The sequence below is a fragment of the Phaseolus vulgaris genome, chromosome 5 (assembly GCF_000499845.2).
Source record: "Phaseolus vulgaris cultivar G19833 chromosome 5, P. vulgaris v2.0, whole genome shotgun sequence".
Classification (NCBI taxonomy): Eukaryota; Viridiplantae; Streptophyta; class Magnoliopsida; order Fabales; family Fabaceae; genus Phaseolus; species Phaseolus vulgaris.
Genome location: NC_023755.2, coordinates 29,968,632 through 30,029,579, shown reverse-complemented (window position 1 = coordinate 30,029,579; position 60,948 = coordinate 29,968,632). Strand labels below are relative to the sequence as shown.

Genomic DNA, 60,948 nt, shown 5'->3' with positions numbered 1-60,948 from the left:
CTTACCTCAGAGCTTGCCCAAGCGCGTGAGGAGAACAGTGGGTTAAAGAAGAAGATCGACAGGCTTGAACTTGAGGCTGCTCAGGTTCTTACCTCAGGCTTTGGGGCTGCTTTGGAGCAGTTTGCTTGTGAATTCCCTGATCTCGACCTCTCTAAGTTCTCCGTGTATAATGAAGTGGTGGATGGCAAGATCATGCCTTCAACTTAACTGCTCCCATTTGCCACTTCAATTTTATCATCTTGAAAACTCTTGTATTTAACTTTGATTTATCTGTAATAGCTTTCATTCCGCCCAAACCGCTTTGATATATATATATATATATATAGCTCTAACTTTATCTGTTGTGCGATCATCTGATGTAACTGGCTAGTTTTTACTCAACCCAATTAACTTAGCACAAACTGATGCTTAATTCTCTGGAAATCAACTTAACCTGAACAAACTGTTAGTCTATAGCAATAACATTTGACACGAAATCACTTACTGGGCAGTAGGCGTAGGTCAATCTTAGTATCTGAAATATCGCTTGCCTGATCTGCCAAGTGACATGTGTATTTCTATGTCATCGCCTAAAACTTCACTGATCTAGTTCTTGCCGTGTAATCTTCTTACTATCTCAATCTCAAAGCCATAGTCTTTTGGCGATGTCATTTTCCTTTTAACTGGAAAGCGTTCTCCGCAGAGCTACCTTATAACTTTTTATGACTTCATCTTTGCTGAATTGGGAGCAGAGCTGCCTTTCGGATCTCCCTCTACCTCCCAGAGCTTTCAACCTTTACTTTCCTCCACTAATCTGGGAGGGAGAGGTACCCTTTACAGATCTCCCTCTACCTTCCCTGAGTCTTTGACCTGAGATAACTTGATCATTGTCCCCTCATCTGGGGGTAGAGCCGCCTTTCGGATCCTTCCCTACCTCCCTGAGATTTAGAACAATGACCTAGATTGTGAGGTGTCTTCTGCGAACCTTCCCCAGCCATCCTTTAACTTCTTCCACCCTTCACACCATACCTGAACTCGTTCAAGACGAGAAGGATTTTATCTATCTTCACAACGCCCGCAAGCGTGGAAGTTTTAATTGGTCTTACTAGGTCAATATTGATGTTTCACTTAAGGGAAAAGGCGTTTTCCATCAACCTTCCTTCCCCATACTTAAGATCATTAACACCCCTGACCTTTCAGTTTTATCTTGCCTGAACTCACTCGAGGGTGAGAAGGATTTTTCCTGGTGCCTCAACTTGCCCAGGGGTTACATCTCCTCCTCCCCTGGATGCACTGAGGACTTTCAACTTGCCTCAATTTGCTTACGCCAAGAGGTCTTGCAATCTATTTTGGCCTGCGCCCGCTCGAGGCGAGGAGGTCCTTTTAATCTCTTCTCGCCTACACTCGCTTACGGCGAGGAGGTCTTTTTACCTTGTTCTGATGCCTCCGATCACACGAGGGCGACGAGGACTTAAAACTTTACATTGGTGCCTCCGATCACCAGATGGCGATGTAGACTTAAAAACTTTATACTTGTGCCTCCTATCGCCAGATGGCAATGAGGACTTAAAACTTTATACTTTAAAACTTTGTACTGAATGCACGAGATTTGAGTTTACCGTTGCCTTAAATCACGCAAGGGCGACAAGGTTTCTTTTCCGAAAACTTAAAACTATAAGCATGCAAACTTAATGAACTTGGAAACTTTGATAAACTTCGAAACCTTCTTTGTTGGGTGGCCTCGTTAAAAACCCTCCTTAGGGAAAAAAAGTGCCCCCTTGAAAAACTGTTTTAACTGAAACTGCTTTAAACTGTTCAAGTTAACTGCTACTTACAATGCTTTAACTGTAATAAAACTTGAGATGGGTGGCGTTCCAAGTACGAGGAATCGCCCCTCCTTCCAGTGTCTCCAAGCGGTAGGCGCCGTTTCCGAGTGCTTCGGTTATTCTAAACGGTCCTGTCCACTTGGGTGACAATTTGTTCTCCATCTCATCCTGATGGGCATTCCTCATCACCAGATCGCCATCTCTGAATTGCCTTGGTTTTATCCTAAAGTTGTACTTGCGTTCAACTCTTCTCTTCACTGCTTCAGCCTTCACCCGTGCTTCCTCCCTGACTTCATCCAGCAAATCCAAATTCATTCTCCTTTCTTCATTCGAGTCTTCCGCCACAAAGTTCTGGAATCTCGGCGAGCTTTCCTGGATTTCAACTAGAATCATTGCATCACACCCACACACCAAACTAAACGGGGTTTCATGGGTTCCTGATTGCTCAGTGGTATGATATGCCCACACTATACGGGGAACTTCTTCAGCCCAAGATCCCTTGGCCTTCTCTAACCTCCTCTTCAAGCCTCTTAACAAAACCCGATTGGCTGATTCCACTTGCCCATTCGTTTGTGGGTGCTCCACAGAAGTGAACACCTGCTGTATTCCAACATCCCCACACAACTTCTTCAACAGGTGACTTGCAAATTGAGTCCCATTATCTGATACCAAACGCTTAGGCACACCAAACCGACACACAATATTCTTCCACACGAAACTCTGAATCTTGTGCGCGGTGATCTGGGCTACTGGTTCTTCTTCAATCCACTTCGTGAAGTACTCGATCGCCATAACAAAGTACTTAATTTGCCTGATCGCCAATGGAAAGGGTCCCAGAATATCAATTCCCCACGTATGGAACGACCAGGGGTTGTAAATTGACTTTAGCTCTTCTAGAGGCGCCTTGTGCCAATCAGCGTGCTGCTGGCATTGCTTGCAACATTGGGCATATTTCTTGCAATCTTCCTTCATTGTGGGCCAATAATAACCTACACGGAGAGTTCTTGTTGCCAAAGCTCGACCTCCGATGTGGCACCCACAAATCCCCTCATGGAGCTCAGCCATAATTCTCATGCACTTCTCTCCATGTACACATACTAAAAGAGGATGTGTAAACCCAAACCTGTACAACTCGCCATCGACGAGGGTGAACCTGCTGGAGTTCTTCTTTATCTTTCTAGCTTCTGTCGGGTCCATTGGGAGCACGCCATCCGCCATGTAGCGCTGGTATGGCGTTATCCATGTATCTGGCTCATGGATAGCACAAACTTGCATCATCTTTACCTCTCCCACTAGATGTGCTCTAACTCTCGGCGTCCTCAAAGTCTCCTGAGTCAAGGATCTATGACTCCTCGCCATCCCTTCCATCGACTTGCAAATTTGAAGGACCTGGTGATCTGCCACAAATGCTCGAGGTGTCTTCAAAGTTTCTTGTATGACGGTTCTCTGCCTGCCCCCCTTGCCGAACTGGCGAGCTTGGCTAGCAAGTCAGCTCGGACATTCTGCTCCCTTGGCACGTGTACCACTTCAAACAAAACAAAAGACCTCTTTAACTCTTGCACATACTCCAGGTAAGCCGCCATTTGCAGATCTTTGGCCTGAAACTCGCCAGTTACCTGCCCAGTGACCAACAACTAATCACTCTTGGCCACCAGCACCTTTGCTCCCATTTCCTTCGCCAACAAAATTCTGGCGATCAAAGCCTCATACTCCGCTAGATTATTGTTGGCTTTGAAGGCAAACCTCAGAGATTGTTCTATCAACACACCGTTGGGCCCCTCCAAAATAACTCCAGCTCCGCTACCCTGCTGGTTAGACGACCCATCCACTGAGAGCACCCAACGAAAATCATCCCCCGCACTCTGCGTTGTTTCAGAAGAGAGCTCGACCACAAAGTCAGCGAAAATTTGCCCCTTGACCGGTCCTCGGGGCTCATACTTAATATCGAATTCTAACAACTCCACCGTCCATTTTACCATCCTTCCAGCTACATTCGGTTTCTTCAAAACCTTCTGGATGGGTAAATCAGTCATTACTAACACTGTAAAACTCTGGAAGTAATGACGCAGCCTCCTCGCTGAAAACACAACCGCCAGTGCTGCTTTCTCTAAGGCCTGATATCTCACTTCTGGGCCCTGCAACACCTTACTGACGAAATAAATAGGTTTCTGGACTTGATCTTGATCCTGGACGAGTACCGCACTTATCGCCTTCTTAGTTATGGCAAAATACAACCTGAGGGGCGTTCCCATTTGAGGTTTGCACAAAACCGGCGGGCTCGCCAAATACTCTTTGAGCTTGACAAAAGCTTCTTCACATTCCCCTGTCTAGACAAACCTATTATTCCTCTTTAGACATTGGAAATACGGGTGGCCTTTCTCTCCACTGGCAGATACGAACCGAGACAAGGCGGCCATCCGGCCTGTAAGCTGTTGCACCTCCTTTACGGTGGCAGGACTCCTCATCGCCAAAATGGCGGCACACTTGTCGGGATTTGCCTCAATTCCCCTCTCAGTCAAAAGGAAAACCAGAAACTTCACTGCCTCCACGCCGAAAATGCACTTCTCGGGATTCAATTTCAGCTTGTACTTGGCTATTGTAACGAACAACTCTTCCAGATCAGCAACGTGCCTGCTCTTCTCCAGAGACGTCACGACCATATCGTCGACATATGCTTGTACATTCCTCCCAAGCATAGGCGCAAGCACCTTATCCATTAGCCTCTGGTACGTGGCTCCCACATTCTTCAGCCCAAAGGGCATCACCTTGTAGCAATAGCACGACCTCTCCGTCATGAAAGCAGTCTTTTCCTCATCCACCAGATGCATCTTAATCTGGTTATATCCCGAGAAGGCGTCCAAGAAACTGAGCAATTTACACCCTGACGCACTATCCACCAGGGCATCTATACTTGGCAAAGGATAAGAATCCTTTGGACAGGCTTTATTTAAGTCTGTGAAATCAACGCACATTCGCCATTTCCCATTGCTCTTCTTGACCAGAACGACATTGGCGAGCCATTCCGGATATTGAATCTCCCTGATATGACCTGCCGCAAGGAGTTTATGCGTCTCGTCCCTGATCGTCTGCCTCTTTTCTTCGTTAAACTTTCTTCTTCTTTGTCGGATTGGCTTGACTTGAGGATCCATCGTTAGGCGGTGACACAAGAAATCAGGGTCAATTCCCGGCATGTCTGAAGCAGACCATGCAAACGCGTCCAGATGTCTATCTATCACCTTGGCGATCTGGTCTTGTGTTTCATCGTCTAAAGTCTTCCCCAGCTTAAACGTTTTGCCGCCAATCTTCTTCTCAAGCTAATCCTCGACCGGCTGAGGCCTCTTCTCACTGGTGATCACCGCTCTCGCGATTCCTGACTCCCTAGCGACTTCCGGGCAGTCCTTCTCTTCCTCAACCCGAGCGGCGTTCTCGCACCTCGCCTCAATATCCGCCATCACCACATCCCTTTCAGTGGCCACCTCAAATGCTGTGTCCACAACTCGCCGATTTTCCTGTTTAGGCTCCACACCAGGGGGCGGTGTTGCGGTTACATGGCACATCGATCTCTTGTTCTTGAGGCTGTTTTCATAGCACTTCTTTGCCTCCTTTTGATCAGAGCGGATGGTGATAACCACCCCCTCCATTGAAGGTAACTTGACCTTCATGTGCCTCGTTGAAGGCACAACTCCTATCTTGTTGAGTGTTGGCCTTCCCAACAGGATATTATATGTCGAAGGAGCGTTCACAACAAGGTACCTAATCTTATCTGTGCGCGAGGCTACCCCATCCGTGAACGTCGTTCTTAACTCGATGTACCCCCTGACCTCCACTTGATCACCAACAAAACCGTATAAGTAGCCCACATATGACCTCAGCTGGTCAGGGGATAACTGTAACTTTCCGAAGGTCGGCCAAAACATAACATCCGTCGAGCTTCCTTGATCGACCAACACCCGATGAACCATCCTCCCCGCCGTAACGAGCGAGATTACAATGGGATCGTTGTCATGGGGCACAACATCCCCAAGATCTTCTTTGGTGAACTTGATGTCCACATCGGGCAAGTGATCCTCAAAGGCCTCTACTGACATCACGGACCTTGCATATTTCTTCCGTTGTGATGCAGTACACCCACCACCCGAGAATCCACCAGCTATAGTGTGGATCTCGCCGTGAATGGGTACTTCATGCTGCTGTCCCTCACTGCTCGCTGATTGTGAACATGACGATTGCCCCGTTTGCTTCTCCAGCAAATAGTCTTTCAAGAACCCACACTTGACCAACTCAGCAAGTTGGTATCCCAAAGCCAAGCACGAATTGATGGAATGGCCAAAACTCTTGTGGAACTCACACCACGCGTCCGGTTTTGGCCCCAACACCTTATCCGTCGTCTTCTCTGGTACTTTGAGCCTGGCAGCAATATTCGGAATGGCAATCAGGTCAGCCAATCCCATCACAAACTCGTACCTCGGTGGGCGATTAAACTCTCTAGGCCGCCCTGGCCCCTTCCCCTTGCTCTTCTTTGGATCATAAGGATGATGCACCCTTTGATCCTTCTTCTCTGCCGCCGCCTCCATCACCCTATGCGGCTGAATCCTCGTCTGGGCGCGTGGCTTAGCTGGAGCCACATTCCCTCTCTTCTCGGAAACTTCGCTTTCAGCGGTGATGTGAGCCACGACACATCGCCGGATTTCAACGAACGTGGCGGGGTGGCTCCTGATCAGCGATTCACTAAACGGTCCAGGCAACACGCCCTTTTTGAAAGCGTGCACAAACATATCTTCATCCTTACCTGGCAAGCGAACAATCTGAGCCCCGAATCTGTTCAAAAAATCCTTCAGAGACTCCCTTTGATACTGCCTCACATCGAACAGATCGTAAGACACCAACGGCGGTGCCTTGTTTACTATGTACTGCTCGACGAACATCTTGGAGAACTGCTGGAAGGTGGTAATGTGGCCGGTAGGCAGACTAACGAACCACTTCAGCGCTGTTCCACTGAGAGTACTCATGAACACCTTGCAGTAGACTGCATCCGAACCGCCTGAGAACATCATCTGCGTGTGAAACGCCGTGAGATGAGCCTCAGGATCCTCCACCCCGGTGAAAGATGCTTTCACCGCTACCGCATTTGCAGGGACCACCGTGTCCATGATCTCCTGAGAAAACGGCATTGGAAAATTACGCGGTGGGGACGGGGGTGCAGATTTGTCCCCAGTCGCACGCTCCTTCTGTCCCTGAAGGGCTTTACGTAACTCTTCATTGACTCTGTTAAGCTCTTCATTTCTAGCCTGTGAGGCCACTAGTGCCTCGTGCATTCTCTCTTATTCAGAACATGATGCAGCCACGTTCTCCTGCAAAGTCCTCATCATTTCCATCACCTGCGCCGTAGATACAGCGTCCTCTTCGATTGACGGCGCGACTGAACTGGATCGCGTTGCCCTCATCCTTTCTCAACAAACTTCAGGAAATCACACCAAAATCGTAATCACAAACACTCTGAATCAGAACAAGATTGCAAACTCTTCAAACAAACTACAGAGAGACGATTGATCCAGCAATCAATCGATAGAAACCTCAACAACTCAGAGAAACTCCACTTTACTGATTAGAACCTCAAGCAAACGGTGAAACTTCGGAAAACCGACTGCGACAGTAAGCAGTCGAACAGAAATCACCAAAACTTCAATAAACTCGAACTGTGGTTGGGAATCACCTTTTACACGGCCCCACGGTGGGCGCCAGATGATCCTGCCGGTTGACTAAGCGCAAGAAGGATGCCTCGTCAAGATCTTTCCTCACCAGCTTTAACACCACGTGCGCTTCAAGTCCACGCTCCGACGCTCAAGTCAGTAACATGAACACCCAAAAACTGAGAGAAAACTAAGTGTTGTAGAACCGTACTCAAGTGTTCTCAACAAAATAATGAGTCGTCATCCACGTACCTCTGCAAATTCTGTTAAGTTTACCTTTTATACCTAGGTATTTTCTCTCTCCAGACGGTTACACTTTGGACACGTGGCTCGCATTCAACTCTACACGTGTCATCATTTGGGATGGGGTAATTTGAGCGTCATTTCTATGCAACATCCAACCCTACACGTGTCGTCATCTGGGCTGGGGTAATTTGAGCGTCATTTCTATGCAGCATCCAACCCTACACGTGTCATCATCTGGGCTAGAGTGACTTAAGCGTCACTTTTGTGTAGCATCCTGTTATGCGGCCAAATCTCTTATTCAAGGTGTAACCTAGCACGTAACGCGCTCTGGAACGCCACCCGACAAAGCGAGTATCGGATGCAACAAAGTACATCATCTCTGTGATATCGCTTGTCGCAGGTGCCACCTTCCTCCCCACCACGCCATGCATGTTCTAGCTGAGGGAACCTTGCCATCGACGAATGTCCACTCTGGGAATCCCGTCATCAATGAGCAAGCTGTGTCCTCCAACTCACTTAACCTCCATGCTTCATGCTGACATAATGATCATCTTTACTGAACCTACACGCCTGAACCTCCAATAGCTTCAACCAAGTTTACTGGGAAATCCGACGATGTGCCTCTTGTGGCGATTCCTGACCACCTGATCTTCCATCATCTAACACGGCGATGATACGAAAACCTGGTGACAACCGACTATGTACATTGTAGAACGCCACTTCCACAAACGGCGACTATGCTAACTTTTTGACCATTCATCTTTCTCTTGTCCACGTGTCCCGCTAAGCACGCCCCACGTAGTCGTTTACTATCCACGTCATCACACCCGATGACCTGATCAGTACACCTTTATCAAGAGATTCCATAAATGTTTTCATTACTTTCCAAAACTGGTAGTTCAAACCACAAAACAAAGGTGGTCTGTTAATTGAAGCACCTTCCCCAAAAGGTAGTCTATCAGCCATTAAAAAGATTTTTAGGATCAACTTGAATAACTTTAAAGAACCAAGCTCTTGATGCCAATTGTTAGAAAAGATGGCTTTAAACTAGAGGGGGGTGAATTGTTTAAAGAGAGTTTTCACAAACTTTTCAAAACTAGAATGAATTTATCTCAGGAAACAATTGATTCAAAAATTCAGTTAGCCAAAACAGCAAGCAAAAGCTGTAGTACCTGAAAAACAATCGGTTGCTTCGTAGAAACAATTCGTTGTTTATACCAGTAAACAACACAATAAATTGAATTTAAAGAGTTAGAGATAGAGAGATTGTACACAGCTGTTTATACTGGTTCACTCCAAACCCATAGCTACATCCAGTCTTCTCAGAAACCCTGAGGAAATCCACTAAGCAATCACACCTTGATCACTTACACAACAACCAAGAGAATGACCTTTAACACCTCAAGAAACACACTCTCCTTGGTCAACACACCAACACTAAGATTGCTGATCTTGATCCCCTCAAGAACACACAGCCAATCTCAGCAAACACAGAAACAAATACTTGTTCAACAGAGTACAAGGATTACACTTGTTACAGAAGATAATCTGAAATCAATACAAGCATAATCCTATTCCATACACTTTGATCAATCACAAACTCTTAGCAATCTCAACTCTTTGAAAAACTCAAAACTCTTAACAAAAACTTGTCAAAGATTCTTAAATCTCAAATCTGTTTTTCTGAATATATTCAAAGATGTAGTTTGTTATCAAATCTTAACAAACTCTTAAATTGCATTAAAAGATTGGTCAAAGCATTTAATGACTGGAGCGTAAGCAGTTAAATCATTTAAAGCTCAGTCAAAGATAAAACAGATTTTCTGTTATGGTCCCAAAACAAACAATCGGTTGTTTCCTCGAATCAATCGGTTGTTTTGGTACTTAACAGTTTAACCATTTAAAAACAGTTTTCAATCTTTTTCTCAAAACACCTAAGTATAAACAATCGGTTGTTTCGACAAACCAATCGGTTGTTTTAACTTAGTTTGAAAACATTTTACTTTCACAAAGATTGAGATTGCTAATGCTTTAGATTTAATCAAATGGTGGATTACAACATATAAACTACCCCAGAACTAAGCTAAACCAGCACAGCAAAACCAAGCACAGCAAAGGCTTCAACATCCTTCAAAGGATTTGGATTCTTCAAAACTTGAACATCACTTGGTTCAACAATTAATACTAAGGAGCTTGTGAAAGAGAGGGTTCACTCTTCCACAATGAAGACGACGAAGGGTGGTAAGGTCATGAACCCCACCGCTGCTTATTGAAAGGAACTTTGCGAGAAAATAATTGAAGAGGGTATTCTTTACTTCCTCAACCCACGCTCCATTTTCTCTTAGCTTTTGATGTGTTTTTGTCGTTCCTCTTTTTTTTCTTATCCCTACCCTAATTCGTGTTTTACCCTTTTATATACTCTGTTTTTAATTGATTGAAAGTGCAAGTAGTTTTTCTTCGAATTTGATAATGCGAAAAAGGTGCAAATAGGGTTTTAAAATAAATAAGTTGTTTTAGTTTCAATCAAATGAACTTATAGCTTAATTTGTTGTGATTTGTGTTCCTTAAACTGTGTGTTCTTGTTATGTATTGCTTGTGTTTTTGATAAATTCAACTCATGGTCGAATTTGTTGTTTTTACAGCTTACGGTGCTATGGCTTATGCAACTCAAGTGTGTCTTGGTGATTTTATTGCTATTGGAACTAGGTGTTGGTTCTAGGTAAATAATTAATTTTTAAAATATTTTTATTTTGTTAAATATTCACCTTGATGTGCCTACTGTCCTTTGTATTTGTCTTCAAATTTTCTAGGTCAACAAGAAAAAGTGGATAATTCTTGTTTGTGGTACTATATATTTTACCACTGCTAAATATTTTCAAGCCTAAGTGTTTGGAACTTGTAATAACCATTTTATTCACATTTGATTAGGACTATATATATTGCCTAAGTTAATTTAAATTGTTGGAAACTAGTTCTGAACAATATATGTCTAATATTATTCAAAACATTAAATGTGTCACCCACTGGGCTATTGAGAACCTAAGAAATATTTCTCCCAACTGGTATTAGTGAAAAAGGAAGAAAAAAATGGCAGTATGTGGAGTCCCAAACCTACTGGTATTACTGCAACATCTTTTTTTTTTTTTTTTGGGTTTCGCTGGTTTTTTTGGTGAAAGGGTGTGGGTATAGTAAGTTATCTCTTTTCATTTGGTTGCTGCATTTTACATTTAGATAGTTTGGTTGTAGTGTTGTAGTGTTTTTGGATTAGTATAGCTTTTATTTTGCTTTAGAAGTTGTTGGTGTAGTTGGTTCTTTGAAGCTACCGCAAGTCCTACTGCATCATTTTTAGGGTGTAGTTTTTTGTTTTGATTGTTAGCTACATAGGGATGTTAGGTTTGCTACCTTGTGCCTAGTTAATTTGGTGTAAAGTAATAATGCATTTTGGGTACAATTTCCTCATCATGGAAAGTACTGCATTCTACATGGATGATATTAGCTTACATGGAAAGTACTGCATTCTATATAACCTTTCTAGATTTGAATCAAACAGGTTCTACTCTTTTATTTTCTTTCTCCATTTTCCTCATTGGTTCTATTATATATTTTAGTTATGTATCCCCATTCTCCACAGTTTATATTTTCTATGTTTTGTAGTTTCTTTTGTTTTCAGTAAGGTCTTCATATATGTTTATTGCCAATTTCAAAGCCTAGTGTATCTCAATTCTGTTCAAAGTTTTTTTGGCCAAGGTTTAGGTATCTCTGTATTTTTCTTTTGCAAGTGATATCTTTCTCAGCATCTTTTCCCTCTGCAGGTTTTCTTTCATTGGCTAGAATTTTTTTTTCTGTTGGTTTTATTTTTGGTTTTTAGTTTCAATCCCTTGGATTATAAATTATCGATGTCTGTAGAGCTAGGTAAAGCATGAAATAAACAACCCTTCAACTCTCATAATTGCTTAGTTGCTCCTTTTCTCTTTACTTTTCTTTACATTGTTGATCTTATAAACTGCTCCATCCCTTATGCAATGTTCCTTTTGCAGCTAACTGGTGAAACAGTGGGAGAAGTAGAGGCTGTAGCTGATATTGCCCAGTAATTGCCCAGGTACGCTATCTTTCAAGTTTTAAGGTTTTTTCTGTAAATTATATATAACATGACAATAATAAATATGTGTTTGGTCCATTTATATATAGGTTGGGGTGAATAAAGAAGTGGAGATATTGATGGAAAGCAAGGTTTTGTGTAATGTGGTGGTGAAACCTGGATGGATCAAACCTTTGTTTTTGGAGTCATCGCAGTTCTTGAGTACATTTATGGAGAATCGACCTACTGCAAAGTCTAAAATTGTTCTAAGTACATGATGTTTGAAGAATTATTATTGTATAAAACCAATAATGGTTTTATTTTCTTACCATAAATATGCATATATATGAAACCAGAAAACTCCTTATGGAAAGGAAATTGGATTATTACTTTAAGCTAGTGCTTATAACTTGTTTCCTTAATTCGCCTACTTGTTTGACAATGATGGATGTAAAAATTAATTATTTAATTATTATTTTTTGAGCTTATTGTTTTTTTGTGAAATTGGATTGGTGATGGATGAATTGGAAAAGTTTGGAACTGAATTAATTGAATAAATTAGACACAGAATTAGGTAATTTGGCTAAAGAAAAATCTCAAGAAAAGAACTCTGAGTTAATGCATATGTATTATATTCACGAAATGAATTTAATTATAATATCAAATTAAATAATATTATGAAATCAAATTAAAGTTTAATTATGATATGAAATTAAATAATATTATAAAATTAAATTATAAAATAGAATTAAATAAATTATTATAAATATTAAAAATAAAATTAAATATTTAATATTCGAATTATGACAGTTATAAAAGGTATTATAAATGTCATACTATATTGTATTAAGTGGCGGTTAGAACTACCACTATTTACTCTAGAATTAGTTTAACCAGTTTTAACATTATGACATTTATAACTGACGTAAATTACACGCTTAAAACCGCCACATTATACAATGCATAATATGGCGTCTACTACAACGGTTCTCAATTGACCGTCATATTAAATTTGTGGCAGCAAGAATTCTGGCGGTACGCGGTTTATGAAAATGTCAGTATTTACGAAAATAACCGCCATCACATACACGTTTTTTTGTAGTGACTTACATGGAAGTGTCTTCTATTTGTATTGTAGATAGATATGTTTATTTTGGAATAGAACACGCAAAAACGTTGTGTTATGAGGTGCATGGCTGAACTTCATATATCATCTTAATTTCTTCCCCTATTTAAGCTTTGTGGTATTTTTAAATAAACCTACTTGCTTTTGAACTGGAATGTCAGTCTCCATGCCATTATTTTTATATATTTACAAAAAAATTAAACTGTGAATTATAATTGCTAATTAATGAGAAATTATGTTTTATTGCAAGGAAATAAGTATATGGCTGAGACTCATTTTCGTAATGGAAAGACATGATATTGTGTTGGTTGAGTAAAAAAATTAACCAAAAACACTTTCTAACACTTAAATTTCCCGTTGCCATTATTAAAATTGAGTCATGATTTATGTTATGATAATAATAAATGTGAGGATGAGATTTAGTCAAATTTGTAATATAATAATATAAAATGAAAATTATACTAATTTTAATAAAAAAATATTTGATTTTTCACTTATTTTTACTTAATCCAAACTTAGTTTTCTTTCACCTCCTCATTTTTCACGAGACTAAATGTTTTTATCATATTACCGAGAAGTTTTAATGAATCCATCAGTTACACCGTGAATCAACCAAAATTTTAGATCAAAAGCTTGTGCCTTATTACTCTAGAATGCTTCTTCCCTGTAACTCCATCACTTCTTCATTCATAAATTTTGAAATTTCTAAAATTATAAAAACAATATTTTACACTACAAATTACATAATTTGAAAATAAAAAATTATCACTTCCAAGTTATTTAATTCAGTATGTTTATTTTCTTAAATAAGTTATGAATTACATAATCTGATATTACTAGTTGTTAAATAGATTATGGACTATGTAATTTGAAAGTGATAATTTTTTACTTATGAATTATGTAATCCAGTAGATTTATTTTTTTAAATAAATTTTGGATTATGTAATTCGATATTCCTATTTTTAAATAGGTTTTGGATTAAGTATTGTGAAAGTAGTAATTTTTTATTTATGGATTACGTAATTCAAAAATAGTAATTTTTTTAGTTTAAAATTGTGTAAGTTAGTAGGTTTATTTTTTTAAATAAGTTTTGAATTATGTAATTCAATATTGTAAGTTGTTAAATAATTTATTACATAATTCAGAAATAGAAATTTTTGACTTCTAACCGTGTAAAACATTGCTTCTATTTTTATTTTTTATTAAAGAATAATTTTAATAATTTATGGAAGTGGTTGAAGAAATGATGGAGGTGGAGGAAGAAGCAGTCATTAAACAATGGAACTGGGCTATGATCCACAACTTAAGCCCAAAGACGACAAATCCAAAGGCTCAAAAAATCAGCAGCACACTCAACCCGCTACGCCGGCGCGTGTGAATCCCTTCCGGCAATGGGCAAGACCAGTGCCGGTCCGAATTGACGAGTACTCATCACGCGCCACGCCCCTGCTCACGCAAACTTTTCAATTTTCCTGAAACAAAACCTCGCGCCACAAACTCCCGTCTCTCTCTCACTGCCGCGTGACATCCACGCCCCTCTCTCTCTTGCCTGTGATTGGTACGTGAATCCCACTGGCCAAAACTCTTAGCGAGTCCGCGTCCCCAAAAGTTGGTACTACAATAGTTCCTTGTGACGCACCACAGACGCGTCACTATCTACTCACCCGGTCCACGGTTCCACACACGCATCTACCGCTGCCGTACACCTGTGACGCGATAAGAGGGCATGATTTCCCGTTCACTAGCACTGAAAGAGAATCACACCGAGAGTTCTAGAGATAGAAACTCCATCTCCAGAGAGAGAAACTGCGAGATCTGATCGGAGCACTAAGGTAACGCAGCTCCAAACCCTACTCTCTGTGCCCTCGCGACCCCTCGATTTCTTCTTCTCCGTCGTTTGGTTTCTATTTCGGGAATTTCACTGGAGAATTTGTAGGCTGTCTTATCAGGTTATTCTCCTCCCTGTGCGATTCGTAAAGCCCTAAGTTCAGATTCTAGGGTCAAAGTTTCGGGGTGAGGGAAAACAGAAATTAGGGTTTTGCATGTATGGCTTCGGGGAAAACTGATGGAGATGATGGGGGAAAAAGGGAGCAGAGATACACCGAGAGAAAGGTCTACACTAGGAAAGCGTTTAAAGGTCTTAAGAACAAAGGCAACGCCGTGAACGTCGCTCCTCATACTACCGCTGCAACTATTACCAACGACGGCGACGACAGTTCGGGTACCGTTACCGCCGTCTATTACAACAGTAAGGATAACATTACTGTCGATAACGGTAACCCTAGGTCTAAGGATAATTGCAATAACGCCTTGGTTCAGCAGGGGCTGGAGGATGGGAATTCAGCTCGGCCGTACGTAAACCGTGCTTCGGATGAGCCTTCTAGTGTTCCGGCCATGCTAGAGTGGTTGCCGGGACCGGAAAGTTTTGTTAGGCTAAGTTTGAATTGGCGGTCGAAGCCGGAGTTAAGGAGGAGGCTTGAGAGTGAGCTCAATACGGTCAGGAATTTGGTGAGTAGGATTGAAGAGAAGTTGGGGGTACTTGGTCGGTATGGTAATTCAGATGTGATGGTGGATAGTGGGATTGGTAAAGGGGTTGGAACTAAGCGTGCTCACTCGGAGGTGGCATCGGCTGTTGTTCCACCGCGAGAGCATTCTCAACCTTTGCATCAGTTGAGTTTGTCAGTGTTGGAGAATAGTCAAGGGGTTGGAGAAATCGTTGAGAAGGAGAAGAGGACGCCCAAGGCAAACCAGTTCTATCGCAATTCGGAGTTCTTGCTTGGGAAAGAAAGGTTTCCACCTTCAGGGAGTAACAAGAAGTCTAAATTGAATGGGAAGAAGCATGATGCAGGTGAGATGGGACATGGAATGGGATTGAAGCTTTTGAAGAGTTGTGGTTCGTTGCTTGAGAAATTGATGAAGCACAAGCATGGTTGGGTGTTTAATACTCCAGTTGACGTTGAGGGTCTTGGTTTACACGATTATTTTGATATCATCCCGCATCCAATGGACCTGGGTGCTGTGAAGTCACGGCTGAACAAGAATTTGTACAAATCACCCAAGGAGTTTGCTGAGGATGTGAGACTTACATTTCGCAATGCCATGACTTATAATCCCAAAGGACAAGACGTTCATGTAATGGCTGAGCAGCTGTCAGATGTATTTGAGGAGAGATGGGCTGTAATAGAGTCAAATTACAACCACGACATGAGATTTGACCTAGATTATGGTGCGGCTGGTCGTTCACCTTCACTTCTGTCTAGAAAGGCTCCTGCATTTAGACCCCCGCCTATTGATATGAGACGGATTTTGGATAGGTCAGAATCAATGACGCAACCTCCAAAAATCATGAGTATCACTCCTTCGTCTCGAACCCCTGCTCCCAAAAAGCCCAAGGCCAAAGACCCTCATAAAAGAGACATGACATATGAGGAAAAGCAAAAACTCAGCACAAATCTTCAGGATCTACCTTCTGAGAAGCTAGATGCCATTGTACAGATCATTAAGAAGAGAAACTCAGCACTTTCCCAGCATGATGAAGAAATTGAAGTGGACATTGATAGTGTGGATACGGAGACTCTCTGGGAGCTTGATAGATTTGTGACCAACTATAAGAAAAGCTTGAGCAAAAATAAGAGGAAGCTTGAACTTGCTATTCAAGCTAGAGCACAAGCTGAGAAGAATGCCCTGCAGAAGGTACAGTTTTCAATTTTAACTTTCATCAGCCAATGAATTCATTGACAAACAGTCATTGCTAAATGTATTTTATTTCATGCTTCTGTAGATTCAGGCACCAGTTATGGTTGAGATTTCAAAAGAAGCACAAACAGGTAGTTTTTAATTGTAGCATTATTGTGGATCTCATTGTTGGATTAATAATGTATCTTGTTTACCTTTTTATCAGCAGATGAAAGAAATATTCCCCAATCCTTGCCCGTGCAAGAAGAAGTTCAAGCGGATGGGAGTAAGACAAGTGGTTCAAGCAGCTCCAGCAGTGATTCAGGCTCTTCATCAAGTGTTACTTTGATTAATTATTTAGTCAAGAGATATCTTAACCATTATTATTCTTGCTACTGCATGTTCACTTCTGCTTATCGTTTTAGTCGTGTTCTGTCTGATTTTTATTTATTTTATTTTTGCAGATTCTGATACTGGTAGTTCTTCAGCCTCTGGGTCTGATGCTGAGTAATAGAGAACCTAAATTCATCTGTCAGGCAGAATCACAACCTCCAAAATTTTATTTCGCTATATGCTCTGCTTTGTACTCCCATCTTTTCATTATGTAGAGTGAGATAGGTATATCTTTCAAGATAATTTTTCTCGTAACTATCATGATTGTTTAACTCGTGACTCTCTTACTAGTTTACCATAAATGTTTGTTCGATTGCATTAATCCTGGTGCTCCATGTTTGTTATTGGTTTCTACTGATTACTTCTCTATTCAAGCTTAATATTTCTTTAATTTGAAAATTTAAGACGATCTTGTTACAGGTATAATAAGTGGGTTTCAATTTAAAATTGACAGCAATGTCTAGTGGTTATTTCTGGAATGTGTGGCCTTGTGAATATTTGATGCCATTTTCCGTAAACTTTTACATTTTTTCACGTGCTCTTTATCTTTTCTTAGTTCGTAGTGTTAAAATGTTTACTCTTTAGTCTACTTGTTTGCATATTGTCCATGTCCTATTCTATTTACTTTGTTGAGGGCATTTTTTATTGGCATAACCTAGGTCTTGTAATTCCAGATGTCCTGAAGTTTAGTTTCTCTTTATGGGTAGTTGTCTTAGGAATGGTTATTTCTGCCAAAAAGCTTTCTACTTTCTCTCTAGTCTCTTGTGGTTGAACTTTTTAAACTGTTTACATGAATTTAAAAATATTCATTGTGGCATACTGACTGGGTTGCAACACTGTTGTCTGATGCGAATGTATTATAGTGTGTAGATTATAAATATTAATGGAAGATGGACACCTCTAGAGTTTAAACATAATATTTGACTGAAAATATTTAAAGCATGGTCTATTGAAAGTAAATATTAGTGGTGTGAGAAGTCGCATTTACTTTCTTTCCTCATACTTCTCTAAGTTATTTGGTTTCTGGAACTGTCTTGATTACGGTATCGAAGGTCTCCTGAGTAGTACTGCAGTGTTTTCATAAATTGATTTTATTTTCTTTTATTTTTGGTTATGTAGAAATAACAGTACCTTTATTAGCATTATAGCCTTCACATCCTGTTATATATTTAGATGTGATACTGTATGATTAGGGTTTGAAATACTGGTTATTGTATACTCATTTTCATCTGTCTACTTAATGATGAATTGATGATTTGCTTTGCTTTCTATATTACATCTCTAATCAGCATTCTTGATGTGATCTTTTATAAACAAGAGGAACTGAAATGCATTGTTGTGGAATGACATCTTTATCTTGTATTTATTCCCCAAAAGAAATAACAGTTCTTATGAACTTGGGAAACATTGCTCCTCAATCCATTGCAGGACGAATCTATAACGCTACAATTTACGTATTATCTATTCATGCGATAGTTTGTCTTCTATTTTCACAATAACGTAATTTTTAATGTAACATGTGAATTGAATTAATCAATATCAGTTGTTGCAATTGTTCACACTGTCTGAGTCTATTTATTGATCAAAAAAATTGTGAACTTCTAACTTTTTATCCTTTATTGTTTGATGTGGATGTGGATGTGGATGTGGCAGATCTCAGATATTTAAGATTTGCCAGTGATGTGATTCTTGGCTAGTTCGTTTTTCCGGTTTCCAAATTATTCATCTTAATTTAGCTGTTCTCATCTGTTGGAACTGTTGCACCATTGCTATAAGGCCGAATTTCACGAACCCATGTAAAATATTTGGTAGAATGTGAAGATAATTAGATGGTTCACCGTAGCGCTACTTTCATTAAGCTCCGTTGATAAACAAAGATAATATGTAACTCAAGTTCTTGAAGTCATTATTGATTCAAATGATACATGTCAATATGTGTATCGAAATGGTATTCAGTTGTAATTACTCCTTCAAACAAAGCGTCAGATATTTTAACATATTTTCTGATTGTTAAACTTCTCATAACTCATCTAAAATGACAATTTGAGGCATTCCCCAGTTTTTTTGAAAATTAATTAATTTTTTCAGGGTAAAAGGGGAAATTGCATTTTTATCCTGTAGTCGATAAAAATGTTCGTGTACTAATACCTGATTTTGTCATGTATAAAATTTACACAGGGACATTTCGTATACTAATGCCTCAACGTGATTTTGAACATTGATTTAAATGAACGGATTAAAATCAATTTTAATTGGAAGTACAAGTATGAAAAAGCGCCTTTTTTAATTAAATTAAAAATGTAGTAATACAGTTTAAAAAAAATTAAAAAGCGTTTATTTATTTATTTCTGACTCTTCACTACAAGTGGTTAAACAAAACCGAGTGAGTTGGAGGGAGAGTATGAACATAATCACAAAAATCAGCAAGCTTTGTAGAGTTGGTACAGAATAAGGAGTGAGGAAGCGGAAGTGATGCAGCTTCTGAAACTGGAAGCAACGATGGTTTCACTTCCGGCCTCGCAATTAAAGCCCAGATTCTTCTCCTCCTCTTCTTCTTCTTCTTCTTCTTCATGTGGTGTCAAGGTTTGGCCATGGCGTGGTCTGGATGAATGGAGGGAGAGTCATCTGAACGAGAATCGCAAGTGGGGGGAGAATGGTCCAGAGCCACAACCCCTATTCCGTGATTCCACTCAATTGGGGCAAGCTTCTTCCTTGGCTGAGCTTGGTTCTATCGTTCTTTCCACCAGCGACCCACTTGCCAAGTCCCAGCTTTCTCACATGGCTTACTCCATGTGGCGCCGCCACAACCTCCCCCTTGGCATTTCCATACCCCCCTCTCTCCCCGCCCGACCTGCAAATCCCCAACTGGTTTCCTTCTCCATCACTTTTTTTTATCTGTTTACCTTTCTTTTCTGATATATTGCAATTTATATCATTAAAAGCTAATATCCCCAATGCTCTGATTTCACTCTATTTTTCTCTTTTGAATCCTTAAAACTACGGTTTAAGAGTAGGCAATTATTCTAGGAAAGACTTGTTTTGAGGTGGACTAGTATTTTCTGTCACATTCTCATCCCACACGAGTTTGGAAAATTATGTATTTTTGTGATGTGTTCATGGAGAAAAAGGTATATTCTGATATGATATGGGTAAGGAAGGTTATGTAGTTGATGTTTATTATGATCGCTAGTAGTTTTAGTTTGTTTGGTAAATTGTGTTCACCATTTATTGATAAGCTTATATATTACCGAGAAAGGATAATGTATCCTCATAAATATTATGCAATTATGTAAAAATGTTCTTTTATATTCATGTTAGTGTATTTACACTGTATTGTATCTTGATTTTTTTAAGAATTTCCCCATATCCTGCATGTTGTATTGCTCTAGGCTTCACAGTTTTTTTTAGTAATTATTACATTTTGATTCTTGAAGTTGAAGGTTTAATTTTCTTCATGGATTTTGCTTTGTCTTGTGCATAATGAAGTTGTTTTCATTGACTTTAGGTTTCTCCTAAGGAAATTCCTTCTCCCAAGGACTCGGGTTTGCCCCTGAATGCTTATATGCTTCATAATCTGGCACATGTGGAGCTCAATGCAATTGATTTGGCGTGGGATACCGTTGTCCGGTTTTCTCCCTATAGTGAAATTTTAGGGGAGAGGTTCTTTGCTGACTTTGCTCATGTTGCTGACGATGAGAGTCGCCACTTCTCTTGGTGTGCACAGAGGCTTGCTGAACTGGGTTTTAAGTAAGGTTATTTGTCTTCTCATTTTGTTTCCAGTTCTACTTAATTTAATTATACTGATATTCTGAGTCTTCTTACAACCAGATATGGTGATATGCCAGCTCACAATATTCTATGGAGGGAATGTGAGAAATCATCAGGCAATGTTGCTGCACGTTTGGCTGTGATCCCGCTCGTCCAGGTTAACCCCCACCTTCAATCTTTCTTTGAAATGTTTGTTACTTACCATTTGGTGAAAAACTGATCAATAAATATGATAATGTTGCTATTTTGATGAGATTGTAATTCTTCTTCAAGTGGGATATGTGAAATAACAATCATTTTATGCTTTGAAAGCTGTTGGTCAAGTTGGATTTCATTGTCTATGTGAATAACCTTTTTCGTTTTTATTTCTGCGTTGAATGAGTAATAGTAATACTAAGTTATGGGTCTCTGACAAATTTATCTGGATTCTGGTGTACTTCATTAAGATTTCTGGAGGATTCCTTTCTATACTACTGCCTAATTAGGGCTCATAGAATAACTTTTTTGTTGAAGTTGATGATAGGCATCGGTCCACAACCACATATTACATCAATATTGTTGCCCACTGGCTTATATTTTTCACTAGCTATAACCTCTTGCGAAAGGGGGACATGTTCTTTTTGGAAAATTCCTGGAGTGCTTCCCCTCACGAATCACATGCTACAGAGATACATAAGCTTTGAATCACGAGAGTTGTTCTAAATGTATTATTTACTTCACTTGTAGGAGGCTAGAGGACTTGATGCTGGGCCACGCCTGGTGAAAAAATTAGTTGGCTTTGGAGATAATAGGACATCTAAGATTGTGGCAAGAATCGCTGATGAAGAAATTGCACATGTAGCAGTTGGTGTCTACTGGTTTGCTTCTGTATGTCAGAAAATGAATTGTGCTCCAGACTCTACTTTTAAAGGTTGTGAAGCCTGGTTAATATTTACTAATCTGCTTAGATACGACCACACTGAAGGCATGCAATCTTCAACATTGATACTTTTTTTTTGCAACGATACAGACTTACTAAAGGAATACAACGTGGAACTAAAGGGCCCCTTCAATTATTCAGCTCGAGATGAAGCTGGCATTCCTCGTGATTGGTAAGAAATTATCCTAATTCTTTTCTTGGTTGTACCTGCGATATTTCAGGCTATATGATTGCAAGATAGCTGAAAATTTCTATTCTACCACTTTACCTCCATATGAACCTTAACATTTTGGTTACCTCATATTCTGCTATCTAGGTATGATGATGCATCATCTATGAGCAATCAGGACAAGAAAGATAAAGATGGCAACAAAAAACAGCTCTCTGCAGTTAGTGACCCTAACAATCATTCTGCTCATTCTTGTAATTTTATTTTTAAGATATTAAAAATATGTACGTCAGTTTGTCATTAGATATCTACATAAAAGTTCTTTAAATTTTCACTGCATAGTCTATTTACACTTTTTATATTTAGCTGTTCTTCTGGCTTGATATTGATGTGTTGTTACAGGTTTACGAGAGGCTGTCATCCATCATTGCTATGGAAAAAGAGAATTCAAGTTTGACCAAACCGCCTGAGTGATACTGACACCATATCATGAACAATTGCTATTTTCAGCAGGGAAAGATATAAACTGATATTGCAAACTTTTGAACTTAGCTCCTCAGCCGCCAACAAGCTCGAATACAGTATTATTATTATATACAATTTGAAGTGATAAGGTTTTTTCATACACAGGTTTGGGGAAGCAATTTTTTCCATGGCAAAACGTTGTTTGACAGCAATACAAAGTAGCAATGGAAATTCTGAAGTTCAGTCCACGCGTCCACCGTTGATGTGAAGCGTAAGCAAATACAGAAGACAGAAAATGTTCTTTATTTGGAGTACATAGACTCTGATGTAAGTTGCATAACTTTTTTAATGTGTATGATCATCATAGAAGTAAGCGTGATGTCGAAGTTGAATGAAGTCAATGGTCATTGCTTAACTTCTGGGATAGTGTGCCGTGTATGTATGTGTATGATATCAAGGAGCCCTTAAATCCTTCTCATATTTTTATTCTACAATTACAAAAATTAAAAAAGACACAATCATGAACTTAGTTTCAAAAACTCTGTATCACATTATAAGTATCTTTAAAATTTTAATTAAGTTTCATGTTCAACAGTACTTTTAAAAACTAAAAGTTTAACACCTAAGTTCATATATTAATTTTACTTAGATTTCCCAACAAGATTTATATCATGTTTGTTTGTGCTTTTCACTACATGGGCACCTATTCTAAAAGGGACAGAAACACCAAAATGAATATATTTTTAAAAAAATTACTGAAATAGATATTTTAATATATTTTTTAATTTTAAAACTTCTCATTTTTTAAGGCTAAAACGATTATTTATCCAAATTAAATCTACTGGGATTCAAAAGTTAACTCCAATCTAATGTAGTAGATGATCTTTTTGTAGTTTACTGATTATTATTGCATTTCAGACGAAATAAATCCTGTAAAACTCATAAGTTCAGAAAAGTAACTATACTTTTTTTAGTTATAAGAAAAAAATTGAACATGTATAAGGAATTTATAATTAATAACAATTTACTGATATTGATATTTAACCAACAGAATTATATCCATTAAAAAATTAATAGTTATACTTAATCCCCAAACTAATTTAATATTTAACAAATCCATTATAAATAAGAGATTCCAGAAAAATATTTGTTTCCTACTCAGGAAAAGTTGCTGTTTCTGGTATTAGTGAACAACAAACCAAACATCTTAGTTTGCCTTAACTTGAAGCCCCCAAACGCGTGTGCGCGTGTCTTTCCTCCCTTGTTAAAAACACCACCATAAGCCTTTCACCTACTTCTTCTTTCTCAGAGAGCAGAGGAAAAAGAAAACACACAAACAAAAAATTAGTATGTGCAACTCAAATGGTGATTGCAGACCCCTGGGTTTTCTCCTGGGTCTCCCCTTCGCTTTTCTTGCCCTCATCGTCTCAATCGTCGGCATCGTCATCTGGATCGTTGGGTAAGAACCACACTTTCTTCGCAATCATCACTTTTCTTCCCCAAAATATCAAATTACATCTTAATTACTCACTTAATCTTATTTTTGCACAGTTTCTACGTTTTTGTCTTTACACTCTCGTTTTAATTTCTACACAAAAAAAGATACATGTATGAAGATTAAAATGAATAGTTCAAAAGATTGAAAAAAAATTGAGATTAAATCACCTAAAACTAGTTATTATGTAATTTGAAATCGATTTAGTGAGTTCGAGTTGGCTCGATTTCTGATTCTGTAACATGGGTTTTGGTCTGATTGAGTGAAAAATTCATAAAGGTTTAAACTTTAGCTCTCAATATTCGCAGGTTGATGTTGACATGCATATGCCCCTGCTGCTTGTGCATAACAGTAATAGTAGAGTTGGCATTGGAATTGGTAAAGGCTCCACTGCATGTCATGGAGTGGTGCACCTCTCAGATCCCTTGTTAGCTTCTGTTTTCACCAATTCTATCATCAACTTCTGGTCCTGCCTCTGCTTTTTATTATTTTTCATTTTATTTGTCTTTTGGTGAGATTGGGGTTATCATCAACATGTAATTTTCTTATTTTGGTTTTCTGGTTTTTTGCAAAATTAATAGTTCGTACTTCATAGTAATATTGTTGTTTCTTGTGCAGATATCTTTAGTTCTATACTAAACAATATTTTATTTTGGTTTTCACTTTTCTTTTACATTTAAATTGCATATCTCTCTCTCTCTCTCTCTCTCTCTACGTATATGTGTGTGTATATATATACTTAAAAAGTATAAATACAGGTAGGGTAATGAACTTACAGAAATTATTGTTTTGCCTCATTTTGATCAGTGAGGATTAATCAATGATGTGAAATATTCTTTATTGTCTTCTTTTCTGTTTTATCCATCATCAAAGTTGTCACTAAACGCCAAAACAAGAGAACTCTGTTTTGGGCCCTTTTTGAATGAAGATTTCTTGGATGATGAGTGTCACATGTTCACACTCAACCTAAACTGTTCTTGGATAAATAATCAAATTCATCGCAGATTATTTTAAAGTGTCTGCTTCATTTGAAACTTTATTTTTTGCTTTTCCAAAATATGCTATAAACTAAACAGACAAACTCGAACATTAGTCCTTCACAGTCTGTGGTTATGCTTTTGATAATTTAAAATCAAACACATGATGTTTCCCTCCCAGTGAGGTTGCCTCTTCATGTTATACAACTTATGAAAAACGTTTTCTTAAGGACGATAAATTCAGCATTCAGCATCCACTCTTACTGAAGATAAGGTTGGTAGATATAATGTTTTCCTTTTGCCCTTGTGTATCCACACACAAAAATTGCTTTTTTTTTACCTTGTCACAGTTTTCTTGCAGTTTATTAAACTAAAAGTTACCAAGTTTTGACAGAAGTTGAAAATGAAATTTTCACTACACTACTTGTATATAGTGTTGAAAAATTACAAATCACTAAAGCTAAAGTGTAACATGATGGCAAAAACGCACGCGGAAGCAACACACACAATCACGAATCAACTGCAGAAAAATAAACAACACAAGATTTAACGTGGTTCGGTTGCCAACTGCAACCTACATCCACACGGGCAACTATTAGGTTTACATTATATCCTGTTGCACACCAATTACAAGTACAATGATCTCTTTAAATAGAGATAAATAGAGATAATAAAGGGACATAATAATTAAGCACACTCACTAAACATGTGTCTAGTCAGCCCAACCCAATTGGTCTTGGCTTCATACTCAACAATCTCCCACTTGAAGCCACGGAACAATGTTCACCTACGCTTCAACTTGAAGCCACGTTACAATGTTCACCTGCGCTTCAACTGTGTACATGTACTTCTGTAATTTGTCGATGGAACTCACTGTTCTACCTCTAGTTGCCACCAGTCTTCTTAATCATTTTGAAGACTTCGTTAAAACTCCCATGTTCTCTGTTCCTACCGACTCCCACTTACAGGAATTGTCGGATCCTGGAACAACCTGAGAACAAACACTCTCCATATTCAACAAGAATTTTTCTGGAGAAGTTTCAACCACTGGAATACTGGTTCTCCTAACCCACTGTCATCTAGGAACCTTAGTTGAAGCACGACCCGTCCTCCCACTGCCACAAGTACCTCTGACTGGTCTACCTGAACCTTTCCATGCTCGTTCATCCTGAATCTGACCTGTGGCTATGGGTTTCTCTCTTGTAAAGACAACCCTCTTCTGCCCACGAGATTCTGTGAACCAGACTTTGTTTATCTTCTGAACTGGGATGGTCACTCCCTCAGACACAGTAATCTGACTATATACAACGAACCTCTCTTTCTTTCGCAGGCCATGACAAGATTTCCCTTGACGACCTTCCACTGCTGATTTCCGAACTTCACTTCATGTCCCTGTTCGTCCAACTGCCTAACAGAAATCAAACTTTTCCTCAAGCTTGGAACAACTCTGACATCCTTCAAAGTCCAAAAACCAACTGGTGTCTTCAACACTATGTCACCCATGCCCGCATAACATCAAGAGTTATATTGTCCGCTAGTCTTACCTTTCCAAAGTCTCCAATAACTAGATTCTGCAATGCTTCAGAATCCATGACCCAGGAATCCACACTGCTCTCCGCGCAACAGACTAAGAGGTCCTCGTCCGCGGAATCTTCTGCAATGCTGACTTGTTTATCATTTGGGCATTGATTCCTGAAATGCTCCACCTCCTTGCAGTTCCAACATGTTACACTTGAGCAATCCCAAGTCTTTGACTGACTCCTTCCTTTGTTCTTGCTCCCACTATCTCTGATATTTCTCCTACCTCTCATGACATATAGCGATTCACTAGATAATTTCCCAGAACTCCTTCTTCGGACATCCTCGCCAAGAATGAGATCACGAATCTTCTCAAAAGTGAATCCATCAGATCCCGCTGAACTGGTAACTACTGTAACCGTTCCGGACCAACTGTCAGGCAAAGACGATAACAGTAGTAAAGCTTGAACTTCATCATCGAACTTAATGCCCACTGACATAAGTCTGGCTAAGATCGAATTCGTTTTATTGATGTGCTCAGTAACTGAACTGTCTTCCTTCATCCTTGTGTTTACCAATTCTCTAATCAGAAACACCTTGTTTGCAGCAGATGGCTTCTCGTACATGTTAGACAATGCTTCCATGATACCTTTCGCTGTCTTCTCCTTCAAAATGTTGAACGCAACATTCTTACTCAAAGAGAGTCGGATAACGGACAAAGCTTTCCGATCCAAACCTGCCCACTCTGCATTAGACATCTTTTCTGGCTTGTCATCCAAAGCCTCGTCCAAATCTTTTTGAACTGGCAATCCTCAATTTGCATTTTCCACCAACTGAAATCTATACCATCGAATTTTTCAATTCGGAACCTCCCTTCTTCTGTCATCTCAAATGACTAGACGAGATACTCGATACAACTGATTTCAGATCTTGGCAATCTTTTTTTTTTTAAATCAAGAACACAAAAATTGCACCACCCAAAATCACTCACCAACAGACCTGGTCGCAGTCCCCACTGCCCTGGCGCTCCGCACCACCACCGTTGCTGGTCACCGCTGTTGTGAAGCAGATCTGGGAAACCCTAAGCCTTAGGACGCTGCTGCAACCCCTGCAAAACCCTAGCTTTGGGATGTTGTTGCCGCCTCTGCGAAACCCTAACTCTGGGACGCTACTGCAACCGCAATTTTCACATCTCGTCGATTAATTTCTACTGATCGGATCTCTAGTGTGTAAACGAACCAAGGCTCTTGATACCGCTTGATGGGAAAAACGCACGCGGAAGCAACACACACAATCACGAATCAACTGCAGAAAAATAAACAACACAAGATTTAACGTGGTTCGGTTGCCAACTGCAACCTACATCCACACGGGCAACTATTAGGTTTACATTATATCCTGTTGCACACCAATTACAAGTACAATGATCTCTTTAAATAGAGATAAATAGAGATAATAAAGGGACATAATAATTAAGTCCACTCACTAAACATGTGTCTAGTCAGCCCAACCCAATTGGTCATGGCTTCATACCCAACCTAACAACCACCAAAGCCTAACATATTAGTAAAAAGGTGAGTTCATAAAGGATTTGAGTTAGGATTTACTTGAATTCTATTTACTTAGTAGAGTTTAACCAGTAATATATTAACAAATTAACTATTAAAAAACAGTTTTCCTACTGGTAACAATCTATTCAATTTAAATAAAATGCTTTCAATGAACTAACTATGCTTAAGATTCTGGGAAGAGAGTGTACTAATTTCCATTGAAAACAATTATTGGTGAAAATCATTGATGGGCTTACACTGAAAAACCACCCCCTTCAGCTGCAACCGAATTCTATTCTATCATTGTGGCCAGAGATGCCACAATGATAAGAATTGAACCTATAATGCTTCAACATTTGACATCACTTGGAATAAAAGATATACCTTATAATACTACATTTGTACATGTGGGTGTGCTCAAAAGATTGTGTATATCTGCTTTAATCAATAGTTAATGAAATGTTCAGACTTGGTTCCGTATAAACATAATCAAATCAACAGCAATATCAGAAGGAGATTACATAGTTGAATGCATGAGAGATTCTGAATCCCCTTGTTGGATTACTCTTATCTGTAATGTGATAATGAAACTTCACTAAACCCCTCACATTCTCCTGTGTTTCCCACAGTTATCATGTCTCTGTCAATGTCAGTGCATTGCACAGCTCCTTGAAATTCATGTGTTCCTTCTCTCGCAATTGTCAAAACACCATTCTAGGTTCTTCATCCTCTTGCTTTCATATACCTCTATAATACTATAAACAGTTTTTTCTTTGCACAAAATATGAATAGGAAATTATCCAAATAATGATTAGGAGTATAAAGTTGTCTTACGTTAAAATGAGAATGTGCACAAGAAAATTGTACAATTTTACACTTGGAAAAGGAGAAGAATATATTGAGAACTAAGTGTGAATAAAAAATCTCACATTACATTTAACAAAAAAAGTTGAAAGTGGTAAAAATTCTTCTACGAGATTAGAATACTCCACAGTAACAAATGTATCAGTGTTATATAGGCGTCAGACACTGATATATCTGGATACGTATTCTAGAAGTATTTGATTTTTTATATATACTTTTAAAAATACAAAATACGACTGATATACGACTATGATAATGTTTTCTAAGAATTCAATTCTTATCTTTAAAATATTTTGTATGAACTAAATCAAATTCATGAAAATTTATGCACCATTTTCTCCTCTTTGTTGTTATTATTCCTCAAGAGCTTACCTAAACCTACACGTACTCTTAATTTGTCAAGAATATTGATTTTATTCAATATTTGTTATTTTTAATATACGGTTAGCTAGATTGAAATGTAGGAATATTATTAAATCAAATCAGAATATGAATTACTAAAAAGGAGAAATAGACTGAAAAGAGAACAAAAAGTTGCAAAAGAGTCAAGAAATTAAAAATTAGTTTCCTTAGAAATAAAAAGTAATATAGGCAACAACTAAAAAACGATTAAAGACGTAGGTTCAGAGGAATCAAGTTAAAGAAAGAAAAAATGACCCTAAATGACCTTCAAAACATAGCTTTACATAGGATGTTGAATACTATGTTGTTAGCAATTTTTCTTTAAAAATGGTTTGGTGAAATTGAAGATTACAACATTGTCAATCTTGCAACGCGCTAACTAGGTTAATAAAAGCCAAGCTTATAATTTAGACAAACTCAAAAAAAATTCAGATTCCTTGCTTTCATATATATGAATGTCAAGAACAATTTTCATTCTTATAATTCACTATTTTCCTCAACTCTAAAGAGCAAGATACCAGTTGTTTAGATGTATAGTATGTATGATTAGAGGAGAGTTAAAATAAAATATTGTTGAGTTAGAACTTAAATGTAAGATCAATGGGCTAACTACCAAATTAACTTTGTGTGGTATAAAAATCTATTTTTCTATTTACTAACAAAGGAGATAAAATCTCAAAATTAAATCTATATTTAAATATTTTGGAATTCAACAAATAATATGAATAATTTTAATGTATTAAGAAATTAAGAAATTTAAGAATTTAAGAAATGACCTTTAAACCTACCTCATCAACCTTATAAAACCAACTTATAAGGTGAGGTTTGCATTCACTTATATACTATGATTTATTTATTTATTTATAATTGATGTGGAATCTCCAACACACCATCCTCATGCCGATACCCTCTAACTCGTACGTAGAACTATATATTTATAGGTGATCCGATAACGGTCTAGTAGCAAATGACCTAATAAGTCCAACAAACTTTCGTTAGAATATACTCTAAATAACTCTAATAACAAGTGACCTAACTTAACATTATAAAATCGACTTATAATTAATATACTATGATATATTTTTGTTAGAGTTTTTTTTCTTACCTTTTGTGGTGTCGTAAAGAATTATAATAATTCTCTAATTATTGTGACAATCATCCTTAAATTTATCAAATCTTATTTATGATGTTTTCTTTTTCCATATTTCTTTCTTTTGTTTTCACATACCAACCTCTAACTCTTAAATTTCAAATTTAGTTTCAATTATATTTGGAATAATATCATTGATATTCAGAATTAGATTCGAGTTGTACGTTAATTGTATATACTATTTATTGTGGTATTGTTTATCTTGTTATTACTTGCCATATTGCTATTCACAACTTATTTTTCATTGTGTTATTGCTCATTATGTATTGTTCATCACACCTATTTTTCATTTTAACATAATTTTTATTTATTTTTATTGTTATGCATTCACATTCTTTTGTGTTTAAGTTTATAATCTTCTAACCATGAAAAATTCTTACAAGTAAAAATATTCGGTGATTATGCAATTTTAAAAAGTTGAATATTAATTTATATATATAAAGTTGTTTTTTAAATAGTAAACAATACCCCATAAACCATCTACCTATTAGCACATTGCAAAAATATTTTAAAGAATTTATTAATCTCTATTATTCAACCTTCTTCTAGAGTTTATTTTTTAATTTGTTGTTGTGAACTATATGAATTTTTTTTAGTAACTTGCTTGTGAAGTTTGGTATAGTTCTTGATGAGTTCTGTAATGTAAGGGAGACGAATCTTAGAGGAAAAACAACGTAAGCTACATGCAATCTCTAAAAGGCAAAGAAAAAAAAAGGAAATTGAATAAGGATATAAAGAAAATAAACAAAATTTAACAAGGAGATGAAAAAAAGAAAGGAAAAGATTACGAATAGATATTTACCATTTTAGAAAAAAACGTTTTAATTGGAAGCTCACACATTAGTCTTGAGATAAGCAATGGAACCCTTGATTCTATACTCAACATATGAGCTCTCCAAGAAATAAGAGGAATTAGTCTCTTCATAAAATTCCCTTAAATTTTTATATTATCAAAGTTGTGATCGAGTGCATATAAGCTCTTTTTATATAGAGAGGTTTGAGTGGGAGAAGAAATGGTCAAACACTGTTTTTTCCCCACTCTTATATCCAAATAAAACCAAATACTAAACTACTAAAATAATAGCCAAGTAAAGTATATGTTATCCTTGTATCCAAACAAAGTTTATTATATCAACTATTTCTTTATTTCTAAACTCTTGAGAACATCCTCCTCTTTATTTTCCTATCTATCATCATATTACATCTTTTATAAATTTTGTGTGTTAATAAAGTATAAAAAAAATCAACCTAAATGGGATATGATTTCTCCTTAAGACGAATGTGACTTAAGTTGATAAAAAGAGTTTTATATAAGCATAGTCATAATCAACATAATATATGATTCTTTAAACAAGTGAAGTAAAAGTGAAAATACAACATCAATTAAGATAACAACTAATATATGTGTTTTCTTTCTATATGTGTCTGATAAATGTAACAAAAAATTATATTAATTATCCAATTGCTCGACTTTCTTCTTAATTTTGAAATTTTTAATTTATATTCTTTAAATGTGAAATTAAGTAATTTATAAGAGTTTATATATTTTTTTTATTAAATTCAATTCATCATCGCAACATAAAATTATATTAATTATCATATTGCTTGACTTTACTTTTGTCTTAACTTTGAATTTTTTAATTTATATGTGAAATTAAGTAATTTATATTTTTTTTATTAAATTCAATTTATCATCATTAACATGTATTATAAAATAGAACAAATATGAATAAAATAGTAAAAGAGAAAAAAAATACGAGAATGAATATCTCTTTTATTATTCCAGTTTATCTTTATTTTAATAAAAAATATTTTTAGTATATTAAAAATGATTAAGTATAAATAAGATATAAATACATTAATAAGTGAAAAATAAAAGTTTAACTTCTCAAAATTAAGTTTTAATTAATTTTTCATTTGGATTGTTGGACAAAGATTAATGGGTATTTTAATTAGTAAAATAAATTAAATTGGGTCAAACCTAATAACATAAAAAAAAATTCAACCAACATAGAAGAAGACAAACTATTCTTGTACCTCATGCTTCCTCCTACACCTTCATATTCTTTTTAGTTCTAAAAGTATCTTTCTAAGTATGGTGAAAATTTTTAAGTATGACTTTCTAAGTATGGTGAAAAATGTGTTGAAGGAAAGTTTGGTGACTTTGGTGAAAGTTGAAGAAAAGTTTTATAATATTTTTATTAATAACGAATGTATTTTCATTTTTTTTACTTTTTTAAAGTTACATAACCCAGAAAAAAATAATTCAATATAGACATAAAAATGAATTAAAAAAAAAATAAAAATTTATTTTCACATTAGAGAATGTAAAATATAACAAATTTTTTTGTTAATCTTCTGATAACACTCACATGATGGAATTCCTCTATCAAATACTAGAACTGCAGAAAAATAGAAATATTACTGCTAGAAATGAAGTATGCTAGAGGAAAAAAGAGATATATGTGAATGCAACTGAAGTTATTTTTAAAAAAAAGTGTGAAGTTATAATTAAAGATTTTTTAACTTTTTACAAATTAATATGGAGTTGCATGGATATAGAAGAAGAATTTGCCATAAGAGTAACAACAAATTTATTCCTCGTGTTTCACGAACATCCCCAAAAAGCTATTAGTCTGTCATTTTCGACAAACTGATGATTGAGGCTCATTAATGTTTGTAAATTAGATTCCGCTCGTTTGTTTCATTTGTCGGAAAAATGTTATAATGTAAACTACAAGAATTTGTGTCACTTATGGTTATGGCCAACATTAATGCTACGTTCGTAGGACCTCACCAACAATATCAAAGAGATTTGGTGGGTATATCAGCACATTCGAACGTGCACTGAATGTGCCTATTGTTTATTTTGTCAGAATACACTGTGTACTAATTGAAGAGCTTATCATGTTTGAACAAGCAGTAATATAACGAAATTAATCTGAATAGCAAGTGTTAAATAATCATACTTCTGCTAATTAATCAGCATTCTCTCATTTTATTAATATTTGCCTTGATATTCCAAAAGATTACTATACTATAAATAACTAACCAAGAGTTCTAGCCACACACTCCTTCCTATAACAATAATTATCATCATATCTATTTCGTTAACCATTGACCTTAGGATAATAGTTAAATGCTATGGCATGAATGATTACAAAAGATTGAATTTTGAGATCACATGATAACATTTTCCATTTCAAATTAATCTTAACTCTACATTATAGCTTTTATTATAGTATACATGAGCTGATAAAAAATAAAAAAAATAGTATACATGAGAATTTCACCCTCCTTAATTTAATATTTTCTATAATTAAGAGAATTTCACGTAAGTGTTTTAAGAGGTTTTAGCATACATTATAAGCCTTCCTTATCTAAGAGCTAACATGCAACCCTCTTAAGAAATTCCATCACTTATTGCTGCAATGGATTATGATATTATCTATTTATCATTGCTAGACTCAACCCAATAGCTTATCAATTCATAAGCAATGGAAAGCACAGAGATAAAGATAGCCAGGTTTTCAAGTTGTCGTGGGGTAGCATTTGAAATCAATCCTAATAGAAGCAACCCCTTTGCAATTGTATCACCAACAAAGCAGGAACAAATTGGAACTTGGCTTTGGCTTCCATGGACTCGAACCAATTCATTCAAAGTTCTTCCTCAACCTCATACAATTAGTCCAACTCGGAGCAGGGCCAGCAGCCACTTCTGTGACATCGACATTGATGATAGTGATTTTGAGGTAGAGTTCATAGCTGAACTTCAAGATATAGAAAAATCTGATAAAGCTAATGGTGTTAAGGTGCAAAAGCTAGTTTCCAGAACTGATCCACCAAAGAGGTCAAGGCTGTCCATAATTCTGCTAGATCAAGAGTTCACATTCTACAAAGGGCTATTTATGGTTTGCGTGGCCTTGAATGTGGTGGCGTTGGCTCTTTCAGCAGTAGGGTATTTCCCTTACGCCAAGACAAGAGCTACACTGTTCTCTATTGGGAACATTCTAGCTCTAACACTGTGTAGAAGTGAGGCATTTTTGAGAGTTGTTTTCTGGTTGGTTGTGAAGACCATTGGGAGGCCTTGTGTTTCTCTTAGAATCAAAACTGCCACCACTTCATTCCTTCAAAGTGTTGGAGGAATCCATAGTGGTTGTGGGGTTTCTTCTATAGCCTGGATTGTTTATTCCCTAGTTCTTACTTTGAAAAACAAAGACAAAACTTCCCCAGAGATTATAGGGGTTGCTTTCATCATCCTCTCACTCATTCTATTCTCTTCCCTAGCAGCTTTTCCTCTTGTCCGCCACCTTCATCACAATGTTTTTGAGAGAATCCACCGTTTTGCTGGATGGATGGCTCTCGTCTTTCTCTGGCTATTCATTCTTCTCTCCATAAGCTATGAATCTAGCTCACAAACTTATGACTTGACCATGTCTAAGGTGGTCAAGAAGCAAGAGTTCTGGTTCACTTTAGCTATCACAATTCTCATTCTCATTCCTTGGCTGAGTGTTAGAAGGAAACAAGTTTGTGTGTCAGCTCCATCGAGCCACGCCTCAATCATCAGGTTCGAAGGGGGTGTTAAAGCAGGTTTACTAGGGAGAGTAAGTCCGTCGCCCTTGTCAGAATGGCATGCCTTTGGGATCATATCTGATGGAAAGAAAGAGCACATGATGCTTGCTGGTGCAGTTGGTGACTTTACCAAGTCCTTGATTAGTGCCCCACCAAAGCATCTTTGGGTCCGCACCATGCATTTTGCAGGCTTGCCTTACCTAGTGAATTTGTATCAAAGGGTGTTGTTGGTTGCCACAGGGTCAGGGATTTGTGTGTTCTTGTCATTTCTTTTGCAGCCTAGTAAAGCTAATGTGTGCTTAATTTGGGTGGCCAAGGATATTGAATTGAACTTTGGAAAGGAGATAAGAGAATTGGTCAACAAATACCCGAAAGAGAAAGTTATGGTGCATGACACAGCAATTTCTGGTCGTCCCAATGTAGCTGAGATAAGCGTGAATGCAGCCATTAGGTGGAATGTTGAAGTTGTTATCGTCACAAGCAACCCTGAAGGCAGTAGAGACGTCCTTAGGGCATGCAAGAGGGCTAACATCCCTGCCTTTGGCCCCATTTGGGACTCTTGAAAGGCTCAAAAATATGGTGAAAGGCAAGTATTCATTAGTTCTCTGTTTCACTTGAACAGGGTATCAACTAATAATTATTCATGTTCATAAACACGAACTTGTACATTACTCTGAATTCCTTCCATCTGCTTGCTTTAAAATAAGATAAATTTCCATTGATGGTAACCATGAAAACTCTTTTATAAAGTATTAGTTGCATGTCAAATTAATGCTACACCATCACCATATAAAGTTCTTTAGAGATGATGGATTCGTATGTTGATTGACAGATATTCACCTCAATTAATTTGTATCCAATCATGTTTTAACATTAAAAATTGTTTTAACCGCCATCACTCGTGCAAGTTCCCAACCACAGCAAAGAAGTTTAATTGATATCCGATGGTAGCTTGTAAAATATGTTTAAACCAAGGATGAATGATATTTGGAGAACACAATTAGTAATTTTGTAGCACCTTATTTTGCATGCTTAGGAAGCCACACGCATTGTTTACGACCAGACACATATTTTAACAGTTCTTGGTAATCTAAAAAAAGGAGATTCTTATTTAGTCACAAAAACCCAAAACATGAAAATTACAGAAACTAAGTATGGCATAAAACTAAACCTTAAAACACAAGGGCTCACGTAGACTCAACTCAACTCTCTTTCACCCTCTCCACCAACACTCCACCGGCTCCTCCTGACACCTCGCTTCCTCCCTAGGTGATGTTATCAGTGATGTTGGCATCACCCAACTTCTCACTAACGCTTTTCAATGTTTGACCACTCATACCCTTTCCTTGTTCATGCCCTCCACTTCTCTCATTCCCGCTTTCTTCTTCGGTCCCTTCTCCTGATCCCATAAGATTCACAAATGGTTTCTTCACTTTCGCCCCAACATTGCTCACGGTTTCGCCTATTGCTGTCAACGGAGCGCTTCCACTTCCCTCCTGCTGAGAGCTTTCCCCACCTGTCTTCGGTTTTTCGGCATGCTGGCTCACAGTTTCGCCAATTCCTTCCGATTGCGTCTCTTCAGCTATCTAAATCAAAGTGCCAATTCTCAGTTTATAGTCTTCCAAAAGGCTAATTGAAACACATTTTTCTTACACTCCTACTTCAACAAGTACACAAAACAAACACAACCCCTCAATTCCAGAAGTTGAATACTAATAACTTGTACTTGATCATGTATCTTGGTTCTACATTCCGATTCATGAGGTGTGCAAAGTTCATCTGTCTATCTGGTAGGAATACCAGATTAGAAACAGTATTACAAACATCTAAAACTCTTTGTCAAATTTTGTCCATAACCAAAATTGTACCAATTCTGATTAGAAAATAGTACTACTAAAGTAAAATAGCTAACACGGATGATTGAAGTAAGAAACTAATTTTGATTTAATGAGAATATGACAAATAAGAGTGATTATATTAAATGAACCTGAGATTGAGATGCTCTTTTGGCCTCCAATTCCCTCTGCGCTTCTTCTTTCTTTCTTGCAGTGTATCCCTTAGCAGACTCACCAGCTGAAGCAGCCAAACCTTTGACAGCACCTACCGACATTGAAGCAAGTTCAGCGGCCTTTTGTCCCGCATACCCCGCCGCCCCCTCAACCAAATGGGCCGCGATCTTCGTCCCTTCCACCGTCTTCTCCGTCGAAAAATTGGCCGCCGTCCACCCCACCACCGTCGCCCTGTCCTTCAAATCTGCAGCCACCTTCGAAGCGTATCCGGCCGCACTCTTCCCACCTTCCACGGCAACGTCCTTCGCTTGGCCCGCTTTCTCTCCGACGTAACTCGCTGTCGTGCCACCCGCACTCTTGGCCTTCTCCGCCACTTGAAGTGTGTACCCTTTGGTCTTCTCTGCCACCGGCGCAGTTTTTTCCGAAGCGGTTTTTGCGGCGCTTGAAATGGTGTCTTTGGTTACAGCATAGCCTTGTTGACCCCTCTCAACCGCTGCGTCCTTCGCTTGTGTTGCGATTTGTGCTGTGCTGTTCAGCGTCTCACTCGCTGCTTGCTTCGTTCTCTCGTACCTCTTCTTCAGGTCGTTACAAGCGTTATCTGTGTTGGTTAAAACCTGTTCCAAAGTAGATTTTTCACTTTCACTCTCTTCTCTTGGTTTCTGAGTATTACTGTCACCTTTTTCCAACGTACAAGATATCGTCGCGGTTGCACTAGCACCTTCATTTTCAGCACCAAGTTTTCCTCCTCTTCCTTTCTCTGCCACTACTTGTCCTTCACTTTCTCTTCCTCTTTGTGTTCTTCCTTTAACCTTTCTGGTTCGTGGTTCCAGTTCTTCTCTATCCTTGTTCCCTCTTTCTCCCCCTTCAGTTTTCATTTCGAACTTCCCAACAGCACGAACACCGCCATCACCTTCTCTCCCTTCGTTTCCAACTACATTTGGCTCATGGTCCCTTACCTTCTCTTTGTGACCCTCATCATTCACTTTGTCAGATAGGGACTCTTGAGTCTCTCTGTCTCTCCCACGTCCACCAACGTCACCAGCGGCTTTCCCTGCATGCCTTTTGACCTGATCTCCACCTTGTAACGCTTGCGGAGGCTCTTTCCCACGAGTGATATCTGATTCATTAGCTTTCCCTGCAAGGTTCTCAAACTGGGTAGCCATTTTGGGAACCGTGTCCTTCTGAAGGTGAACCCGTTTCTCGGTGGTGGCGTTTTCTCTGCGAGTCAACTGTTGAGACGCCATGTTGTTGTTTGGTAAGTAGTTTTGTTGAAGTGGTGTAATGTAGCAGTAGAATGTAGATTGTGGGGCTGCGGAAGGGAATTTATGTAGTTAAAAAGAAGAAGAGGTGGAGGTGATGGGTTTGCATGGAAGAGGACATGTGCTAAAAGGTGCAGTAGGAAGTGCAACGTGTGTGATTACAAGGGAATGATTGGATAAAGATGGGGTTGGAGAGTTCCATGTTCCTGACACGTGGCAACTTAAAGAACTCGGTTAATGTATGACACGTGGCAACTTAAAGGACTCGGTTAATGTATGACACGTGGTAACTTTAATGGAGTCGGTTAGTGTAAGACACGTGGCTTTCGACTCGGGAACATTACTTGTTTATTTAGTTAGTTACTTGGGTTTCATTTGTGGAATAGAACGGGCTCAAAGCCCATCAGGTAGAATTCCAGGTCCTTTAGATGTAAATATGAAATCACTATTAAATCAAATCTATTCTTACTAAAATAAAAATATATAATATAGTAAAATAAGTATTTTGTAAAAGTAAAATCAAAATGGTTAAAAGAAAGAAAAATTTCTACCTTATATTACTCAATTATATATATATATATATATATATATTTAAATACATTTTATAATTTTTATATAAATCTTAATTAATATTATCTAATTCTTAAAGTTTGTATTTTTTTAACTGATTCTAAGTAGCATAGTATATATTTCATTACGTTGTTTCAAGAATTTTGACACGAAAGATCGTGTCTCCTCATCTTTAACATTTATTTTTTGACATGTTCTTAGTTATTATACAATTATTATTTTGATCGACATGTTAAAAAAAAAAATATTTTGGAAGATATTACAAGTAATAATTTAAAAAATGATTTTTTTTATTAATGTTGTGGGTTTGAAACTCAAAGTGATCTTTAAAGTAAGATAGGGTGAAAAATATCTCATATAAATACCTAAAAAATATTTCTAAGTTAAAAAAGTTATGTAATATGGACTTTGTAATAATAGGGATTTATAATATATCATATATTAATGGATAAAAACTGTTAAAACAGTTATGACAGTTCACCTTATAGTTCGACATCACGTTACTCAAAGTTCGACCTCAACTATCAAGTAACTGTCAAGTCATCTTAATGATAGGGCACACGTAGGGAAGAACGTGGCCTAAACGGTTACAACAAAGTAGCCACTTAATTGGTCTCTACTTAAGCCCTTGAGTCTATAAATACCTCAATCCTCTCAAGAAGTAGCTCTTATCTTATTTCATTACTCAACTACAAAATTATTTGTATTCTTACTAACTTGATCGTTGGAGAATTTTCTGCAGGTGTATCACCACTCGGTGGAACAACTCGGAGATTCCTATAATATTCACATACACCTCGGAAGAAGGACAACTTATCCACAATAAGAACAAACTTTAAAGGTTGTAAATTGATGGGAAAAATTATTTTACTTAAGAAATTATCAAATCGTTTAAGTACTTAAGAAAAATAGTATAAAACCAAAAAAGAAAAAAGAAAAAAAAATGAGGGAACTAGACAAAACCCATGAGAAGAAAAACAAAAAACAAAGAAACTCTCAATAGTAACCTAAGGAAGTACATTGTGAGTTTATGATACAAACCGACAAATAACTAAGGACACAACAAGCATTTCCCAAAAGGGTCAATCATCTCAAAAGATATAAAGTCAGGCCCCACCAAGCCTCAAGAAAGAATCAGCAAAAGAAGAATAAGCTATAAACTCGAATATCAGAAGTTATTCCTTTTGGTCTTCTTAAAATATAGAATATGTTTGTAAATAATTTGGGCTCACTTAGGGGTCCAAATAGCAAAGATAGGCTAAAATAAGGTGGCTTTAGCATAATAGGGAGTGGAATTATCATTTTAGCTTGTTCTTAGCCCTTTAGGAAGACAATTTGACCTAGTTTTTAGAAGGACAAGCCTAGGGTGTGGGTTTGACTTAGTCAAACCCTAAGGCTGCCAATTTTTTCCCTTTTCCTATCCTACCCCTCTTGCTTGTTTTCCAAGACTCCTTCACCAATAAATAGGAGGCCTACCCATTGTATTTTCAAAGTTGAATTTTGAGAAGTAAAGAAACTATACACAATTTGTGAGAGCTTATAGTGAGGCTTGTTTCCTCTTTACATGGTCTTATCTTGAGGAGTGTGAGACTCTCAAGTGGCGGCTCTTCCACTCATCTTGGTGGCCTCCACACCCCAAGTGGTGTGATCATTCTCACCACCCCTTCCTTAAGTTCCTTCTTCCATTTTCCCTTCCAGTTTTCCATTCCATTTATTCTCTTGAATTTTATATTTGTCCTTGAATTGTGTTCTTGGGTTTTGGCTCATTTATTGAGTATGCATCATCATTTGGTTTGGCGATGACCACCATTGATGCTTACCATATTCCCATTTCATTTCTCATTTCTACAATTGCATTCCATATTCACCATATCTTGTTTTTCCATCTTTGTCTTTGTGAAGTGAACCTTCACACTTACTTAACCATTTGGTTAAGTTCGTGTCCACTGGGAATCTTCCTTAGGTCCTCACCATTAATTGCTAAAATTCTAATTTAAAGTAAAAGTGTCACCATAAATGAAAACATCTAAAATCAATTCACATCAGTTTAAAACAAAATCCTATGATATTGATGCACATCACTACCATTACTTTTTCTTTGGTTGAAGGTCATCTTATTGGCTTTCACTCTAGTTTTAAGATGACATTTCAGTCTCTTGAAAATTTGAATTGGTTCATCGTCTTCACTTTATGATTCTTCCTTATTCATCTTTTCAACCTAGAACTTAAAGACCAAGTTGGTTCCTTTTAAGAAAATATCACCTAAGATAGATTCAACAATATTCACTGCCAAGATAACCAAAGAGGACTCTTGAACCTTTTATTCATTACTTGGAAGAGATTAAAAACAATTTTACAAGACTAAGTATTAAGAAACAAATTTAGAAGTAACTCATTTGACAACAACAAATTTAGAATTTGTTGCATTAGTTGTAGAGTTGAGATACGATACCATTTAAGTACACATATTAGAAAAATTTACTCTTTATAAAGGTTTTAATTCTAGATTTTAGTCATTCATAACTAGAATTTTGATTTTTAGTGAAAAATAATTAAGACATAGGATTTTTTTTTTAATTTTAGATATAGTAAATAATTGAAATATATATTGATATCAAAATATTTACTCATAATATTGCTTTTATATCTAACAAAGGTCGTAAATGGATGATAAAAATAATAAAGTTAGCAGTTATAAATTGATCATTTATGTTAACTGAACTTAGTATGTAAATATTTGAAAATGTACATCAAGGAATGATCTATATGAACGAGTTATTGTGATAATGAAAATTCATGTTTTGTTTTAAGGTTTTTATGAATTACAATAATATGATTTCTTGTAATTTATCTAATATACTTATGAATTACTTATGTGTTATGAAAATTTTAAGTAGTAGTTTAATAATGTATTTGTATAGACAAAGTGGGCCTAGATAGTACTTGAAATTGGATGCACAATTGTTGATGTGTCGGTTGCCTCCTCGCTCCTTACTTCAAGTCTTCTTCTTTAATTTTTGGTACTCGGTCAGGTTTGACCTGAAAAAGGTACTCCGACGATAAGTAAGTACTATGTGTTAAGAGTGTATAGTGATAAACTGATTAAAGCGTACCTTACACCTCTGCAAGAAATTTCTTAGCAACTCCCCCGGTCATTCAAAATTTGAACGCTCAGGGGTCCATAATAATATATCTCAGAGTATCTGAGGAGGCGATCAATGCAAACTTAGTGCAAGAAGTTGAAAAAGAAGAACAACTGGTCTACTTCGTTAGCCGAGTGCTACACGAAGCCGAGATTCGTTACCAAATGATTGAAAAGGTAGTCCTGGCACTAGTGGTCATCGGACGAAGAATGCAAATGTATTTTCAAAATCATCGCATAATAGTCCAGATTGACTACCCGATTATGAAAATTCTGGCCAAGCTTGATTTGGCCGAACAAATGATTGGATGGGCAATAGAATGGTCTGAGTTTCATATTCAATATCAGTCAAGAGGGCTATTAAGTATCAAGCTTTAGCTAATTTTACAGTTGAACTTAGCCCTCGTTTGACCGAGGCTGATGATCCCCAATGGACTTTACATGTGGATGGATCATCCAATAGCAAATCATGCAGAGCAGGACTAGTGCTCGAGGGCCCGGGTGATATTCTTCTTGAGCAAGCATTGAAGTTTGATTTTAAAACATGAAATAATCAAGTTGAATACAAGGTCATTCTAGCCGACCTCAATTTAGCACATGACATGGAAGTTCAACAACTTATTTATAGAAGCGACTCTCAACTTGTGGGCAGACAACTTAAAGGAGAATTTGAAGTCAAAGAATATTTGTTAAAAAAATATTATCACCTCATTCAAAATTTGATGTCTAAATTAAAAAACGTTCAAATCGAACATATCCGCCGAGAACATAATACCAAAGCCGACATGCTTTCGTGACTAGCCACAATTAAAAAGAAAGGGCTCCATCGGGTCGGTAATCTACGTTAACCTCAAGAATCCAGTGTTAGTATGGACGAATGCATGACAATTGAGGAAAAGTGGTGAATGTGGCGCAAAACAGGAAAAGTGAGGCAACAAACCGCTCAGTTTGTCCTCATTGGATCCGACCTTTACCGATGAGCATACACTCGACCATTGCTAAAATGTATATCACAAGATCAAGCCGACTATGTCATGCGCGAAATACATGAGGGGGTTTGTGGAACTCACTTATGTTTAAGAACAATGGTTGCTAAGGTGCTAAGGGCAGGATACTACTGACCGACTATGCAAGGTGATTGCACACAATTTATTCGAAATGCTTAAAGTGCCAAGAATACAACACCCTATCTCACCAGAAGCCCAAGAACTTGGTGAAAAATGGCAGTTATTTTAGCATTAAAACAGCGGCTCTTAGACCGTTGTGTTTCAACACGTAGTCTATTCTCTTTAAGCAAAGACAACGACTATTTGACTTTCGTGTTAATGTTACACTAAAACGGTGGTTATGACCGTAACCGTCGTTTTACACCTACCCAAAACTTGTATATACAATACATGCATGAGTAGAAAATGACGATTATGGTAAAAGTCGTCATTTTATACCATCCTTCACCTCACCACAGATGGTGCACTAAAGCGGCGGTTATTACCATAATCGTCATTTTATACCCTCCCAAGAGGTATAAAATGGGGGTTTTGGTCATAACCGCCATTTTTATGGGATTTTTTTTAGTTCATTCTGCTTAATGTTATTTCCCATCTAAATTGACTTGTTCAATTAAAACCCAACCAGCCAAATACATAAATTCAGAGAATCGAATTATATATATTGATAAAAATGTATTACAAACATTAATAGCATATTCATATCTATCTATCTAATTCCTATACTATTAATTAGCTATCCTAGATTTATACAAATTAAGGAAATATATGGCCCAAGCATGTCTTACATATTCTATGGCAGGCAAAGGTAGTGGGCTCTCATCCATAAAGAACTACATTATAAAATAAGGTTCACATTAATTAGTGTTAAGATACATATATGTTAAAGAATTATAAAGAATAATTTAAATATTATTACTTGCTCCCAATCACTTTGAATACCTACTCTTACAATGATAATCATCAATTCCATAACGTAATAGCCACACTCGTAGCCTCTCAATTGTCTATTACTCTATAATTCAATAGAAATTAAAAGTTAATATTGATAAACAATGAAAAGAGAAATACAAAAAATACAAACTTCTAGTATTAACCATGTCATATTTTGATAATTTGAATTGGATCGACCTTTGAGTATGTTATATCCACGCCATGAATTGATTAATACAAAAAACCACATTAGTAGATTTTTAAGTAACATACGCAGTTAAGTTTATAATGTCATTACTGTTGAACCAAGTGTGTTCAAGCTTTGAAGAATCCAAACCCTTTGAAGGTTGATGAAAGGCTGGTTATGCTTGTTGTTGCTTAGCTGTCTTTAGATAGGATCTGGGGTAGATTAATTGTATATATCCACTCTTGATTGAATCCAAAGCATAAGCATTCTCAAACCTTTTAATTGAAAAGTGTTTTTCAAACTAAAGTGAAAAACAACCTGTTGTTTTGTCGAAACAACCGATTGTTTTATACTTAGGTGTTTTTAGAAAGGTTGAAAATTGTTTTTGATGGTTGACTTACTGTCAAACCAAAACAACCGACTGAATCATGGAAACAACCGACTGTTTGTTTTGGGACCATAACATAAAACTGTTTTGTGCTTTGACTGAGCATTAAATGTTTTTACAACTGTTTACGCTCCAGTTTTTAATGCTTTGACCAATCTTTAAATGCAATTAATAGTTTGTTAAGATTATGCAACAAACAACTTTGTTTTAATACAGAAAAACAGATTTGAGTTTTTCAACAGATTGAGCTTTTGAAAAAAAAAATTGAGAATTGCTTAGAGATTGCATTGATCAAAGAGTGTGAGATAGGATTTTCATCTTGTATTGATTTCAGATTTGTTCTGCAAGAAGTGTAATCCTTTGTATTTTGAAAGAAACTCTGTGTGTATAGCTGAGAAGTGTTGTGTGTTCTTGAGGGGATCAAGATCAACATTCTTAGTGGTGTTGTGTTGGACCAAAGGAAGTGTGTGTCTTGAGGGGATCAAAGTCACTTCTTTGGTTGTATTGTAAGTGATCTAGGGTTGATTGCTTAGTGGATTCCCCAGTGGTTTCTGGGAAGACTGGATGTAACTCTGGGTTAAGAGTGAACCAGTATAAACCTCTGTGTGCATTTTCTCTATCCTTAATCTCTTTAAATTCAGTTTTTATATTTGTGAACTGGTATAAACAACCGATTGTTTCTGCGATGGTGTTGAGCTTATTTGCTTTGGCAAACTGAATTCTGATTCAAGTATTTCTCGAAGTGATTTCATTCTAGACTTAAAAGTTTGTGAAAACCCTCTTTAAAACATTCACCCCCCTCTGTTTAAAGTCATACTTTCTAACAATTACACATCAATTATATGCTTTAGATGTGTGGATGGCTTCATGTGCAGGGAACAAAACCACACAACAGTCTTATCAACCATGGATAAGACAAGTAACTACCAATGACCCATATATCATCCATGAAAAGAGTTAGTAAATATTTAAAACATGAAATAATACTAGTTCTTCTATTTAGCCACCTAGCGATTCAATTGTTTCAATATATTTACAGACTCGGTCAATCCGAGACATGATTTCTGCAAAATACAAATGAATTAATTATCTAGTCAACATATCACATAAGTATTACATACATATTGAAATGTCACATACCGGTTACATCGGCCCACTCTAGGACGAATCATACGAAACCAAAAACTTCCGAGTAGGGAGCCTATTCAAAAGTTGATCGAGTATACAAAATATTTCTTTGTCCAGGGGAGTCACGGAGAACCTTGGCCAAGAGACGTAACGTGTCGACGTTTGGGTCAAATGGAAGTGAAATTTAGGTTTCCCTTCCGAATAAAAAAAAAGTATGGTTTTAGCGTCCGTCTCGACAAAATTTTTGAAATACCTCTCGTTGAAATGTTTGTAGGACGAGGTGAAGGGTGCGAAACGAATGCTACCCAGACGACTTGTTAGAGACAACCAACTCACAAGGGTGGTCAGTCGAGAATTATAATAAAAAAAGAAAAGATTGGGGGACGACATCAATCTCAAGGCATCACAAATTGCCCTAAAGGCTTGAAAAGCCGCCCATGAATTTGGGTGCAACTGGGTAGGAGCTATGTTGAGGATTCGAAGGACCCCCATGGTAAACTCATTGAAAGGAATGGTAACATGTAATTCGTTGAAAAGACAAACATATACAAAGAAAAAAATCTTGTGGAGCATTTTCCTAACCGTGACAAACCTGGTCGGTGTGGTTACAACTATTGGCTGCAACCACGTCTGAGGGGGAGTCAAGCTTCAAAATTGAAACTTTAGACAAAATATTGTCTAAAGCATAAGGACCCCTAAAATAAGTAGGGATGTCCAAAACGCGTGGATCAACCCACTCATAGTTAGAACCATCAAACGGTCGGCTAGCAAGGTCGACTGCTTGATCCAAACCACTTACGTCTCTCACACCGCCGAATGTAGAGTGAGTACACTCAGAAGGCGAAGAACTTAAAAGAATTCTAAAAGACCCATCAAGAGAAGTCATTACTAACCTTTTTGAATGAAAACGCGAAAGGAAGAAATTTGAATAAGACTCTGCACTCGGACAACCCTTGATAAACTCAGTAGTAGAGAAAGTGACAGTAAAAGTTGCAAGTTCATTATGCGTTTTTATTTATAGAGAAAAAATGGAGAGAGAGTGAAACACTTTCCTCTTAGCACTATTAGATCACTTTTCATCCAAGGGCATACAACACTTGACATTCGAAACGACATGGCTTCACCACCGTAAGATCTCTTTAATCAAACAATGCACGCTCTAACTACGCGTTGAAAAGATGCACGCCACGTCTCTAACAGTGCATTAAATGAGTCTCAGTCACGTCTCACCTCGGGGTACCCAAAAGTCACTTCTCGACAAAAACAAACATTCCTTGAGCCTGCGGGGCAAGTGTATTGTTCGGTACACTCGGTCTTGGCAACCGATCGACCACATTGAAATACATTTAATGCGCTTAATAAAGTAGCAATGACAATTGTGGAAACTCCCTACGAATGATGATCATGTCCCACCAAATCCGGGTAACACTCCTAAGAAATCAGCTAACACTGATTTAGTGAAGATATTGATTTATTAAAGATATTCTCCAAATATACCTCCCTATAAATTAGGGAATATCCCTAGAAATCAATCAACGGTTATATTTGATAGATTCGGTCCATCACAACAAAGATTCACAACTAAACACTATAAATAAACTCTCTACAGAGGTGTAAGGTACGCTTTAATCAGTTTTCACTATACACTTATAATAAAGAGTACTTAATTGATCGTCGGAATACCTTTTTCAGGTCAACCCCGATCGAGCACTAACTACTAAAGAAGAAGGGATTTGAAGGAAGGAGGAGGGAGCAACCAACCGACCAATACGTCAGTAATTGTACAACCATTTTCAGGTACTATCTAGACTCACTTTATCTATACAAGTAAAATTTCATAATTGTGTAATAAAAAAACATCAATTTAAAATTATGATATAATGTAATTTTATAATTGTCTCATCTCTTTATCCCATATCTATATTTGAGTAAAATATTGTTTTTTTTAGTTGTAGTTTAAGATTCTTAACGCATATATTGGAAACTCAAGTTTCCTCAAAGATAATTCAGCTTATTTCATCTTAATTTGGAAGCCTAATTTGGTTCTTCTGTTAATTTAATCTGGATAGTGATGCTAAACATTAGTTTGTAGAGGGATCAGATTCTCTTTAAGCTTCAGCAAAAGAGTAATTTCATCAAGTACCAGATTCACAACCATGCATCAGCAAGTTATTCCAAAGGAAACTTGAGTGCAAATGCTTTTCAATATTCGAAAGGGGGGTGTTTGGTACATTAAAGGCACGTTTATGCCAAAACAATATGAAAATTTACAATTTGGAGAATGAAACCCTTTTATTATCCAATTCCAAAGAAGCAGAATGCTAAATTAATATTTCCTACATTAGAAAACAATTGGTTTTCCTCTAACAAACAAAGTTTGCAAGTCGCTAGCTAGGTGCTTCTTCCTTCAGCCAAAGAGAGCAGCATGCAGAAGCACATTCCAAGTATCAGGCAGTCCTGGAAGACACCAATGGCTGCAATCAGTTGCCATAATCCCACTGTACCCTTCAGGATGCGCATCTTTCCTGTACTGTGAGAGTGTAGTCACATCCAGAAAATACACTGGCTTCTTTATCCTACTCAAAACCTTGTTCACTATCACCCAAGCCATTGGTGTCCCTGCAGGGTACTTCAAACCAAAGAATGGTTCTCTCTCACTCATGCAAGATCTTGCTGGTTGGTTCCAATCTTTCCCTCTGCTCACCACATCAAACACCCACCATGCACAATTAATAAAAACCAACACTTTAAGTTCCCATTAACACAATAAAAAACACTAGATGTCAGAAACATCCAAGTCAACAAATATAGGACCATTTTTAAGGTGGTCTTCTCTTTGATCTGTAAAATAAAAACTTGACCTTTACTGAAGCTAATCAGATTGGAGTAGAGAAAACATACTCATAATGCACAGGAGAAATTCCCAGAAAGAAGACTTTGGTCTGGGCTGGATTCACGTTGATGTTAACCCATCTAGCCCAAGTTGTCAAACCTTTGTAGAATAAAATGAAACGGTTCATGTCTTTGTACAGCTTGTTACTCTCTTGAACATAGTCCCACCTGTAATGCAGTAATACAATAAGCAATTATTTCTCAACCCTCATTAAGGGAACTGATCATGATCATGACATAATGATGTGAAAGATGATCCTACGGCTGTGAACTCCCGGTGTGGGTCCACCAATGCCACGTGTTGAAAACCAGCACGTCCATTCCTCTCCAAGCGTCACCGCTCTTGATTGAGTCAATCTTCAGAACCCTTCCAACGCTCTCACGGTCAAGGTCCACCAAGTATGCTGTGCGATACAGAAACAACTCAAGGCCATAGTCCTGACAAAAACCAATAACTACAATTAATTATAAGAACTATACAGTGAATAATTTGTCTATTTTGGTGTCTAATACTAAAGTTTGTTTACTTCCTACGAAACTTCCCTACCAAATTATCAAATCGTGTCTTTTCTTGCCTCTTGTTTCAAAATGTTAAAAGACTAAAAGGACCATGGAATAACAAAAGTTGAAGAAAAACAAAATTCTCTCCTTCTCACAAAGACACTTTTTGTAGCTAGAATTTTTTAAGGAAAAAGTCGTGCAAGCATAGGACTGCGTATGAATCAAGCCACAAGTGTCAAGTGGTCCAATTTGGAAGTGATTAAGAACGAAACTAGATATTATATAATTATATCATCTCAACTTGCAAACATTTCATAATGCATAAATTTCACGTCTTAATAATCTTGCTGTCATATTTTATTAACTGTATAATCTTTACATGCATAGAAAACATACGTATTATTATGACCCACTTCAATTTTTTTTCCCTTTTCTTCAATGAACCCATATGTATGATTATACTCGTAATGGGGTGTAAATAGCTTGATTGAAGCTCATATGTTGGCAAAAATCAAAATGTCAATCATTGCAGATGAGAAAACAGATTGTGGAAAGAAAAATGAGTTTTAGCTGAGTAAAGCTCTGTTCACAATTTAGTTATTACTAATGATGGGTGTTGGGTGCTTCAGAATTCGGAGCCGCGATTGATGACTTGATGTCACTGGAGACAGCAAAGATTTGGAGGGAAAACTAGATGTCCTACATTCATCATTGCTAATTAAGACGTTTGTTTACCAAATTTCTATATAAAGTAAGAAAGTGCTGACAATTTGGAGCACAAACTCAAACAAAGTTTTGATGGTATCTATACAAAGCAACCATACACACACAAAACACACCCACCAAAAACCAATGAATTGGTAACATTAAATGTTACACCTTTTCATATACACTTTTTACTTTAAATTACCATTCTCCTTTCAGAAAGAACAGTAAGAATAAAAGTTACTGTGATTTTAGTTTGTTCTTTAAAATAAAATAAAATAAATCTAATTTAATCATTGAATGTGTAAAACTCTTGCAATTCCATCTTATAGACCCTTTTAATAGTAAAATATAATTTTGAAAACTAATTTAGCACTAAATCAGATATCACTATATTATTAATAAGATTTTGTCAAACAGCTCAGACATTGGTATGAAAATTATGTGCACGTTCAGAAAAAAATGGGTTGAATTGAAAGGGTAACAGGTCGAGTAAAGAATAATTAAGGGAAACATTTATTATCCTTCATGTTAACAATCAAAGGTGTCCCCTGCAAAAGAAGAAAGACGCCACCAATCACGTCTCAAACTTTATTTCGGTGCTTCACAGCAACACTCAAAACAAAACCAAAGTTTTTTATTTCTCGCCGGCTCTCACACCAAATCAACCCCACTCACTCAAATCCAGTTCAAAACTTTGGGAAAATAAATCACATTTTTCAACTTTCTCAGAGAGAAAACGACGCCACTTGCATGGACACAACTCAACACCAAACACAATTCAAAAATTAGCTTAAACTATTATCTTCATTGCTTAAATAATTGTAAGTTTTAGTATGCTATTAATTCTAATGTCACTAATACACTAAAAAATCTTCTACTCAAACTTAAAATGAAGACAATAATAGCATCAATTGAATAGTTGAACTAAACTAAGAATAAGAACTAGAAAACCAACCTCAAATGTGATTTTGGAGAGAGCTTCTTGCTTTGTGAAAGTGGTTCTGGTGTTAGGTACAAAAGAGTGAATCATACAAGCCAGAGAGTTGAACTGGTTTAAGCTCAAGGAGTCACCGACAAACATAATCTTCTTGCCTCTATACTTACTCAGAAAGTCAAATGCGTTGAACCTGTTGGCAGGAACGTTAGTTTTGGCACAAGACAAGACATGAAAATGGAAAAAGGATGAAGCAGAAGATGAACTGAGAAAGTGAAGGTTCGAAGTAGGACCTTGGTAAAGGACAAGAGAAGGGTTGCCATCTATATTTCTGATACTGTGTGTCAGGGCGACCGTACTTTTGGCAGTTGAATTGTGGATCTATGAAGGGACATGTAGAAGGGTCGTAGAGAGGGTATGAAGAGTCATACACCCATTTTCCACGGAACAAGTTGCATCTTCCTGCAAGTTTTCTGCCACTGCTCAAACTGGAAACATTGGCATTGAAGTAGGGGTCAAATTCCTCAGCTTTTGTTTGGAAGAAAATTAACACAACAAAGAGACACAACCACAACAAGAGGGTTGGGAACAAGAAACCCATATTAGTTAGGGGTTTCGTTCCTTACTACTACTTTCCTTTCCCTGTTTTTTGTTGAAGGAAGGAAAAGGACGAGGAGTGCAGAAAAAGTTGTCTCAAACAAAGGCTTATATAATGTTTATTTTTGTGTTGGTTTGGGACTGAGAGAGGGAGATAGATGGGGGTTGAAGAATGTGAAAACATAGCACCTTTTTTTCTCTCCTTTCTTTTTTAGTTTGTATTATTGTATACGTGTTGTTTCATTATTTGTTTATTTAATTCAGCTGGCGGAAACACTGCAATTTTGGATTGATTCTTTAACAGTGTCATGTGGTAGGGTTGGATCTAATCCTCATCCTTGCATTCAGAATTTTTAATTATTATTTACTCAGAAAAATAATGGTCAAATTTTATCAGTAGTTTTCTGTTTCCTAGACTTTTGGAATTTAAATTTCGAATCTTTTATTATAGTTATGACTTATAACTACCACAAAGTAGTTTAAGGGGCATTACATTTCAAATGGCAAGTGCCATTAGTTAATAATATAAGTATTAATTAGGAAAATTATAACTTGATAACCGCACTAAGAAAAATACCAAATTTTTTTTAATTAAAGAATTGTATTTTTCAAATGGTTTTGAATACCACACTATATATATCAGCATTCTATCAGTATTTCTTCATGTGCAATACCAACCTCAGTTATGCTCCCTCAAGCAATCTCTGTTACTACCCATGCTATGGTGCTATTTAATTATCTCAGTGCATCACGTTATCAACTTGGATTTGGGGTTCGGATCATACAGACAGAGTATAACATGGTTGACCAGAAAAAAAAACAGTCTTGTCTTTCATGTGCAGCATGTTCTCTCTTGAAACAAGGTTTTTAATCAAGCCACAGTATAACTCTTTCATACAACTTTATATTACAAAAATAATCTCTTATATCTATAATACAAGTGAGGACAACATAGCATGCATCTCATGCAAAAGATAGGTCTCCTACCAAAGGTGTTAGATGTTGACCATAGACTTAGCAGAGTTTCGAAACTAAGTACATTTTGAATAACAAATGTGGCTATATGAGCTAACACTGTACATGCTAAGTGTCTGTATTCTTGATCTCCTCTGTTTTATAGTTGCCTGTATAGTATTTTCTTGTAAATATAAGCACATCGATAAACATAAGAATTCAGTCACATACAAAATTCACAAGAGAAAACACAAACACAAAATGTTTGGTGGTTGCAACATATGGATTATGATTGGCAATTATTGTTTAGATTGTGATTATATTGCTTTTTGGTGGGATTGGCTTGTGTCTGTAAAAAAATTTAAAATTATAGCTTACGTACAAGCTACTCAAATATTATGGTATGGCTGTGTGGTTGGTTACTTCTCTGAAGTGGTGACAGTAAATGATGTTAAAGTGTTGCAGTAAGAGTTAATTGGTAACAGTAGCTACCTACCATTAACGATGGTTTAAAATAAGTTATTTATATTAACTTCAATAAGCATTTTTCATCAAAATATGAACTATGATTGCCAACTTATTCATGTGTTATTTTGATTGTTATAATAAATTATCCATTGTTTTGACGAGTGAGTGTATATATATGTATTATATGTTATGCTTACAAGTATATAAATAGTGGTTGCAGTACTTATTAATACTGACATGAGTGAAGAACTGCAAAATGATCCAATGATGGGGTGTTTCGTGAAAACTCCACTCTCTGATTATCTTATTGATTAAGAAATGACTGTGAGTCCAATAAAACACAGCAAAAAGAAAGAAAATCATAGCCACATGGTGGAGGTTGCTTTGGCTAATCTCTAAATTGTATTTTAAATGTTTAGTTAAATTCATCATTGGAATAATTTTAAATTAATGGAGTTGGTTGAGTCATTTTTTACCCAATTGATACCTCAAGAATCTGCAAAACAAACCTTAAGGCATGCCAAGGGTCACCTCCATGATATAAAAACTTTCCTTTGCTTTCAATTATTAAAAATTCTAAACCAAGACTACTCATTTGAAACTATAAACCATATCAAATGGTTAGTCAAGCAATATTCTTCTCTTTCAATTTTTTATGCTCATATAATATTCAATATTCAGAGTATCTAATCATATAAGATTATATAAGAAAATATAAACTTTACTTTACAAATAGTTCTAAATTAAATTTAAAATTTATTTTTTAATTGTCACAATATAATTTAATAAATATAGGTTTTTTTACAAAGGGGTAGGGTGAAACCTGTATATAGATTTTATAAAAACAAAACAGAAAACTGATATATGCAAGATACTGGTAAAATAGTATCTCAACACATGTATATGTAAATTTGAAAAATAAATAAAATTAACAGATTTAATGGAAATCAAAACATATAGCATGATATTTATTTTTCTTACTTTATTTTAAAATAAAATATAAAGTAAAACTTAAATAAAAACTGTACAAATTAAAAATAAAGTTTTAAAATATAAAAGCTAAATATCTTTTTATTAACAAAAGATATAAGAAATTATGTTTTGAAAATAAAATAAGAGATGTGTGTGTGATGGTAAGTGTGATTATTAAACACAAAAGAGGTGTAAATGGAAGTTAAATTTTATTATGTGAAGACAAGAAATATGAGAGGTTTGTGAGTGTGTGGAGGAAGAAAATGAATGTGATGCAGAATGAGAAAATAGTGAAAAATGGAAATATGTTATCTGAAGGAATATGAGTTTTAGATGTATGAAATGGTATTAATGAAGGAAGTGTTTGGTCTGCGAAAACATGAGTTGAGTGTAACGAGTTTCTTCTGATTTGTTGTTTCAACTTTGATGAATAATCGCTGTCACGGAAGGCTTTAATCAACACGAGAATTCAGTGAGAACAGTGAAACATGCAGAGCTGGTTGGAGCCTTTTAGCCACCATACGTGTCACAACTTTCCTTCATTCTTCCATCTTCAATCTTCATTCTTCTCAATTCATATCCACATAATCCATTCCAATTTAGATTCAAATTTCAAAACAAAAAAAATACTTTTTCCACTTACAAATTTCTTTCCATAACCAAACTCGCCATTATTCAGTGGAGTATTAATCTAATAAAATCATCTAAACATAAATTGTAGAGTTTATGTTAAGGAGGTTTATTTGATCCATTATGTTAGCCATTAAATGGTTAATAAATATTTAATTTTATATTTCAAATTTCATAAAAAATTTCACATTACTCATAAATATGATTAAAATAAAATATAGAAGTGAAATGTAAAATCTCATTTCATTTTGTTTATAATTAAATTATTTGAACATATAGAGTCTTTATCACCTAAATCAACTTTTTTTTTATTTAAATAAGGATATATGTTGAATAAATCAATAAAAGTTAAAAATTAGTGAAAATTTATCCTTCTTTATCCCTAATTGCAAGAGTTTACTTTAGTGTAATGATATTTAGACTCTGAATTGATTAATAAAAATCACTCTAAATTTAAAACATGGCGTTTTTTTTAAGTTTATCCTATTGGTAATGAAATTTGTAAAAGAATGGTGATAGATTGATTTTAATTATATTTAATTTACTTTTTAATTTAAAATATTATTATAATAGATTGTGAAGTAGATCATATTTAATTTTTTAGTATCAAAATATTCTTTTCCTTTGTAAAATGTGATTGTTTTATCCACTTGCAACTTAGACTTTTGAAGGCATTGTTATGATGACCACCCTTGTCACATTTTGTAGCTTTAGGCCGCCACTACAACATGCATGCACCATTTCTTCTTTTGTAGGTCCTTTTTCTTTAAGGATGTTGTTTTCTTTGGAGCAAAGTAGCATATATACCCTTCAAACCAAATTCCAAAACTTGTTAACGTGCTTATAATAATCCAACCAAATAACTAATTAATTGATGTTTGTTCAATTAATTAAAAACCCAATAGCTTGAAGTTGACAAGGGTATGTGGAATCTCTCTTGCACAAGAAAATGAAGTTTAGTTGGGGTATGTGGGTCATGTGAAGCAAAAGTTTTGGCCCATGTACATGAAATTCCAATACAAGTTGCTTGTGAAATGTGTAATTTAGAGATACTTGCCTTTTTCTCCACATGTTTTTTTGCTTCTCTTTGTTCTCTCCTTTCTTTTTCATGGGTCAATAATGTCAGCCATTATCCTGTGGGAAATAAAATGTGCTTTGAAGAACCTAACTTTGTACTTAAGAAAAGTTATCTGCTTTATGGCATCAACTAATTTTAGAACTAATGGTGGTTTAGATGGTAAAGTAATTCGCACTTAAAGTTAGATTTTTATCAAAAGAGGCATATATTGGTTCATTATAAATAAAAAGCCTTTTTCTTTCTTGAGCTGACTACCACCCAAACATATTCTCATCACTTCAAGCACAACTTTTATTATTTTTCAAAAAAAAACAATTAAAAAAAGAGAGAACATGTTGAGTTATTGACGATAGCATGAGGTAATACACAAAAAGGGAAGAGTTTTTTAATAACTAATACTATATTTTATGAACCTTATGTTTAAGTCATAAGACTTAATTTGTTCGTATAAAATTCAAAGTTAGCCATTGTATTCGACTTTAGTTTTATTGTTTAATATAAGGTACTTTAATTTTCCGTGCTTCACTGTGGGTGTCAACATCCCCAAAATTAAAAATTGGTAAAGTAATTTATTCTTCTGAAAAATAATTAATTCAAAAGAAATACTTCGACCAGTAAATTAAATTACTGAATAAAATGCTATTAAAAAGGAAAGGCGAATTTTTAATCAAATGTAATATTTAAAATTTATGTGATAGAAGAAATATATAAATTAGAAGTTGGGAGCGTCATTAAATCAATATTTCTAACAAGTTTTCCATATAACTAATGGAAAATCTTAACTTTCTAGGTTGGTTATAACTAAAATTGATATAAAATATTATATCTTTTTCAAAAAATTTATTTTTAGTTACTAGAAGATAATTAAGATCTCTTAATATGTTAGATTTTGAGTTGTAATTATTTTTTTAGTTGTAACTGTTTTTATCAATTATAACTGATTTTTTTATAGTTATAATTACTTTATCAATTATCTTTTCATGTGCTATATAAATAAAATATGTATTCAATATTACAAGTGTGAAACAATTATTTAATTAATAAAATATATTTTTTTATTTACTTCTTATTTTCTTTCTTTTTCTAAATAAAATATACAAAATTAATATGGTAAAGCTATTTAAAGTCTATTTCAACGAGATTTTGTTGGACTTATCAAATTATTTATAATATATAGTCTCACACATTACAAAAATATAAATTAATATATATATATATATATATATATATATATAACACGTTGTTCATTAATAGTAGGAATAATATATCTCATTTGCAAGTGTCTCTTGCATTATCTATCATAAGCCACATTTGGTACACAACATAATAATTAGACTCAAAGCTATTTTGGTCTCCTACTAAGCTACAATCAATATTATATGCATTATTAAAGTTGTTAAAAAATATGTTAGTTTGTGAGTTCATGTTGCTTCTACTTTTGTGTTCTTACCATTTATGTTGTAAATTTTGAAAACACTATATTTTTTTTATCAGTAAGAAACAAATAAATAATAGAAATATTTTAAGGATACCTCAACCCTTATACAAACAAGACATCCTAAATTTCTTACAAGCACATCAAATTAGAGTTCAAGACCGACCAAATTATTACAAGCATGACACCCTAGGATTTCTTACACATAAAATAACAACGGACGAAAAACCTATTACAAAACCATCTGCAGAAGCCTACCAACAAACCCCACAACTCATCAAAACCCGCATTCTACATATCAAAACCATGTGCTTCATCCTGTTAATGCTTTTTGATAGATTTCATACAATTTAGTAGCTCAAAACACCAGTCAGAGTACGAAAAGTTTGCAAAGAGAAACTTGAATGTAACCCAAGACCAAACTTTCAATTGCACCGTTTTGAAAATCTCAATATGATCTATCCTACCATTTTTAAAAATCTTCTTATTCCTATGCTTCCACACTTCATCTACAACTTCTATCCACACACAACCGCAAATATGATTGCCAAATTCATTGGTCACTCAATTTAAAATCTATAAAGTGCATGTTTGGCTCCCAATGATTCGTCGAAGCCAAACCCACCCACTCATAGCACTTAGACCACATAAGCCAAGCGACTCTGCAAGAACAAAAAAGGTGGGACGTTGTTTCCTCATCCTCCTCACACAAACAACAAATGTTGCTTCCTATACTTATCCCCCTTCTCTCCAAATTCGCTTTAGTCGATATCTTATCTTCCATAACCCTCCATGCTGTGAAATAAGATGATGGTTGTGCATTTATCCTCCAAAAACTCTCGTACATAGCCACTATATCCCCTTGAGCTTCCTCTTTAAGAATCTTGTATGCAGATTTAACCGTGTACTCAGATGTGTCATTATATTTCAAAACCCACAATCCATGTTATCGTCTTTTAAACTCTTCTCTCCCAAAAGATGTAACAATTGTTGCTCCTGATTCCTTTCCCAATCAAACAAAATCCTTTTGCATCCTGTCTTTCACGACCACTCAAGATTATTTTCTTTTTCCCCTCCCTGCCAAAGCATGGATTTCTTATCATAACAAATACTTAAAAGTCTAAAAAATTTATCCTTCAGAATCACATTGCCTAACCATTTATCCACCCATAACCTTATTTCTCTCCTGTTCCCAACTTCCCACCTGAGTAATAATTAAAATACAATTATATAAGCAACGACTTATTATGATCGGTTTACAAATGTTAATAAGTGTCAAGGTAAATATCTTTATACCAATTATTCATCTTTATATAGCTTGAGTCTCCAAGGATCTATACACATTTGTGTTAGAATGGATGGCTTTAAACTAGAGGGGGTGAATTGTTTAAAGAGGGTTTTCGCAAACTTTTAAAACAAGAATGAAATTATCTCAAGAAACAATTGATAAGAAATTCAGTTTGCCAAAACAGCAATAAAAAACAACAGTACCAGAAAAACAATCGGTTGTTTCACATAAACAATCGGTTGTTTATACCAGCAAACAACAAACAAAACTGAATTTAAAGAGTTAAGGATAGAGAGATTGCACACAGATGTTTATACTGGTTCACTCCAAACCCAGAGCTACATCCAGTCTTCTCAGAAACCCTGAGGAATTCCACTAAGCAATCACACCTTGATCACTTACAACACAACCAAGAAAGTGACTTTGAACACCTCAAGACACACACTCTTCTTGGCCAACACACCAACACTAAGATTGTTGATCTTGATCCCCTCAAGAACACACAACCAATCTCAGCAAACACAGAAACGAAAACTTGTTTCACAGAGTACAAGGATTACACTTGTTATAGAAGATAATCTGAAATCAATACAAGCAGAATCCTATTCCACAAACTTTGATCAATCACACACTTTTAGCAATCTCAGCTCTTTGAAAACCTCAAATACTCTTAGCAAAAACTTGTCAAAGATGTAGTTTGTTATCAAATCTTAACAAACTCTTAAATTGCATTAAAAGATTGGTCAAAGCATTTAATAACTGGAGCGTAAGCAGTTAAATCATTTAAAGCTCAGTCAAAGATAAAACAGTTTTTCTGTTATGGTCCCAAAACAAACAATCGGTTGTTTCCTCGAATCAATCGGTTGTTTTGGTTCTAACAGTTCAACCATTTGAAAAACAATTTTCAATCTTTTCTTAAAACATCTAAGTATAAACAATCGGTTGTTTTGACAAAACAATCGGTTGTTTTAACTTAGTTTGAAAACATTTTACTTTCACAAAGATTGAGAATGCCTATGCTTTAGATTCGATCAAGGGGTGGATTACAACACTCAAACTACCCCAGAACTATACTAAACCAGCACAACAACAACAAACACAACCAAGGCTTCAACATCCTTCAAAGGGTTTGGATTCTTCAAAGCTTGAACATCACTTGGTTCAACAATTTGTCCCTCTGTTCCTAACATAATTCATTCAAAATTCTAAAATAGTGAATTTTCATATGTTAATTATACCTTAGATATTAGTGTAATTTAAATAAGAAAATGAATAATGAATATGTACTTAAATGCAAAACAACAATGTTTAGACATTATTTATTGTTGTTATTTCTAAGGTATTAATATACACCATGTTTGAGGAGAAGTTACTTTATGTACTTTAAATTGGCTTCCAACCCAATAAACTTAAAAGAAGGTTGTAGGTAAAGTTGTGGAATAACAAACAAAAATTCAAAAATTGCATTTGTTATTAGTCTAGCATGTTTAGCTAATCTTTTTCTAATTGGGAAAATTCACACAAATGGTATAATTTAATAATAAAAATTACACAAATAGATAAACACATAAAAAATTATAAAAATTGACATTTCTTAGTCAAAGTTGACAATGGTATATACAACATTACATAAACTGAATAAGAATGGTGTATTTTTTTATTTTATAGATAAATAATTAGGGATGGCAAAGCAGGGCGGGCAGTGTGGGTCGGCCCGCGACTCGTCGAGAGAAACGTTGGGAGAGTTGTCTATTCCAAACCGCTAACCCGCTTAGGCCCACCCTACATAACCAACAGCTCGCACGGGCCAAGTGTGAGGCAGGGCGGACTAGCTCGCATGACTCACATAACTTAAAAATCTATAATTTTTTTTGCACTCTTGTATTTTCTTCATGTAGCCTCATATTTTACATTTTAGAATTTTTACTTACATTTTATTACGCATGTGTCGTGAGAATAATATTGTGAGAACATTTATCTAATGTATCTAAATAAAGAAAAGAATTAAATTTATTCAAAAAAATTATTTAAAACTTTATTTTCATTAGTTTTTCTTTTTAAAAGTATTTCTTATGAGGGCTAGCCCTAGACCTGTGGGTCAACCCTTATGCAGGGCGGGCTAGTAATCTCAACCCGCATATTCTATGCGGGGTGGGCCAAATGCGGAGTAGGCCAACCTGTGTTGCCATCCCTATAAATAATATGAAAAAAGTTAAAACTAAATTTTGTGACAAAAAATAAACTTACCTTAAATCAAGTTTTAATATATTAAAAATATATATGAATTATTTTAAATAAGTTGGATTAAAAATAGGTTGTGCAAGAAATATAAAATATTTAGTACTTTTTAAATATTGTTATAGTTAAAAATATTTTTGTTATTTTAAAAAAATTAAAATTATATTTGTGAAGTAGCGTTTTGGGTTGATATAATTATAAATAAAAGGGGTAGCGTTTAAACAATATTTATAAAATGATAAATAAGTACAATTTATATATGATTAGAAAATAAAAATGAATGAAAAGTTGGCATATATGAGAAGTTGTGTCACATTGTGGTCTTCTTCGTTGTCTTCCTGGTTGTCCTTGTGGTTGTTGTTCAGATGGAACAATAGAAGGGGGCGGAGGTGCAATGTCATCGTCAATGTCTTTTGTTAGAAATATAGGCCTTAAACAAGAGGGGGTGAATTGTTTATGAAATATTTTCGCAAATATTGAAGGTAGATTGAAATACAATGAAGAATCAATCAATTAGAAATTAGTTCAGCCAATTAGAAAATTGTTTTTAATTTGAAAATCAACCGGATGTTTTTGCGAAACAATCAGTTGTTTATATCAATAGTGTTGAAAATCAAAGCAAAAGAGAGTAAGGATAGAGAGATTAAGACATAATATTTATACTAATATTTACACTCTTTACCAAAAGCTACATCCAATCCTCAACAACCACTGAGAATTCACTAAGTAATCAAACATTGATTACAAACAACACACCAAAGTGGTGAT

At 36.0% G+C, this 60,948-nt stretch overlaps 7 protein-coding genes and 1 long non-coding RNA gene across 13 annotated transcripts; 5 read left to right on the top strand and 3 right to left on the bottom strand.

Annotated features, from left to right (window-relative positions):
- Positions 1 to 5,119: 5,119 nt before the first annotated feature.
- LOC137834281 (uncharacterized) lies at positions 5,120 to 7,120 on the bottom strand. The gene is made up of 2 exons (XM_068642344.1): positions 5,627 to 7,120; positions 5,120 to 5,407 (listed from the first exon to the last, which is right to left on the bottom strand). The coding sequence occupies exons 1-2, from the start codon at positions 7,118 to 7,120 to the stop codon at positions 5,120 to 5,122; spliced, it is 1,782 nt and encodes a 593-aa protein (XP_068498445.1).
- Positions 7,121 to 10,682: 3,562 nt separating this feature from the next.
- LOC137835411 (uncharacterized) lies at positions 10,683 to 12,294 on the top strand. The gene is made up of 2 exons (XR_011085085.1): positions 10,683 to 11,840; positions 11,930 to 12,294. It is a non-coding gene; the product is annotated as an uncharacterized lncRNA (long non-coding RNA).
- A 1,898-nt stretch (positions 12,295 to 14,192) lies between these two features.
- On the top strand, positions 14,193 to 17,335 carry LOC137835407 (transcription factor GTE4). Of its 4 annotated transcripts, none has more exons than XM_068643907.1 (4): positions 14,216 to 16,638; positions 16,727 to 16,772; positions 16,850 to 16,957; positions 17,085 to 17,335. In XM_068643907.1, exons 1-4 carry the CDS (start codon positions 14,992 to 14,994, stop codon positions 17,129 to 17,131), a joined length of 1,848 nt encoding a protein of 615 aa, XP_068500008.1. In that variant the 5' UTR covers positions 14,216 to 14,991; the 3' UTR covers positions 17,132 to 17,335. The 4 variants fall into 4 exon arrangements, with proteins under 4 accessions (XP_068500006.1, XP_068500008.1, XP_068500007.1 ...); XM_068643906.1 differs by having other exon boundaries at positions 16,847 to 16,957; XM_068643905.1 differs by having other exon boundaries at positions 14,193 to 16,638; positions 16,850 to 17,335.
- A 2,041-nt stretch (positions 17,336 to 19,376) lies between these two features.
- Positions 19,377 to 22,814, top strand: LOC137835409 (uncharacterized). Of its 2 annotated transcripts, none has more exons than XM_068643908.1 (7): positions 19,377 to 19,881; positions 20,519 to 20,760; positions 20,842 to 20,938; positions 21,508 to 21,691; positions 21,791 to 21,872; positions 22,017 to 22,123; positions 22,272 to 22,814. In XM_068643908.1, exons 1-7 carry the CDS (start codon positions 19,486 to 19,488, stop codon positions 22,337 to 22,339), a joined length of 1,176 nt encoding a protein of 391 aa, XP_068500009.1. In that variant the 5' UTR covers positions 19,377 to 19,485; the 3' UTR covers positions 22,340 to 22,814. The 2 variants fall into 2 exon arrangements, with proteins under 2 accessions (XP_068500009.1, XP_068500010.1); XM_068643909.1 differs by having other exon boundaries at positions 19,381 to 19,881; positions 22,017 to 22,089.
- Positions 22,506 to 24,491, top strand: LOC137835410 (signaling peptide TAXIMIN 1-like). 2 transcript variants are annotated; one of them, XM_068643912.1, is made up of 3 exons: positions 22,506 to 22,661; positions 23,644 to 23,793; positions 24,138 to 24,491. In XM_068643912.1, exons 2-3 carry the CDS (start codon positions 23,684 to 23,686, stop codon positions 24,259 to 24,261), a joined length of 234 nt encoding a protein of 77 aa, XP_068500013.1. In that variant the 5' UTR covers positions 22,506 to 22,661; positions 23,644 to 23,683; the 3' UTR covers positions 24,262 to 24,491. The 2 variants fall into 2 exon arrangements, with proteins under 2 accessions (XP_068500013.1, XP_068500011.1); XM_068643910.1 differs by lacking the exon at positions 22,506 to 22,661 and having other exon boundaries at positions 23,551 to 23,793.
- Positions 24,492 to 33,787: 9,296 nt separating this feature from the next.
- On the top strand, positions 33,788 to 37,484 carry LOC137835402 (adenylate-forming reductase 06235). The gene has a single exon (XM_068643886.1). It carries the CDS (start codon positions 33,788 to 33,790, stop codon positions 35,423 to 35,425), a length of 1,638 nt encoding a protein of 545 aa, XP_068499987.1. The 3' UTR covers positions 35,426 to 37,484.
- Positions 35,942 to 38,284, bottom strand: LOC137835403 (seed biotin-containing protein SBP65). Its single transcript, XM_068643887.1, has 2 exons — positions 36,850 to 38,284; positions 35,942 to 36,448 (listed from the first exon to the last, which is right to left on the bottom strand). Exons 1-2 carry the CDS (start codon positions 38,113 to 38,115, stop codon positions 36,128 to 36,130), a joined length of 1,587 nt encoding a protein of 528 aa, XP_068499988.1. The 5' UTR covers positions 38,116 to 38,284; the 3' UTR covers positions 35,942 to 36,127.
- Positions 38,285 to 47,632: 9,348 nt separating this feature from the next.
- On the bottom strand, positions 47,633 to 51,339 carry LOC137835406 (protein trichome birefringence-like 39). The gene is made up of 5 exons (XM_068643903.1): positions 50,814 to 51,339; positions 50,542 to 50,713; positions 48,640 to 48,815; positions 48,387 to 48,545; positions 47,633 to 48,181 (listed from the first exon to the last, which is right to left on the bottom strand). The coding sequence occupies exons 1-5, from the start codon at positions 51,119 to 51,121 to the stop codon at positions 47,893 to 47,895; spliced, it is 1,104 nt and encodes a 367-aa protein (XP_068500004.1). The 5' UTR covers positions 51,122 to 51,339; the 3' UTR covers positions 47,633 to 47,892.
- Positions 51,340 to 60,948: the final 9,609 nt, after the last annotated feature.

What these genes read in the sequence shown, in the direction of transcription:
- LOC137835406 (XM_068643903.1), bottom strand. Translation starts at nt 51,121, where the DNA reads ATGGGTTTCTTGTTCCCAACCCTCTTGTTGTGGTTGTGTCTCTTTGTT. An exon ending in TCTCCAAAATCACATTTGAG is followed by an intron (nt 48,816 to 50,541) that starts GTTGGTTTTCTA and finishes GGTTTTTGTCAG; the next exon opens with GACTATGGCCTTGAGTTGTT. An exon ending in ATTTCTCCTGTGCATTATGA is followed by an intron (nt 48,182 to 48,386) that starts GTATGTTTTCTC and finishes TGTGGTGAGCAG; the next exon opens with AGGGAAAGATTGGAACCAAC.
- LOC137834281 (XM_068642344.1), bottom strand. Translation starts at nt 7,120, where the DNA reads ATGCACGAGGCACTAGTGGCCTCACAGGCTAGAAATGAAGAGCTTAAC. An exon ending in TTGTTGGTGATCAAGTGGAG is followed by an intron (nt 5,408 to 5,626) that starts GTCAGGGGGTAC and finishes TCTGATCAAAAG; the next exon opens with GAGGCAAAGAAGTGCTATGA.
- LOC137835407 (XM_068643904.1), top strand. Translation starts at nt 14,992, where the DNA reads ATGGCTTCGGGGAAAACTGATGGAGATGATGGGGGAAAAAGGGAGCAG. An exon ending in AGAAGAATGCCCTGCAGAAG is followed by an intron (nt 16,639 to 16,726) that starts GTACAGTTTTCA and finishes ATGCTTCTGTAG; the next exon opens with ATTCAGGCACCAGTTATGGT. An exon ending in TTCAAAAGAAGCACAAACAG is followed by an intron (nt 16,773 to 16,846) that starts GTAGTTTTTAAT and finishes CCTTTTTATCAG; the next exon opens with CAGATGAAAGAAATATTCCC.
- LOC137835403 (XM_068643887.1), bottom strand. Translation starts at nt 38,115, where the DNA reads ATGGCGTCTCAACAGTTGACTCGCAGAGAAAACGCCACCACCGAGAAA. An exon ending in AAAGAGCATCTCAATCTCAG is followed by an intron (nt 36,449 to 36,849) that starts GTTCATTTAATA and finishes ACTTTGATTTAG; the next exon opens with ATAGCTGAAGAGACGCAATC.
- LOC137835409 (XM_068643908.1), top strand. Translation starts at nt 19,486, where the DNA reads ATGCAGCTTCTGAAACTGGAAGCAACGATGGTTTCACTTCCGGCCTCG. An exon ending in GACCTGCAAATCCCCAACTG is followed by an intron (nt 19,882 to 20,518) that starts GTTTCCTTCTCC and finishes CATTGACTTTAG; the next exon opens with GTTTCTCCTAAGGAAATTCC. An exon ending in CTGTGATCCCGCTCGTCCAG is followed by an intron (nt 20,939 to 21,507) that starts GTTAACCCCCAC and finishes CTTCACTTGTAG; the next exon opens with GAGGCTAGAGGACTTGATGC.
- LOC137835402 (XM_068643886.1), top strand. Translation starts at nt 33,788, where the DNA reads ATGGAAAGCACAGAGATAAAGATAGCCAGGTTTTCAAGTTGTCGTGGG.
- LOC137835410 (XM_068643912.1), top strand. Translation starts at nt 23,684, where the DNA reads ATGTGCAACTCAAATGGTGATTGCAGACCCCTGGGTTTTCTCCTGGGT. An exon ending in ATCGTCATCTGGATCGTTGG is followed by an intron (nt 23,794 to 24,137) that starts GTAAGAACCACA and finishes CAATATTCGCAG; the next exon opens with GTTGATGTTGACATGCATAT.